At 48.6% G+C, this 71,149-nt stretch overlaps 1 protein-coding gene across 1 annotated transcript; it reads left to right on the forward strand.

Moving 5' to 3' along the window:
- Positions 1-10,487: 10,487 nt before the first annotated feature.
- LGI2 (leucine rich repeat LGI family member 2) lies at positions 10,488-42,075 on the forward strand. Its single transcript, XM_058722946.1, has 8 exons — positions 10,488-10,958; positions 12,886-12,957; positions 14,520-14,591; positions 16,952-17,023; positions 21,898-21,969; positions 22,903-23,072; positions 29,464-29,628; positions 36,754-42,075. Exons 1-8 carry the CDS (start codon positions 10,756-10,758, stop codon positions 37,569-37,571), a joined length of 1,644 nt encoding a protein of 547 aa, XP_058578929.1. The 5' UTR covers positions 10,488-10,755; the 3' UTR covers positions 37,572-42,075.
- Positions 42,076-71,149: the final 29,074 nt, after the last annotated feature.

Raw genomic sequence — 71,149 nt, forward strand, 5'->3', positions numbered from 1 at the left:
TTTGGAGCCTCACGCTCATGCTATTTTTCCAGGCAGACCCATTGTTCTCCTTGGCAAATCCACCGGTGCCCACCTCCTAACTAACACAGCAGCGCTCTATGTCTCCCCCCCCACCTGCTTCCTGACCTCACTGCCTTCTCAGCATTTCACGTGCAAATTTCCACCTGGCTCCTGGACAAGTCCTCCAAGGTGTTCCGGCTCTAGACCCTTTGTTCTTCTCCCTCAGAACCCTCCTCCTTCCCTCCTCACCCTGCAGGGTGTTTTCCATGGCCAACAGTGCCTTTCGCCTCAAATTTGCCCATGCTGGGGTAGGATTGGGAATGGGCTTTCAAGTCAGATGACCCGGTTCTGAATCCTGAGTCTGCCGCTGCCTCTGCAACTTTAGGAAAATTACTTAAGCTTTCCGGGCCGCACACACTCCTTCTGTGTATTGGAGACACGAACACCTCCTTGATGGAGATGTTTCAAGTCTTAAGTGAGGTACACTTATATGAAATGCTTGGTACGAATAAGCATTAGGAAAGTGCTAGCTACTATTCTTGCTGTTTGTGACCAATGGCTTTGCTCATTCTATTTTCACGGGCAGCACATCCCTCTCTTTGTATCTGTCTGTTCAGATCCTACCCTTTCGTCACGGCCCAGCTCCAGGGATAGCGGCCCTGGAAGGCCCGTCCCGGGAGCCTTGCAAGTTAGAAGAAATCACTCCCTCTTCTGTGCATGTATGGCCCTCTGTGTTATTAACTCCTGTTAAGCAGTGGAAGTCTAAGAAGAAATCACTGTGAGTAGCCTCTTGGGTCCAGAAAGATCTGAAGATCTCCTATAGCAATTTATACGGAATTCTTCTGTTTTTGTTAACCGATCAAACCCAAGTGTCATATTTCAATAACAATTGTCATATGATTTCTTTCATTTCTTCAGTTACTTATCTGTTGCTTAAGGGCCAGCTCTCTGAGGGCAGGCCTAAGTGTCAGCACACTTTGCAGCCTTAATCCTTCATCCAGACTTTGCCGTCTTCCCGCAGCTCAACAGAGATAGTTTGAAAAGCGCTCCTTAGAGGTTTCCTGAATCAACCGGCGAAGTATGAAAAAATGGGATCCGCTAAGCAGGGATATCAGCTCCCGCCAGGTAGTACATTTCCAGGGAGAAATCACTGCTAATATTCTCTTGGGCCCAGAAAGGCTTAGAGATCTTTAACTGCTTTGTACCACATTCCCCTTAGTTCACGTCAACCGTCGAAGCCCAAATGTCTCTTTCGCTATTTTTAGCGGACCCGGAGAGTCACGGCTCGGATGTCTCTTCCAGCCGTCAGGTCCTTTGGGATCCTCTTCAGCTTGCAAGGCAGGTCACTCTTCTCTCCGGAGACGCCTGGATTTGACCGAGCAAGACGGTGGTCCAAGGGTTTGCCGCTTCTGCCTACGCGAGACTCCTGTAACAGGCCGGCTCTGTTTCGGAGCACCCGGCAGGGCTGGCTGAAATTTGTGGGGTCTGCATCACTGTGTAATAGCTCTCGTGCCCCAGCCTATTCCTCATCTTTTCTCTTATAGGCCTTCCTCCCCACAAAAAGTCTTCATACTTTCTTTCAACCCCAGCTCAATTTCTGCTTTGCAAAGATTCCGAATAGCACACCAGTGCAGACCAGCGTCCCAAGAGAGCTTGGAAGACTGACCTCATTTTCTAGGAGCCGTGAACATTTGTGGCACGTGAGGAAATACAGAATACCGAGCTGAGCTGATAGCACCAATCTCAGCCTTTGGAAGCCTTGTCCAGTGGCCCTGCCCATATACCGGAAAGGACAGTGACGGTCCTTTGGTTTTTATGGGGAGAACCAGCTGTAATTACATTATCCAAAGCACTCCAGTAAAATCGATCGGAGAGCCTGCCGTTCTCGTGGAAAATTTTCTGACTTCCCAAATGAGTCCAAAAACAAGACATTATTGATGATGAATCCTATTCTTCCTCTCATAAATAGTGCTGTCTTGGAGTGGGAACCCCAGGGAACCCCAGGGAACTGCAGATTGGGGAAGGGCAGCCAGGGGCAGTGTTTCGGCTGGCCATGCTTTGGTCTGAAGGCTCTGCGATGAGCCCTGCTCTCCAAGGGTGACTATGTCTGTTCCTCCCTCTGCCCTTGTCATCCTTCAGCAACTCTCTCAAGGATCCCGGGGATTCTTGCCTCAAGTCAGGCCTCCTTTGTAGCAAGAGGACTTTTGCAGAGGACCTTCATTCTGCCAGTCGCCCTTTTGCACTCAGCTGGTTCTTCTGGGATTATTTGGAGAGATTCATCTTCAAGGTCACGTATGCCTAGGTGGGTAGACCCACTCTTGAAGGCTTGAGGAATGGTCATATTTAACGCTGCTTTTGGACAATAGTCCAACATGAGAGATAAGCCTTCATCGACGGACACTTAGGTGGTTTCCATATGTTGGCTATTGTGAATAATATTGCAGTGAATGTGGGCTTGCAGATATTTCTTTGAGATTCTGATTCCATTTCCTCTGAATATGTACCCACTCGTGGGACTGCTGGATCCTACGGTGGTTCTATTTCTAAGTTTTTGAGGAACCTCCATACTATTTTCCATCATGGCTGTACCACCTTATATTTCTACCAACAGTGGATAAGGGAAAAGAAGGATCCGTTTTCAGATAACTTGGGCAAGATAGAGGGGAGGAATGACAGAGCTTCTGCTTTCTAGAATCTTCTGGAAAACATTGATATGTTGCTTTCCAACTCACCCCAAACCCTGGCCTCAGCTGCCCCCCCTTGGGATGCAGTAGGACAATTCTGTCCACGGCAGTTTTTGACACGTGGACAGTGGTTGCCTTGTTGATGCCTCAGTTTCTCCCTCTGAAAATGTCTTCTGTTCCAGGGCTATCAGGTGGCTGCTATGGAGTTGATGGACGTGAAAAGACCTTGTTAACTGTGAAACCGCCATATAGACCTCAGGCCTCATCATTGCACCCTGCGGAGCCACTTTCCCTCTCTTGCTGGGGAGGGTGAATATCCCACAGGGATGCTTGAGATAGAAACCCTTCCAGGACTTTGTTTTCGGCGAGCCTTTGTCTGACATGAACCAAGATGGCCCACTGAGGACAAACTCAGGGTTTACAACTGCCTTCTTCCTGAAATAAGGGCTCTCGGGTGTGAGCATTCAGACCAGTGGGCACACCCCTTTTCCCTTCCTTAAGTGATGGATCACCCACTCTCCTACTGAATTAGCGGTCTTCAGGAGACACATAAAGTCTAAGCTCTAACGTCTTCCATAGTGCTGGCTCTGGCCTTTTCCTGGTGTAAGGGGAGTACGAGGGGAGGGAAGAAGGCTTGGAGTTACCACCCTCCTGCCCCCTGACTAGGCTCCTGAGATTCTGCCCCATCCCCTGGGGTGGGGGGTGGGGGGGTGGGAGGGGCTGCTAATCTGCGTGCACAGGATGTTGACCTCCATTTGCAGCATGAACAGGGCAGGCCAATGGGAGCAGGTATCCACAGCTGGACCACAGCTGCCTGGTCTACCATTGTATTCCCAGAGTCTAGCATGGTGCCCGGCTCCATGGGAGCCACACAGTAAATATTCACCGACCAACTAAACTAGTCTTCCCAGCTTTCAGACCAATGCATGGATTCTGTTTCTTGGGGCTATGGAAAGAAAGTGTTGGGGAAGAACCAAGACGCTTCTGAGGTACTAGCAGGTTGGTTTTTTTTTTTTTTTTTCTTAACATTTTATTTATTTAAAAAATTTGTTTTAACATTTATTTTTTAGAGACAGAGAGAGACAGAGCATGAGCAGGGGAGGGGCAGAGAGAGAGGCAGACACAGAATCTGAAGCAGGCTCCAGGCTCTGAGGCATCAGCACAAAGCCTGATGCGGGGCTCGAACTCACGAAGGGCGAGATCATGACCTGAGCCGAAGTCAGATGCTCAACCGACTGAGCCACCCAGGCACCCCTCCATTTTCTGATTTCTCCTGTCTCAAATTTCCCCCTTTGATGTTTAGCTTATGCCCAAGAGCTGTGTTCAAACACAAAGGTCCCTGGGATTGGCAGTCCAATGAATAAACGGCCACTGGGATTGACTGTGGATGCATTTCAGATACTTCCTTCAGAACCCATTTTGATGTGGGCCAGGGTTGGTTGAGCAGAGAGGCATAAGCCCACAGAATAACTGAGATGCTATAGAGTGGAAAAATTATAAGCCCCAAATATCTTTAATTTTGCCTTGATTAAAATTAAGTTGAGATCAGAGGCCACAGGCTTCAACAGCAGGAGTCTTGAAACGATGTATCTTCTGAGAATACAAAACATTGAGTTAACTATTGTTTATAGATAACAGTAGAGCTTAGAGGATATTTACAGACCCATTATTATACATTTTGGTTAAGTCTGTACTCATTTGGTAGCTTGTTCTCTTAAAGTAGAATTTCTAAGTCTGTTTGGTAAGAAGAGCAAAGAGATTTCCCATAAAATTATCATATTGACTTATAAATTTGAGATTGCAAAAGTTTGTTATACAGAAAACTGTCCTTGTCTTAGGGGATTGACTTCATTCACGGACCCACTGTCTGTGACTCACAGATGTACTTCTAATCAGCTCAATCCAGCTCAAAGATGGGCACAGGCTCCTGGAACTAGGAACATAGCTTAAGGCAGTTTGTCTTGTAAATATAAATAAAGAGATGTATTAGTCAGCATTCTCCAGAGAAACAGAACCAATAAGATACATGTGAGAAGATTTATTATAGGAATGGGCTGACATAGGGTTGGAAGCTGGAGAGTCCCATGATCTGCTGTCTAGAAGCTGGAGACCTAGGAAAACTGTTAGTTTAATTCAGCATAGTCTGAAGGCCAGAGACTTGGGGGTGGGGAACAGGGGAGTGGGGAGGGGGGCATGGGCACACTGGTATGAATCCCAGTTTGAGTCCACAAGCCTGAGAAACAGAGGAGACAATGTCTGAATTCACCCTTCCTCCCCCTTTTTGTTTCATTCAGGCCCCCAACTGATTAGACAATGCCCACCTGCCTTGGCGAGGGTGATCTTTACTCAGTCAACCAGTCCTCATGCTAATTTCTTCCTGAAACCCCTTCACAGAGACATACCCAGAAATAATAGTTCACCAATTATTTGAGCATCTCATGGCCCATTCACGTTAGCACGTAAAGTTAGCCATCACGAGTGACTCTTGTAGAATAGAATGACTTGTAAAATAAAGTTACTTCAACTGATCACCTTTTTTTTTTTTTTTTTTTAATTTTTTTTTCAACATTTTTTATTTATTTTTGGGACAGAGAGAGACAGAGCATGAACGGGGGAGGGGCAGAGAGAGAGGGAGACACAGAATCGGAAACAGGCTCCAGGCTCCGAGCCATCAGCCCAGAGCCTGACGCGGGGCTCGAACTCACGGACCGCGAGATCGTGACCTGGCTGAAGTCGGACGCTTAACCGACTGCGCCACCCAGGCGCCCCTGATCACCTTTTTTAAAAAAGCACATTTCGCAATGAGAAAAAGAAAACAGATGATGAAGATAAAAGCATATAGTAATGATGAAGAAAACAAAGATGGAGTAGTGAAAATTGACAAAGGCGTAATTTGGTTCCTTGAGAAAACTAATAAAATAGACAAAATTCTGGCAGTATCGATCAAGAAGAAAAAATGACCCCCAAAGTGCAGCAATTAAACATTTTCCTCGAAAAGGGAAAGAAAAGGGACACCGCAAAGTTTGGGAGAAAGGGAAAAGGGCCTTGAGGGCCACACCTGGGGACCCTGAGTTTTACCTGCTTCACAGTTTCATCTAAGAGTGGGTGCGTGTTGCCCTACATCTGAATGGAGTAGTTAAGACTCATTTGATTGCAACAGAGCAAAACCCATACCTTGACTAGTTAGGCAGATAGGGGACTTATGGTCCCACGTCACTGAAGAGCTGAATGGGATGGCTTGATCCAAGGCCCAAATGATGCCCTCGCGGTCTCTCTCCCAGGTGGACGCCTTTCTCAGGATATGCAGGTTCTCAGGCTCACATGACCACAACTCCTAGGCCAGTGGGAAAGCAAGACTACTTCTCAGTATTTCGAGCAAAAGCCCTGACTGCTCCAGCTGGGGGACGTGTGTTTATCGCTAAGCCAGTCACTGAGGTTGGGAGAATGGAATGCTAGGGAAAGCTCTAGTCTTGAGATGTGCAAAGGGAAATGAAAGCATTCATCAAGGAAGCCACATGGGTTGAACGGTGAGGAGTCATTCCCTTCAATGCAAAATTGTGACCTGTTGTCATGAGAAGGGGCAAGCTGATGCTGGGTGAGCAATATCTCAGACGTGTCAGTACCCAGGTGGTGGAGAGGAGGTGGTGAGGGTCACCGGAAACCACGGCCAGGGTCTTGAGGCCCTTTCAGCTGACTTAGGAAACAGCATGAGATACCCACAGGTAGCCCTTCGAGAACCTGACTGAATTCAAGAGGCCAATCTGGGCGCAAACTTGGAATGAATTCCGGACTTGTAACACCCAATGAGTTTATGAAGAAGGGAAATGACGGAAGGCAGAAATGGCATGTGCGTTTTGACCAGCAGCCAACCACAAGATTGGCATATTGGGGTGATGTGGTGAAGGAGGGATTGGCAGACTCTTTGATTAAAAAAAAAAATAGACAAGCCTTTAAAAAAATGTTTTTACTCCAGGGAATCTAATGTGTAACCACTCAAACCAAGTGCTTTTGAGGTTTGGATGAATGATTTTCCTTCAGTTGTCACAGCAAGCCTCAGAGCCAGAAGTGTTTGACATCAGTGAAGCCTTTCTAAAGCTTACAGGTCTGGTAAGAAGACCAGCTGGGGTGGGGGTGAAGTTCGGTTGGAAATAGGGGAGAGGGATTAGAAGCGTGGTGAGGTCTCTGAGATTCCTGCAAGATTTACAGTTTGGTTTAGGATTTGAAGATTATCTGGGGTCTAAAAATAGATCCCCAAACTGCAATATTCTTAGATTCACGCTCTTCTGTAGGCTTTCCGGTGGTCCTTGCTGATCGTACCTGAGGGATATTTTCTCTTTAATGTCTGTATGTCCAAAATGTCACTCATTCACTCATTCATTCATTCAATCAGCTGACATTACACTGAGGGCTTACTGAGGTAGAATCGACGTTCCATCCCATCCACCGCCACCCCTCCCCTGCGCCCCCCATCATTTCCTTGCCATCCCCACTGGTCACTGAGCTGCCAGCTCAGCCACATGTGAGTGCCTCCTGGACATTTCGGGGTCAACATCTCCAATACCAAACTGCTGACATCACTCTCCTGGCCAAACTCTCTTCTCGGCTTTCTCACCTCAAGAAATGGTGCCTCCATCCACTACTGGCTTAGGCTAAAACCTACGAAGCATTCTTGGCCTTTCTCCCACTTCATGCCTCACTCCAACCCAGCACCCAGTGGGCTCTCAATCAATATTGACCAAATGAACTGACAGGTGGTCAAATGAGAAGGGGAATGAATGAACAATGCTCTGAGCGGCCTACACCTGACATTCCAGCCGGCACCATTTCAGCCGCTGTAGGAATGCCTGCTCGCGTCGTGGAGACACGGATGGAGTGAGTGTCCACCTGAACAAAGATTTTTACATTTTGAAAAACTCTTGCTATTTCCTGGAAACAGATTGTGTCTCCCTGATTGTCTATTAAGATTTTTATTTAACTGCTGAAGATCTTGGAACGAAACCAAAGTCATCTGCATTTCCTTTTTTATATCTTAATTTATAAACTGCACCTTATAATATACAGGCTCTCACTTGGTGTCTCTAACAGAGCTGAAACAAATTCCAATCCTGTCAGCTATGCTACCCGAATCTTCTCTCTGCACTCTTCCTACCAGGAACTTTCTAGTTTTCCAGGTGAGGGGAGAGGAAGGACAGTAATAATGATGATATGTCACATTCACTTAGGAAGGAGAGGGGAAGGTCTCATTGCCCCCATTTTATAGATGAAGAAATAGAGGCTGGAGACGGGAGCGACATGACCAAAAGGCTCGCTTACGAGTGGTGAAGCAGGCCTGGAATCTGTATTTCGGGACTTGCTCATGCCCAGAGTCTTTCCAGGACATTAGGGAAGGGTGTCTCCACCTTGGCACCAGCAGCATTTTGGTCTGAATCATTCTTTGTTGTGCACTGCAGGATGTTTAGTAGTATCTCTGACCCCTGCTCATTACATACCCACCCCACTGTGACAACCCAAAATGTCTCCAGACATTGCCAAGTGTCACCGCTGGTTGAGAACCCCTGTGCTAGACTGTGTTCATTAAAACAGAGGCACGAAAGTTAGGAAAATTCACCTCCTTTTACCAGCCCTCTTTGCTCCCATCTCTCCCCTCCAGTCCCAGGGTTTCGCCGAGATTTGCCCTGCCTACAGTATCACATTGACCTCTGAACAAACACCCAGGACCTTCTGTGTGGCATAGGGTGCTTCACATTCTTGATCACAATTAACTCCCCCAAGTGGATACAACCAGCTCCCAATTTACAGGTGAAGAAATCGAGGCTTAGAGAAAGTGTAAGTTGTCCACACAGTTGGAGAGTGGCAGGCTGGGATGCTAACCCAAACCTGTCTAGTTCTGGGAACAGAGGGTTGACCTTCTCTACCCTTCCTCCTCACTCCACTCCACACAGCTGAGAACCAAAGTTTCTTTTCCTGGGGCAGCAGGAAGGCACTGCACTACAAAAGCCTCCCCACTCCTCTCCATAAAGCAGTAGTCCGTGCCTCCCAGGGCTGACATCTTTCAGGTATGCAGGACACACGTCCATGGTTGTGGGTCCATGTGCCTGTTGCCTTCCCTAGAGGTCTGTGTCCTCGGCCCCTAGCACTGGGCCTTGCTGAGCAAAGCATCTTTAATGCCTTCCAATATGGCAATGAGAGCCTGACGCAGCAGCCCTTTCTGGAGGAGGATCCTCCTGGCTGGGTCCTGTGTGACCTTGAACAAGAGAAGAACATCTCTGAACTCGGTTTTCCCATCTGTAAGTGGGAAAGACCCACTTCTCAGAGTAGATGTGGGAATTCAGTGATGATGAATGTAGACTGATTGACATGGATGCTGGTGCTGGACAGTGCCCTTCAATGGAATGTCCAGCTCCTTCCATGGAGTTATCTATAACAAACTTGCTTTCAATTCCTGAACCTCTTTTGGTGAGTCTGTAACCCCCGTGTTCCATGTGGAGTTACTTCTTTAGGGCTATCCACCCAGCGTGACTTCAAGCTCCCTGAGGATCCCTACGGCCTGTCCTCTTGTCCCCTTCCACAGTGGCCAGCCCAGTTTGTGCTTAAAATGTTTGCTGAGGAATCAATAACTGACGATTCCAACAGTAATAACCTTTTGCATTGGGTGCTGCCTTTTCTGGATATATCTGAACATACGAAACTATGTTCCTTGGTTAGTAGTCTGGTGATGGTGCCCTTGATTCCCTACCCTGAGCAGTTTGGGCGATTCACCATTATTTTGGTTCTGCTTCAGCCATTTTATCTCCCTAGGTCACATCACCTTGTGGTAAGATTCAAGCTCAGCGTATCAAACGTGCTGAGTAGAAGAGGGTAGAAGAGGGGCTCAGTAGAGCCTGGGTCCCAGTCCCCATCCTGGCTCCGAATCCCATCCCTGCCCAGCCATTTACTCCACCACCAGCCATTTACTGATGTTTCCCGGGTTCTCAGTTTCCTCATCAGTGAATTGGGGATATGAATGGGACCAGCCTCAAACATCTAGGGGATGAAATGCACAGTGCCTAGGATGTGTCAGGCCCCCAACCTCTATTCATCTCTGTCCTTTAATTGGGGTGGGTGCGGTGCCAGTGAGCACGCTGAGCGAGGGAAAACTTTGGGAGGCATGTATCTGTGTAGCAAGCAGGAGGCAGGCCGCCGAGCAGCAAGGGGCGTGCACTGCTGTAGCAGCTTTTCTGCTCTACGTGCCTTCCCCAGGGAAAGGTGGCGGGCTTCAGTCCCCCCCCCCCCCCCCCCCGATGCTGCGGGAACGCGCGCCCGACCCCAGTGCCCCGCCGCGAAAGACGAGCAAAATCATCCCGCCGAGCAAAATCATCCCGGCCGAACTCCATGGTAGCATTCACTTCATTTCTTCTCTTAAAAATTAATAAAGGCTGCTCAAAATTCTGTGCTCTTCAAAGCACCCAGCAATGAAGCCAGTTCCCCAGGTCCTAGTTTTTTTTTGTTTTTTTTTTTTGGCCTCACACTTTGTCCCAGCTGAAAGAAGCCCAGTGCCTCCCCCAAATCATTTGGAGCCCTAGGAGGGACAGCAGCGGGGGGTTGGGGGGGGGGGATATGAGCCCCCGCCGCTCAGTCGGGCCCCCGGGGGAGGAGGGGGGGGCCGTCTCCGGCCAGGGCGGCCCCTCCCCCAAGGTCACCCAACTTTTCCCCGGGCCCGCGGCTCCCGGGGAGGGTCGGGAGGGTCCGGGCGGGGCGCGGCGGGGGCGGGCACCCGCCCCGCATTATTCATTGGCCAGAGCGGGCTGCGGGCGCGAGTGCTGATGTCAGGCGGGCGCGAGTGCGGCGGGCGCAGCGGCGGCGGCCGCCCAGCGAGCCCGGGCTCGGGTGGGGGGGCGCGAGTGGGGGTGGCGGCCAGCATGCTGCTCGGCTGCGGCTCGGCCTCCCACACCCGCGGCGCCCTCGTCCTCGCCAGCAGCGGCGGCGGCGGAGCAGCGAGCGGCGCCCGCGTCTGCAGCGGCGCAGGGTCCGAGCGCGCGGCGCGGCGGCGGCGGTGGGCGCCGGGGCGGGGAGCGGGCGGCGGGGACCCGGCATGGCGCTGCGGCGGGGCGGCGGCGGCGGCGGCGGGGCGCCGGGGCTGCTGCTGCTGCTGAGCGCCGCGTGCCTGATCCCGCCGGGCGCGCAGGTGAGGCGGCTGGCGCGCTGCCCCGCCACTTGCAGCTGTACCAAGGAGTCCATCATCTGCGTGGGCTCTTCCTGGGTGCCCAGGATCGTGCCGGGCGACATCAGCTCCCTGTGAGTGAGTGGGACCCCTCCAGTCCCCGCCCCACCCTGCGCCCGCCGCCGCCGGGGAGTTGCCTCCGGCGCTGGGACAGCGCGACCCCGACCCCGCTTCCCGGCCTCTTTCTCCGCGCTTGGGTGGGGGCGCGCTGTGGGACGTGGGTGGAGTCTCGGGCCCAGGGGAGGGTGGAGGGAGCCCGAGACCCAGAGCCTGGGAGCCCAGCCCAGCCCAGCCCCCTGTGGCAGTGTTTCTTAAAGTGTGGCCCGCGGGCCAGCTGCATCAGACCCACCTGGGGCAGCTCGTGCCAATGCAGATTTCCGGGCCCGCGTTCAATGAAGCAGGGTCTCAGGAGTGGAGCCTTGGCTCCACTTGGAGTCTGCATGTGGCGTCCCAGGTGATTCTGGGGTGCGTTAAAGTTTGAGAGCATGTGGAGGGGGGAGGGGTGGTTGTGTAGGGGCAGGAATGTGCCCCCGAGCCTGACTGGAGTGAGTGTAAACAGGGGAGCGATGAGGCCTCACTGTCCCACCTCGCGCCTGGGGCGGTGGTTTACACCGTGGCCTCCTCCCGACCAGTCCACACCGCAGGTCCGGAGGAACCAGAGCAAAGGCATGCAGCCTCAGGAAGTGGGGGCCACCTCATGAGGCCTGGTAGAGGGGAGCACTGCGCTGGGCAGAGCCTAGGGCACCCAGGCCAGTGGCCAAGTGCCGGAAGATTTCTTGCCCTGAGTTCACAAGGGCTTCTTGCCCCCTCTCCCTAGCACACATTAAGTTGGCCGCTTTTTTCAGCGCTGGAGGAATTAATGGGAAGGGCCCCACCTTATTTCTTCACCTGCTAAGTGATGCCTCCAACCTGCCCTCACACAGCCCCGCAAGCCCCACAGCCAGGTCCCATTGACAGTGGAAGGGGCTGTTGGGCTATATCTTTACTGCTGAGAAAGGCTTCCTGCGGAAAGAACTTCCTCCTTCCAGGCCAAGGTGCTGGGGTGATGCCCACCCAAACACAGAGGCAGGGAGTCCCAGGGGTGAAGTTCTTCATGTCCTTCTTACTACACTCCCCTGCCTCCCACCCCAGGCAAGGTGCAGGGCTGAAGGGATTCCCATTTGCATTTACAGAAACTCCGGAGGGTCTGGCCAGCAGGAACCGAGAGCCTTTTTGATTCCTGATGTTGCTAAGTCGAGAGCCTTTTTGATTCCTGATGTTGCTAAGTCGAGTGACAGGGAGGATTCCAGAAATTAGAATTCCCCTTGTTAAATCCTTTAGAACGGCAGCTGCTTAATTGCTCTGCATGTTAACTGAAGTAATGTTGAAATAATGTATCGAGGTCCTGCTGTGGCCAGAAAGGATAGGGGACCTCGTGGCACAAACAGTCAAGCCGCTTGCCCCCGCCTTGACCATTATATCTGGCAGATGGCATTGCCTCCTACCGAACATTCCAGTTCAGGTGTCTCTTGGGTTTTTCCCCAAGGCTTTCACAGTGCATTTAACCAGAGGTGCTCTGAGTATCTCTCAGAGATGTGTTCCCAAGGGGAATGCTTAAACCTTCCCCGGAGTTTCCCCGGCCAACGTTAATGCTGTGTCTACACAAACAGAATCCTGGGCAGAGGTGAAGTAATTATCCATTTTCAGCCAGGGCCTCCTGTAGTTAAGAGAAGGAAGGGAGGGGATTGATTTAAACTTGCTGAGATAATGTCTGTGGAAGGAGCTAGACTGATGGTAAAGGCTTCTATTATTCAGACTAGTTTTCATATTGATCCAGTTCGTTGGAAAATGGCTTGACTCTTCTCGTTTCTACCCCTGAGAAGCCCCCCCTGGTTGACGATTTTAAGCCTCATTTTTGAGTGGAGGAGTTTGAAATACAGGTGGAGAATATGGCCGGTTGCCCATCCTGCGATCACTTCTGAAAGAGACCTAGGCCTTGTTTTGCTTCTCTTTTGCCCGCAGGAGCCTGGTAAATGGAACGTTTTCCGAAATCAAGGACCGAATGTTTTCCCACCTGCCTTCCCTGCAGCTGCTGTGAGTATGGGATGTTCTCTCTGAAAATGGGGCCCCCAGAGGTATAGACCTGGGAGGAACCATCCCTGCCCCTTTGGTGTCAGTCCTTCCTTAAATACCCCCAATAAACTCTCAGTGTTAGCTTCCCCTGTGGTGTCCCCACCTGACTGAATCTCAGGCTCTTTGCTCAGTGTCTCCTTCTTTTGGCCCATGTTTTCCTCCAGGACTTATCATAGATCCCAACACCCGTGTTTGGCAACAGGAGACGTGATGACATTGAATGATGACCCAGATTTCACCTAAATGAAGCGTTTTCCAAACATCTCACTTTAAAAGAAAACCTGCCTTTTACACTCTCACTGTTGGCTCTGGACATAGAAGTATTTTTCATTGACTGAGGATATAAACTATCAGGCAGCATACTGTCCATTTATATGGAAAATGTTATCTGATCATCTGATCAGCCCTACAAAGAGAGTATTTTTAGCTCCCCATTTGACAGACGAGAAAATTAAGGCTCAGAGGAGTTAAGTAACTTGTCCAAAATCCCAGCCGCTTTCTAACCCACACTCGTAACTGCTCTGTATCCAGCCACTCTTGGCGAGAGCTCATGTCATGCCTGGCATCCCAGTCCCGTTATTGTTTGCTGATGAAAAGAAATGTCCAAAAAGCAGTTTTCAAAAGCAAGTCAGTGATAGGCAAAGTCATGAGCACATAGCTCATTCTGTTTATTCCGTTTCTTAAATTTGAGAGGATGTTAAAATCAAGCAACGTATTCCAGAAAACATGTGAGGGATGGATCACTTCTCATCCTAAACAAACTTAACGTGGATAGTTCTGTTCTTGAAATATTATGGACCTGCGTCTGACCTCGTACTTAACATTTTAAAAGCTGTCACTTCTTGGAAATTGTGGTTCTATTAAAATATACTTTCCATATGCGGGAGACACAATTTCGGGCATTTCACCAAATAGACTCAAGTGGTGACGATATAGATTCTGTGAACTTTTACCAAAGAAGCTTACATGGTGACTAATAGGAAACTATGTGCTGATAAAGAGACTTCTGAAGATTTCTTAAACTTTTTTTTTTTTTTTTATCATTTCTCATGGGAATGTATAATATAGTAGAAAGGAGTTTTAGTTTTTTCAGTTTTAATTTTTGTGGTCTCAGCTGTGTGACTTTGGTCAAGTCACTTCTCTGGGCACACATTTCTCTGAAAATAGAGTTGGGTTAGGTCCTTTTAGATCTCTGATTCCATGGTGGCTCGGGCATGGCAAAGCATTGGCTGGCCGTTTAGTTGTGCTGAGCGTTGGCATGTTTTGAGAGAATTTACTGAGACCCACAGGGGAGGGGGGGGTGGAGCAGTGGGGTGACCCAAAAATCGAGCCAAAAGGACTCCACCTGCTGCAATTGCCTACCAGCATCTGCGACTCGGGCTGTGCACCTACGGAGCCAGGCTTGGGCTGCAAAGAGCCCGTTTTTGCCGTGGATCAGAATGTAGCGAAAGAAAACAGAAAGGGGCTTCACTGTGTGGTTCCAGGTGTATATCTCTGCATTGAAATCTGTCCTGTGTTTTCAGATTGCTGAATTCTAACTCATTTACAGCCATCCGGGATGATGCTTTTGCTGGACTGTTTCATCTCGAATACCTGTAAGTTTTGGGCTTTGTCTGTTTGCTGAGCGTTGGGTATGTCCATCGAATCGTTCTATTGCTGTCCGAGCAGGAACAGCATCTCTTAGAGAGCTTAGGGGCGGACAAAATGGAGGACACCCCATTCTCTTTTCAGCCCTGACCTTTTATAGTTTACTTGTGTATAAACATGCTGGGACAGGAGGAGGTTGGAGACAAAGCGGGTGAAAGCAAACAAAGGAGGAAAGATATTCACTCATTCTCTGCTGACATTTAATTTGGCATGGAGTAAGCACAATTGGAAATTGCGTTGGATATTTTTACCTCTCATAACTAGGCATGGATTTGCTGATCGGCCAGAAATAAAGCTGAAGGCTTCTGAGGGTTACTTATTTTTAAATAAAGTCTCCCTATGTGGGGATATAACTTCACGTTTTGAATTTGGCTATCCTATTTCCCTTTCGGAGTATCTCCCATGAGCTGCTGATGAGAGTCTAATAGTATTTTTTTCTTCTTTAAAAGAAGAGGTTTTGTTTTCTTTTTGGACGTGCAGGTTGTTCCCCCTAGCAGAGAGCTTTGCCCTTGTTGCGATTTTGTTTCCCGGTTTCTTTTCTGATTTGCCTTTCCCCCCTTTCATGTCTTTTCGCCTTTTAAATGCTTTCATCCTTGCCTTTTGTAACTTTGTAATAATATTAGTCCTGCTATCAGATGGGATTTCCTTATTTAGCATTCAGAGGGATTTTTAAAGGCTGGTCTCCGCTTTCTTATCTGAGGTTAACAGGTAGATGTTTGAATTCTAAGCGCGTCGTGGGTCTAAGAAAACTCTGCTGATTTTATGTCCTTAGGAAAGGTGTCTCTCAAGGAATTCTTTCTCCAGAATACACATGATATGTAAACTTTCATAGCAGCCTGATAGTATACAGAATATGGAAAGCGGGTTATGACTGAAGTGCTAAGCCTAACTACGTTCTGTCAAAGCACTTGAACAGCTGATGGGGGTAGCACATGTAAAGCTATCAGTTTTCTCTTGTGAGCAGTTCATCTTACTGCCAAGGTTACTGAGGGGGAAGTCCGCTTATCAGCCTATACCGAATTCTCGTACTGAAGAGACCCCTATTTAAAACAAATAAGACATCAAATAAAGGTCAGTATAAGAATCAAGAACTATTTTACCAACTAATGGCATCGTGTTGCAAAGCCTCTCCCTTGGACCATCTCATCAAAGACCCTCTTACATTTGATGTAATGGGATGCCATAAACTGAAATTTAGTTCTCTGTGGTCCTAGGGAATAGTCACAGTGCATTCGCTTTATGTATTTCCCATGAAGACTTCAAAGCACAGTCAGGGTTATTATTTATTGCAAGGGCCTGTGTGCAAGCCCTAAGCCATTTTAGCACAGAGCAAGAAGTTTGGCCCATCCTCAACTTCATTATATTTCCTATTTCCTAGTGGCTTAGAGATCTTGAGAGAATTCCTGCCTTGTTACCCATTTGTTCAGAGATTAGGCTGTATGGGACATGCTGAACTCGAGTTTGCCCGAAGCTGAGCTTACTGGAATTCTCCCCCAGCAAAAATTTTAAAGCAGAGACGTGAAACAATGGGCTCCCCTCAAGAGACAGCGATATTAACAAGAGTGTTAATAGCCAGGCGCTGTAAACTCTAAGACGGTTTGAGTGGGGAGAATGTCTGGAAGCTTTCCAGCCTTGCAGAGATTTAAGAATTTCTTGCCTTTGTATTGGGCTTTTTTCTCGTCTTTCCCCCCAAGATGTCTCCCCCCACCCCCCAGCCGTGTTGCCAGCTCTGAATGTGAGGACTTCCATGCTGCTTCTGGAACGAGTGTAGGACACACACTTGTGTGACGCATTCTTGCGCACAAACCTGGCTCCCACTTGGAATCTGGTGTAGCTGACCTAATCCTTCAGAGAAGGATTGTTTTATTTATTTATTTATTTATTTATTTACTTATTTATTTATTTATAAAACATGAATGTTTGATTTATTTTTATTTATTTGTGTTTTTCAGAGATGAATGTTTTAAATTCATGAGTGCTTTTAGAATTTGTTTTGGGGGCAGCCGGGTGGCGCAGTCAGTTACGCATCCGACTTCGGCTCAGGTCACGCTCTCTTGGTTCACGAGTTCGAGCCCCACGTCCAGCTCTGTGCTGCTAGCCTGGAGCCTGCTTCAGATTCTGTGTCTCCCTCTCTCTCTCTGCCCCTCCCCCTTCCCCACTCACACATTCTTTCTCACTCTAGAATAAATAAACATTAAAAAAATAATAAAAGTGAACGTACTCCACTTAAAAAAGAATTCATTTTGAATATTGTTTAGAGAGATTAAGTGGAGAAAATTCGGTGGAATGATACTGCCGTTCTCTTTAGGTTCATTGAAGGGAACAAGATAGAAACCATTTCAAGAAATGCCTTTCGTGGCCTTCGTGACCTGACTCACCTGTAAGTCCTATGAAACGTGTTGCGAGATGCTTGCTCTTTCTTGACTGTTTTGTCCATATTGTAACATTCTCTCAAGGAAACTAAGTTCCAGGTTGCCCAAAGTGTTTTGTATTGTTCATCAGACAGCAGTCCAGTGTGATTACTCATGCACTCAGCTTAATTATCTTTTCCGTTACCCTGAATTGCCGTTATGGGCCACATGACAGCATGTGAAACGAGGAGCCGCGAGGGCCCTCTGTCCAGTGATGAAGAAGGTAGGAAGGACACTATCACGTATAACACACCTGCTGTGTGCCTGCGTGCTAGTGAGCCTTCTCTTCGTTATCTTTGTGAATCTCCATTTTACAGATTTGGGAACTGAGGCTTCAGTTAACTCATTGAAGAATGTTGAATGCAGGATCAAAATTTGGATGAAATGGAATAGAGACGTTTTTGTGGTTCCTCTAATTTGAATGCAAATAGCTTTTTCTTTTATGTTGGATTAATCTGCAGCTTAAGCTAAGCTCTCTGGCTTCTTTAATAGCTTTCTGGAGGAAAAAAAGTTAAACACAAATTGATTTGAATTGCCATATCAGAATGAGGCAAGTACACATACTTGGCATATTTAGAAAACTGGGAAAAAATTGCAGCTGTGTTCATGAAAATGTAAAAATAGTCATTTTCTTGGTAAGAACCATTTATTAGCCAGGAATCAGGTCCTGTGTGCATGATAGATACTTTGTGATTGAGTAAGATAACATGCCTCATCTCTGTGATAAAAAGAAAATTGGGAGAATAGGAAGATTCTGAAGAGGGGTGTTGGGCAGGGGTGATAGTGCCTTCAGCAGGTGCAACCCTGACTGACACACATCGAAAGAGATAATCATTTACATCAAGCCCTGATACAGGCAAAGGTGTCAGTCAGCAGGCTCGACGAGCACTTGATTCTGGAATCCTACCAAGCAGAAGCCCTGTCTGAGTTAAATAAAGCTCCTAAAGTAAGCAGATAAGGGAGGAGTACGGGAGGTCCAAACGTCTGGATCGGCACCACCGATCCTGGAGAGTGTCAGCCTCATGGTGTCATTATTGCCCCAGGTTTTCCTTCTTTCTGTAAAAGCCTCATTTTGTTGTTGTTGCTGTTGTTTTGTTTTGTTTTCAGATGGAACCCAGACACCAAATCCCCACATTCCTGTAGAGGTTAAGGTCATGGATTTGGAGTCACATAGACTTGGGTCCAAATCTCAAGGCCACCATTTATTAACGTTGCCTAGCCTTTGTGGACCACAGTTTCTTCATCCTGGAGGTGGGGGTGATTATATTGACCCCACGGGATTGCTGCATAGAGTGGGTTAATGCTCGCTTGCAAAGCATCCAGCCCATTAGCCGTAGTAAATGCGCAAGATGTGCTTGGAGCTGCCGTCATTATCGTGGTCAACAGCAACAGCACGGCCCCCCTCCACTCATTAAGAAGTCTTCATTTTCTCCATGGACTGCTGAGTACCCTTGGCAGTTTGAGTGGCCAGACAGGGTCTGCTAAGAAGACAGCTGTGGGTGTCTGGAGAGGAACAGCTGTGACCAGATCGATCTGGTTCCCAGAAGTCAGGAATGAGAGGCTTTGCTTTCGAGCAGAAGCTCTGGCCAGACCATGAACGTAAGCAAAAAGCCACGTGACTGAGTTAGCCCAGGTGTCAGCTTTCCTTTGACCCACTGACTACGGGTCCTTGGTCTGAAAACAGGCGTGACCATGCAGCAATTGTGCACGTGTATTTGCAGATCTTGGCACAGGTTTGCTCAGAGATGCACGGACTTCTATGCGGGTAGATGGGTGTACATGCTGCGTGTGCACGTAACTGTGCGCACGCACTGGTTATTTGTGCACGCAACCACATGCGTATATAATGTGTGCATGTGTGTTGAGAGGCACCTTCTATTCGGTGTGACGAAGAGCCCTTTGGTTGGGTCCGGCGTACTTCTGATGCATTCAGGTGCCCGTCCCACTGCATGCTGCCATTCTACAGTCAAGCCTGTGGAGCCTGGCACTCCCCTGCTCTCCAACCTCATGTCCTCAAATGTCCTCAGAACACTGATCTCTCCGTGGACCCCGGTGTGCACCCAACCCATCCCATTCCTGGGCTTTTGCTCACATCCTGTCCATTGCCTAGGAGGTTGTATTTTCTACCTTAGACCTCCTGTAATCTGCTCTTCCATCAAAGTCCAGATTAAGTTCTCTCTCCCCCATGGAGCCGTTCTTGATCTCCCCTCTGTAACCTCCCTCTTGGTTGCACACACCCAACCCTGTAAGTAGCCCTGGCCGTACTGGTTGGTACTGTTTCGTGATGTCAGTTTTATCTCCCCAGCTGCATCGAAAGCTCCCTGAGGACAGGGCCCACGCAGAACTTTCATTAGCCCTGCTCATCCCCCAGCGTCTAGCACAGGGCTGAAAGCTAGCAGCACATCCCGTGTGATTCCCTGGTCGATCAATGGGTTCCTTACTGAGCTGGATTTTCCACATACACTCTGCTTCTGGGCAAGTCAGGTGACTTCTAAAGCTGACTCCGTAGGTGGGAGACAAAGCATTTAATACATTGTTGAAAGAACGGACCAGTCCTCCCACCTGCCCCCAGTTTTTGTCAACTTCTAAGCAAGGAGGTTTGCACACCGCTTCTCCAAAGCTCACTCCTATGCTCAAGGAAGTCACTAGATGGAATTTGCTTAAGTATCTGGTTTGTATCTTTTTATGAGTTTTTCCAGCACCTACAGACTCACATTCTTGTTCTCAAGAAACATAGATCAGGTTTCAAAGCATTGAAGAAGCAGTACCAATCTGTAACTAAGATCTAGGACATTTATTTTCCAGCAGCCCTGCAAAGCCCAGGGGACAGGTTGCTGTTAAGTAGTTTCAGAAATGAAGTAAGTGCCATAAATTTGTAGGCAAAATGAAATGGAAAGGGAGATGGTATGCACTTAGTGTGAGTGGAGTGGATAGTCCATCTAAATAATTTGGCTTTCTGAAATTGAATGCTTGGAAAGGTTGCTAAACATTCTACATTTTTGGGCTTCGAACTTTCCATATATTCTTATCACTTGGGTACAGTACATTTCAATTAGCTAAAAATGTCTAGCTAAATAATTCACCTTTAATTAGCTAAAAGAATTTTTGGGGCTTTCCAGAAAAAGTGACCATCAGCCAGTAAAAAAGCAAAACAAGCACCTTTTTTTCTTCTTTTAATTTCAGAAAGCTACTGCCCGACAATGTTCAGCCTGATTACCTATTCAGCCTATTTTCCAACATCTTTAGAAATGTACCCCTAAATCATGTAGGAAAGAGAGGTAAAATAATACATGAAATTGCATTCTAATCCATTTGTGGTTGCGTAGGCAGGAAGGGACATAATTGTGAAATGTTCAGGTTTCCCCATATTCTCTTGGTATATTGCAGCGAGAATGTTTGGGTTACACATGGGCTCGAAGCTTTCTCTGCGAGCCGCTGGGTCACTGTGATGCACACAAGGCTAATTTCATATATATGTTTTAAAGAGGTCGGTGCTGACTCGCGTACGTGTTTATCATTTATATGTCTTGCTGTTTGCACTCACGTGAATAAAAGAAAACAAAAGTAGGCATCAGTCTCTTGGCTGACTCACGTTAGAGCATGATGCCCTGGGGAGAAGCGCAGGCTCGATGTACATCTTTTCAACACCCAGCATCTTTCTACGTCAACAGCCCAGCACCACGGACATTCATCTTCAGCAGGATGATGACAGGGCACTGCATGATCCTGAATCATCAGAAAAAGCGTTGATGGTAGTCGTTCTTCCTGGAGATGAGGAACAGACTAGGACATTTTAGATCTTCAAAACTAAGACCAATGCAAAATGCTTTCTGGTCAACCTTCGCTAATGAGAAAAGAAACCGATCACAATCGGTTGCTCCCTAAACACTGTAGTCCATTGAAATTTTATATTACCATGGGGTTAGAGCTGAGAGTCTTTGTGCAAAAGAGTATTTACTTAGGCTCCTTTCTTAGGCTCACAAGTAATAGAATTTGCGTAGATGGACTGCAAGGAAACTCCTTGGACAGGACTGTACATCTTTTCTTTGATCATTCTCACCTCAGTGCTTCATTCATTCATTCACTCACTCAGTAAAGGCTTCCTGAGTACCTACTATGTGCCAGGCACTGCTTGGATGCCAGTGATACAGATGTGGACAAACACAATCTCTGCCCTCGTGTTGCTTATGTCTGGGGAGAATACACAGCCAATAAACAGAGAATTAAAATATGTGGTATGCGAAGCGACAGTCGTGCGGTGAAGGTCAACCGAGCAGGGAAGGGAGCTGGTAGAGGTCAGGGAAGTGGTGATCAGTGAGGACAGACCTAAAAGAGATGATGGCGTGATCTGTGTGGGTACCCACAGGAAGATCGTTCAGGCAGATGAATCACAAGTTCAGGGGCCTCGGGGTGAGAGAGTGCCTTAATCCATTTGAATAGCAAAGGGGCCAGCGTGGGTGTTCCGAGTAGTCAGAGATCCAGTCTCATAGTTAAGTGGGAGTGGGAGTAACTAGACAATAGTCTTGCATGACATCAAAGGGACTTTGGCTTTTATTCTGAGAAACATAAGATGCCATCCAGCGTTTAACAAATGTATATAAAGAGCTTCTTTTAAAAACAAAGCAAAAAGTACATTGTACTCCAGCATCTATCATGCTGTCTTTGTGTCACAAAACTTATTTCTTTATCTCAGTATCAATGAGCAAAGCCAGAAATTGAGCCATGTTGTGCTGAAGAGGTTTAGAGAGAGCTCTGTTTTAAAGCATTAGCTTTGTTTAAGGGGCTTTGGAGTGACAGGGCCTGAGGATAATAACCACATTAACATATGATTTTCTTCTTCTAGTTCTCTGGCCAATAACCACATAAAAGCACTCCCAAGGGATGTCTTCAGTGATTTAGACTCTCTGATTGAACTGTAAGTAAGGAAAATGCTTGTGTCCAAGTTAATCATGTGTCATTGTGTCCAAGTTAATCATGTCTTTAATGCCCCCTCTCCCCCTCACTGCATTTCATGTTGCAGTCAGAAATTCGTGCCCGTCAGTTGAGCATTTGACTCTTCATAGAGGCTCACGTCCTGCATGGGGTCATGAGCTCAAGCCCCTGAAAGGAGCGTGGAGTCCGCTTGGGATTCTCTCTTCCTCTGTCTCTCTGTCCCTCCCCCATGCATTTTCCCTCTGTCTCTGTCTCCGTCTCTCTCTCTCTCTCTCTCAAAATAAATAAATAAACATTTAAAAAAAAGAAATCAGTGACAAAGAGTGCATGGTGGGAAACAATATATAGTTGGTATTGTGTTAGGTCTTGCCATGTTGGAATACACTCAGTAGCGTTAGGCCAATGGCAAATTAAGCTCGCCGGGTGTGAGGTTTCCTTTTTCAAGGTAGCGTATCCCTCTGCTGTATCTTCTAGTGTTTGGCACTTCTTACCGGACATTGTTCCACAAGATCTTAATGTTTCGATTGTGTTCGTGAACGCTGTCTTCCTATAATGTCCTGCCTTTGTGAGAGTCTGCATCTGTGGGGGGGAGGGAGGAACGTTCTTCTGTCTACCCTCCCCCATTTCCAGCCTGGCATGGTGACCGTTTCAGGAGAGTTTGGAGAAATAGTGGTATGTCAGCTCCGAGAGCTCGCTGTAAGCTACAGTTAAAATCATGGGCACTGAAGATCATTAAGTAAAGTCAGTGATGCACACAAGAAATAGGATGCATTAAATAAAACATTCTTTTAATTTCTCTTTTTTTGGGGGGGGGGTATGAAATAGATCAGGATGTTACATCATCGTATTCCTGCTGAAACATTTCAGGCATGTCCATTTCTCCAGGTATGTGTTTGTGTTTTGTTTTGGTTTTTAGAGATTTAAGGGGCAATAAATTTGAATGTGACTGCAAAGCCAAGTGGTTGTATCTGTGGTTGAAGATGACGAATTCCACGGTGTCTGACGTCCTGTGCATCGGTCCCCCCGAATATCAGGAAAAAACGCTAAATGATGTGCCGAGCTTCGACTACGAATGCACAACCACAGGTATTCAGAACCGCTCTCGTGAAAGACTCTTACTGAGAGGAATCCCTTTGCGTTTCGTTTCTATCATCCGCAGGAACCAGAGAAAAGTGGGTGTAAACGTTTTCTATCCAAATTATTTTAGGTGACATTTAAGCGTTCTAAAGGAAATGAACTGATGTGGTCAGGAAAACATCTCAACGGTTCAGGAGGATTTTTTGTTAAGTGCCCTGGCTTGAATTGTGATTCTTTACAAAATTCGAATTTCTCTGAAGGTTTGTTTTTTTTTTTTTTTTTAAGGGCCAAAGTATGAACTGGCAAGTTGGGCATAAGAACATTTGCAAATGAGGTTTCACGGAAAGTCCGTGCAGAGAGGGCCACATTCCTGCTGTCTTGATTGACTGTTTTCACTCCTTGATTGAATAATAGGAAGTTTACTGAACATGCAGCTAATAAATATGAGACTTTAAAGTCCATACATTGCTTTCGTAGTTCCCTGTAAAAAAGAGGTAACTGGCTGAGTTATAACCAATGGCAAAATGGAAATAGAAGTGAACAAGTAGTTATCTAAAGAAAAAACTCACACTGAGGAAAAATGTAAAGGAAGTTTGATTTTGCATTTTTCCAGGACCTGCCTCGGGGTTTCCATTTATACATTTTACAGGTTATGAGATAAAATTAAAATACTAAATTGCCTCCAGTGTCACACCTTGTAGAGAGCAGGTGAGTGCCTCCGTATGAAAGGCTTAGGTGGAGTTTTCTCCAGCTTCTGAAGCCAGATTTTAAAGGAAAACAGATCAATCCACAGTATGAAACCTGCTTACCAAACTTATAAAAATAAACATTTAGGCTGAGAGTTGATATCTACAAAGCCTCGAGGCATGTCAGTGGGAACAGCAGGAATGAGAACTCAGAAAATAGTTACAGAAACTCAGAGGCAAAAAAACCCTCCAAGAACAAAATGTGACATTTAGGCCAGCCCTACTGCTGCCCTCCAAACAAATAAACAAACAAGAACTCATAAAGTAAAAACTGTTCCCAGATATCTCTGTAAATAAGGAACTTTACAAGTTCACGTGTTTTTGAAAGAAAACCGCAAGCCTTGTGGGATGCCCTTGTCTTCCGTCGTTGAACAGGAGCCTATTCAGCTGTGTAATTGGCAGGTGCCCTTTGCCAGCTGAGGCCACTAGCAGGTTATTTATTATATTGCAGAGCAGTGCAATAAATCAGAGGTCATAGTCAATGACATTTGCACCAAAAGGTGGCATTCAAGGCCATTTGGTGTGAAATGCCAAACTACAGCTCACCGGGGCTCCTTTTCGCCTCTTCTCCAGTTTTTCTGGCGAGTTCTCTGAACCCCCAGGTGAAGTGAGCAGCTTTCCCATTGTTCTCTTCACACCTGCCTGAAAACTCTGCCAGTCTCTGGGAGGAATGACATGGGTATCGAGGATCTGGGGACAGGGAATAATTTATATGAGAAAACATCATTTCTGACCTTAGAGCCTTGGGGACGGTTATGGAAATGATCTGGGCTCTGAGAATTGTCATAGGAATAGACGGGGCTTGGAACCAACCAACCTTGGTCCTAAACCCAGAACCCATGATGCAGCATGAGCCCCCTAACACATTTTAGGGCATCCTCTCTCATATGTATATTTGCCTTTGCTAAAAAGCTTCCTACTAAGATTTAGATAGTCGACAGTCCTCCCTGGTAACAGGGAAGTGATGATTCTGTCTTTGCTGCTGTCTTATCCCTTTGAGACTCATGAACAAATTAGCTTTTGCTCATAGTTTTCTCCATCAAGAAAAAATGGCGGAACCAAGTTGTGTCCACCCCCAGGTGTAGTCTCCCTGCCTTGTGCCTTGTAAGAACTAAGTCAATACATTCTGAGGTGTTTTGTTTTGTTTTGTTTGGGTTTTTTTGGTTCCTATCTCCTGCTCATATCAAGGCTCATTCTTTGGTGCTTTATTCAAGGCTGGAAGGGAAATGTGCAAGGATGATGGCAGAGGGAAAGCCAAATCTGAGAGTCCTGGTACTATTACGGCGGCCTCACTGCATTTTAGGGAAGAAGCGCATTGTCTGAGGGCGTTGCTTTTTCTCTTAGCTCAGATTTTCAGGAAAGGAGTAAATTCTTCAGGTGGAGGAAGGAGAGGAAGATAGTGTTACCATTGTGTTCTGGCACCTGGGTGTAATGAACATGGCAGAACCACCGCCGGACTGTTTCAGCTTCTAGATTAATCACAGTCTTTCCATAACCCTCTGCTTCAAGTCTATTTTTAACCGCCTCAAAAATCCCTGTTACCTATTCATGATTCCCCATGTTAGGAGGATAATTCACTCAATTCCTTGGAGTGAATTTTGCATCCTAATTGTCCTGTTAGCTTCCCTATTTCTGGGCTGATGAAAAGCAAAGAGAAATAATGCATTAATGTGCAGTTTCTCTCCCAATAGGATCGGCATCATGTATAATTTATTTTGTGCAAGGGCTATAAATAGCTATGTAAAAATCTGTTGATTCCAGTGGGAGCAAGGCCTAAATTGTGAGAATCCCACTGACATCATGAACTCAATCCAATGTGAATGGGAGTGGCAGCACTTTTTGCAGAGAATGCCATTAAGACTTTAACACCAGCAAATTGATGTCATATCAGTATGTGTATTGTTGGAGAGCTTTGCATAAAGAATGTGCTTTTGCCGTTCATGAAAGACGAATTAAAATGGGGATGGGAGAAGATCTTTAAATTCCTCGAGCCCGCCCTCCACCCCTACACATAGTCATCAATCATTTTCTTTCAGACATTTCTTCCTTTTCCTTCCTCCTTCTCTTCTGCCTCCTCCTCCTTTTTTTTTGGGGGGGGGGTGTCGCGTAGGTAAGGGGGAGAAGGACTCTCCTATTAAGAATTAGATTTGTAATTGCAATGATTTAACAGTCTGTGTGGTGCCAGATAGTCAGCATATAGAAAATATTATGAAACCAATGTTTTGGGAAAACAAATGAAAATAGAACCGTTAAAAAGCTAGATTTGTAAAATGCTGTCTAATTTTGGCAGCTCTCTTTCTCTCTGGGATTTTTTTAATGAAAAACGGAAACTTTTGGGTCTGCCCTTTAAACAGCCTGCGTTTTCCAGCGAATGCTGGTGTTTCTGAGACTCGGGGGTGCAGGTGGGGGACGCGGGTTACGGGCAGCAGAAGGCGGCCGAGAAGCTGGATGTGTCTGCCTCGTAATGGAGAGAATGGCGCGGTATTCTTGGAGCCCTTTTCTGGAGCAGATGGTAACTGCTGCCACTTCCCTTTTTCCAGTCATCTACAGGTTGAGTTTTGTGTGCCTTCACTGTTTGCTGCAGCGATGCTGCTGTCTGGGGTGGGGGTGGGGGTGGGGTTGGCAAAGGGGTGGGGCTAGCAGCCATTGTCATTCTTCCTACGGGTTCCAGGGTCACTGTTACACAGACTATGAGGCTCGCACACGGAGCTACTATGTAAAACTCCCCAGGGCTCACTCTGTAGGAGGCTCCGTGCTCACACTTAGGCTCTCTTAGTCTCTACAGCAACTTCATGAAATAGGCGTTACCCTCCTTTTACTGATGCGGACCCTGAGGCTCAGGTTTCTTGCTCCAGGTCACAGAGCTGCAAAGACAGGCAAGAACCTAAAGCCTCAGTTCGTCCGGATGCTCCACTCCGGATGAGGGCATCCACGGCTGACACTTGTCCCCACTCTCCGTCGGCCGCTTCTTGCCGCCAGGGTGCAAAGGCGGCCTCCTTTCTGATTCTCCCCCTTCTCCCTGCACCTGTGTGCATCACATGATGACCCCCGACTTCTTCCCCACGCGGCTTTCAGAGCAGGCCATGGGGCGGGCAAGGCCAGCCCTCCCACACTTCTAAGCCAGGGAAGCATTTATTATGCACCTCCCGTACACTCAGAATGGGGATAGGGACACCTCCAAAAGTTAAGAGGTATTGCGCACTCACTTTGTGGTACGCACAACTCTAAGTGAGTATGAATGATAACATACAATGAGGAGGTTAGATAACTTCCCCAAGGTCACTCAGCAAGGCCGTGGAGTCACAGCTCTGCCGTGTTATCTGAGACACCATTAAAATGGACACTTCCTCAAGCTACAGCCCAGTGGGGGCTAGGACAGAGGAGGTAGACTGCCCTCTCTCAGACCTCGATTCCGTGTTGATGAAGCGCCTACTATGTGCCGAGCCCTGAGATGGGCCTTTCTACCGACACTATCAGTGTGTCCCTGCCATCAAGCTTGGCAGGTAAGAATCCCTGCCCCCATATTGCACATAAGGAAACTGAGGCCTTGTAGGGGCAAGCGCACAGCCCACAGTCTCAAATGCGGGAAGCGGATTCAGGGGGTCTGACTCCAATCACTCATCCCTGTGCCTCCTGCTGCCCTCACTCCCTCAGCCCTGCCCCCGTCTCCCCCGCCCCTGTTACCTGCTCTTCTCAGCCCTGCTCCACTCTTCCCACCTCAACACTCGCTCAGCTCAGCGTCTCTCCCTTCCTCTCCTGCCTCTGCCCCGTCTGCACTTCCTGCCTTTGCTCACTGTTGAGTGGCCTACCCCCTTACAGCCTTTCTCACTTGACCTCTTTCAAGAGGCTTCCGAGTCAGAGTTATTTCTGAAGTGGCTGCCGTAGGCTTGTGCCGTGGGAGGTTCCCGGGAGGGTCAGACCCAGGCCTGACCTCACAAAGCCCTTGGCTCAGGAGGCACAGGACACTGGCTGTGTGGCCATGGCCAGGCGCATGCCCTCTCTGAGCTTCAGCAGCTGGCCTTGTAAAATGGCCCGGGGCTGTAAGATCTTCCCCATTTCTGCAAATCCAACGCCGAAGTCGCTATGCTGGAGATTCAGTCATCGTGAAGAATAAGATTTTACGGCAGTGCCTGATTATGAATCCAGTGAGTTAGGAAAGAGTCCTGGATATTGGCACCGGGAAGGCTTTGCAGCAGAGTTGGGGCTTGAGCAGGCGGGGCTAAGGATGGGTGGGGAGATGGTCAACACCAGGGTTTTCTCACAGGAAAGACTTCCCTTAGCCAGACGCCCACCATCTTTTTACCAGGGTGCATTTAGCCTGCCAAGAAGCAGCTCACATTGAAACATCTCACATCTCTAGCGGAAGAAATCACTTGCCTTAAACTTTATTAGTGTTTTGGTGTTTGTTTGTTTGTTTGTTTTTAAATTTCTTCTTCGTTTCTTCTCTGGCTTCCCCACACACTCACTGTCCTTGTGTCCTGGGGCAAACTCACCCCGTTCCTTGGGAAACGTGTACATCCTTACCAAGATAACACAATGAGTCAGTGGTAGCTCAGGGGAGCAAAAGGGATGAGGAGTGTTAGCGCTAAACGTAAGAATAGAACACGTGGTCAAATAGGACAGTTCCGTGTGGCCTCAAAATCTAACAGATCTGTGATAATTGCTCGTTGAGCTGCAGAACACTGTCCAGATCTCAGGCACGGCTACTTCTTATGGCACCGAGTCCAGTAACTGGTGAACACACTGGTTAACTTCCCTGCACTGTGGGCTTTGTAAATTTCTGACACTGTATCAGAGCCTTTGGTGTGGTTTCCGAAACTGCAGTGTGCCCTTCGGGCAGTTTACTTAAAAAAATTTTTTTTAATGTTTGTTTTATTTTTGAGAGAGGGCAACAGAGCATGAGCAGGGGAGGGGCATAGAGAGAGGGAGACACAGAATCTGAAGCAGGCTCCAGGCTCTGAGCTGTCAGCACAACCCACTGCGGGGCTCGAACTCATGAACCATGAGATCATGACTGAGCAGAAGTCAGACACTTAACCGACTGAGCCACCCAGGAGGCCCTGGGGAGTTTACTTTTGGTTTTGAACCTGGAGTGGGGGTGTTTCCCCCCAGGAGTAAGGCAGAGCGTGGGAATATAACAGGGTTATACACAATCGCCTTGGCAGGTAAGCTTGAAAAACTCCACACAAACAAAATGAAACAGGTTTTTTGCTACCAGGCCGGTCCAAGAAGGCTTAGAAAGACAGCATTTCCCAAACCGGTGTGACCACTGCAGCTCTCTTCCCGGAGGAATTTGCATGGTCATTTCTGGAATGTTACTATGGGGGGGGGGGGTGGTCTTTTGTGGTTTTGAAAGCCAGGTCTCACTGAAATTTGTGTAAAACTTTGAGATCCTGTAGCCAAACGGTGAGCTATTTGTCTCAGAGAAGAGAATGTAGAAACTGTGCATTCATCATCCTGTACAAGGCAGAGAAGCCTTCTGGAATCTCCCAGAATGAAGCACGCTGTGATGTGTGTGTTGCTTCTCTCCGGTCCTCCCTCCTTCCTGGTCCTCTTCACGTCCAATGATGGAAAAGGGTAGAAGGGTGATGGTGGATGATAATTCCCACAAGGGATCTCATAGAGACTTTTTTTTTTTAACTACCCATTCCCAGATTTTGTCGTTCATCAGACTTTGCCCTACCAGTCGGTTTCAGTGGATACATTCAACTCCAAGAACGACGTGTACGTGGCCATCGCTCAGCCCAGCATGGAGAACTGCATGGTGCTGGAGTGGGACCATATCGAAATGAACTTCCGGAGCTATGACAATATCACAGGTATGTTGTGGCTTTGGTCAGTATATCGCCCTCGTTTCGTTGTGGCTGGTGGGTGAAGAAGCATTCTGTCCTCCCCAGGAAGGAAAAGCTGGGCTCTCTGACTTGGTGAGAGTCGGGGAACACATTCCAGCCCCCCCTCGTCTCTCTGATTCTTTTTCGACTTGGTCAGTTATTGGTGAGAAGAGAAACTTAGGGTGGTGGTCTTCTTTATTGTTGCTGATTCTTTCCAAAGGGAGAGGTGATGGGTCTCGTGTTGCGGGAGGCATTTTCCGGTCGTGGTGAGAAGTCACCAGACAATCCCTTAATCCTGATCACTTGTGGCAGCCTAAGACTTCAACGGCTTTTCAGCAGCCCGGTGATACCTTCGACTTTGGTTAAGCTGATTGTTAACGAATATGCTAACACGCACGTTCTCACACGTACACGTGCACATGCGTACATGCACACGCATGCCCACACTTGCCAGATCCTGGTGGCCACTGCTTCCTTCTCACAAATACAAACACAGTAAGAATAAATGGCTGTCTAAATTCATGCCTTTGGGTTGAGACCTAGTTAATGCCTCTTTCAACGCTGTCAGGAACCCATTGTCTTAGCGCTGCTAAAAACGGGCTACTTGCTTTGTAAATAGTGAGTAAAGTCAAAATCATCTTTTCGAGACGTCTTGTTTATCAGGTGCAATCTGATAATAACACTGACTTTATAAACAGCACCACGGTGGCCTGTCACCCTGTGAGAGGCTTGCCCTTAGTGGTTCCCGATTTGGAGTTAGAGCAGTGTTTTGCTGCTGCAGCCAGAGAAGCGTTTCAGGTAGAAATTCCAGATTAGGAGACTCCTAGGAATCTCTCGGGTGCAGCACGGTTTTGCAGCAGGTGCAGGGGGTGTAGGGAGGCGGAGAGAGTGCCGTTTCCCCCCTCCAAGAACAGAGACGCTAATGAGCCTAATTTCTGCAGCACTGAGAGGTCTGTGAGACACGCGAGCACCTCCGTGAGCTCAGAAGATGCCACGTCAGATGAGCCTCTGCTGTTGGGCCACCTGGCTTCCTAGTGCTGAGTTCACAATCCCGAGAACAGCCCCTCTGGCTTCAAGTGCACACTCAGCACAGAGCGCTGCAGGTGAACCGAGGAACCCAGAGTCCCATGTTCGAGGCAAAAAGGCGGTGGAGGGGTGGGGGCTGCTATCCACATGCTTTTTGCTTCCCTCTTTTTGCAGACTTGGAGGATACGTGAGGGATGAGAGCTGGCCCCCGTGCTTTGTGCAGGGGGTTCCACACCAGGGCTTGTTGCCAAGGCTGGTCACGGGCCCGTGAGGTGCCAGGCGCTGGTGTATCTCATTGGAAAGCCCCTTTCAATGAGATACAGCGGACAGATGATAAGGAGCTCAGGTTTTGAAAACAGATGCACGTGGCTTGTACTCCTGACCCTGACAGGTACTAAGAAGTGGCTGTGGCTTCAGAGGCTCAGTTTCCTCATCTGTAAAATGGGCAACACATGTACTTTATATGGATGTTTGTGCGGATTCAAAGAGTGCCAGGACAGAGCAAGCAGCTCTCAGTGCCGGCTTCCTTCTCACACCTTTGCAGACAAAGAGAGCAGGGCTCAGGCATGTTGAATCACTTTGGGGGCAGAGCTCAGGGCCTGTCACTGATGCGTCTGACCCCTTTCCTCTCTCAGGTTGACATGGGTAGGAAGGGACAGCACGGCCCTCCACTTGCCCTTCTGGCAGTCTGCAGCTGCTTGCATCCCGACAATCGTCAAGTTATTCGTTCATTCATTCATTCATTCATTCGTCCACAATGATTTCTTGAGCGCTCACTCTGAGCTAGGCATGATGTAGGTGCTGGGGCCACAGCAGTGAACAGGCCAGATGAATACCTCCACCCCCAACGGGTTTGTGCTGTAATGGGAGCGAGAGACAAAAAGAAAGACAAATAATTATGATGCAGATAACACAGCAGATGGCAACACACTGAGAAGGGAAAGGAAGGTGGGGATGGAAGTTTTGAAGAACCGGCCATGGGAGGGTTGACGTTTTAGACTGGTAAAAGCCTCGTGGAGAAGATGGGTGGGACATGAGGGGTTGGTCCATGTGGACAGTGTGGGGAGGAAGCATTCCAGAGGCCACAGCAAGTGCAAAGGTCCGGAGGCAGGAGGGTACCTTTCCTGGTGGGGTCATCCAGGGGGCCATTCTGGCCTGGACAAAATGATCCAGAGGGAAAGCTGCCGCAGACAAGGAGAGGTTAGAGGAACCTAACAGGTTAGAGGAAGGACTTAGGTTTTTAATCTGAGCGCACAGCTTCGTGCAGAGGTCGGCAGGGCTGCCCAGGATGAGGCAGGTGCCCGGCACAGGGGGCTGGGCTGTGAGTAGCCTGTGGCAGGGACAGGGGACGAAGGTAGTAGCAGAGGGACTGGTTGAGAAGCTGTTGCAGAATCCGAGCAGGTGCTGATGGCCTGGGCCGGGGCGTGGGTTGGGGCAGCGGCGGGTGGGAAGCATTCAGTGAGGTCGGAGTGGGTGTGGCCAGGGTGAGAGCCAAGGTGGGGCCTTTTGAGTTTCTGGGGACTCCTCAACCCCTCGTTCGCAATCTTCTGAGCGGTGGGCAGCCCCACAAAGCCCACCTACACCCTCTTCACAGCCAAGCCTGAGAAACGGGTTACAACAGTGAGGTAGTTAAACTTGTGAGCTCCAACATCGGGCAGGTTTTCGATGAAACTGGCTCCAGATCTTTCCAGCTAGTGACCTTGGCAAAGTTAGTTTCGTTCCAAGAGCCCCTTTCATCTGTAAAATGGGATCATCGTCGGATTGGACCCATGAGAATTGACTGGGGCCCGGGGAGACGGGCACGTAGTAGGTCCTCAGCGAATATTAGTTTTGTCACCTGGGGATAAAAAAAGGGGCAGCCCTCCTCCCCCCTTCCAGAGCCTAATTCTTTCACTTCAGCTAAAACTTCTCCATAACTTTCATCAGCATAGGAAAGGAGGGGCCAGCGTAGAATGACCGAGGGAGCAGGGGAAGAGGGTGATTCCAGAAACAGCCTGGATCCCTCGGTGCAGGAAGGAGTGTGGTTCCCTGAGCGTGGCCTGGCGTGAAGGAGAGCCCTAAGTGCTCATGCGCCGGGCACATCACAAATATGCTTGCTGTGGCCTCTGGAATGCTTCCTCCCCACCACCCTGCAGCCGCTTGCCTTGAACAAGACCAAGGGAAACAAGGACTTGTTTTCCCCTCACGGGCCATGTGTGTCATTTGTCATCTTGTTTGATCATGGAGTGATCCCAGAGTCTGTGAGGGCTGGGCACGGTCTCCTTAATCCATGCCTGGCCAGACGGGGGCCCTGAGGACTGGGAGGGGCACCTTTGGCCCCCTTTGCAGATCGTGATGAGCATGCGCGGGAGGGACGGCTCTAGCCATGGATCTGCTGCTGCTGGGAGGAGAAGGAAGCCCACTGTGACGCTCACCCCAAGATTTCACACTTTACGTCTCCTTTTTCTCTCTACATCTCTTCTCAGCTCTCCTGTCTTTGGTTTATTTTGTTCGCCTTTTGATTTCTAGGCTGTACTCTCTCCCCTACACTAACACACACACACACACACACACACGCGCGCGCGCGCGCGCGCGCGCGCGCCCACGGTGATTTCTGCCTCTACTCACAGTACTATAGGCTAAAAGTGTTCGCCTGGACAGAGGTGTTCCGGAACATCTCCAAGAAAGGAATTCTTTCTGTCTCTCTCACAGCGCCCCTCAGCTGAGACAGACTGGCAGGCCTGTGGGACACTTCTGGGTCGCAGGGACCTCCATAGGAAGGCCACTCAGGAAGGGGAGCAGGAGTACGCACTCTGTTGGTGTTGTCAGGGTGGAGTCAGGCGGCTTCCGAAGAGCAGTTCAGTAGTTTAAATCCAGAAGCCTTAAAAGTGTGCCCAACATTTAGCACGGCAATGCCTGCGTTTAAGAATACCGCCAGATGGGGCGCCTGGGTGGCGCAGTCGGTTAAGCGTCCGACTTCAGCCAGGTCACGATCTCGCGGTCCGTGAGTTCGAGCCCCGCGTCAGGCTCTGGGCTGATGGCTCGGAGCCTGGAGCCTGTTTCCGATTCTGTGTCTCCCTCTCTCTCTGTCCCTCCCCCGTTCATGCTCTGTCTCTCTCTGTCCCAAAAAAATTAAAAAAAAAAAAAAAAAAAAAAAAAAAAAAAAAAAAGAATACCGCCAGATGGTTTTCAAAAAAGACTACAAGGAAGCATGTTATGTACAATAATGAAAAACTAGAAATAACTGCAATGTCCAACAATAGGGGATTTGTTAAAAATAGGATACACCCATGCGATGGAATACCATATAATATTAAAGCTTCAAGTTCTAGAAGGTGCAATAACAGGGGAAAACGTTTACATCATAGCGGTCGAGTGAAAAAAAAGTAGACTATAAAAAGCCCACGTATCCTATAAGCCCAAATTTATTTTTAGTTTTAATTAAAAAAAATGTTTGAACCCACATTTATGTTTTTAAGTTTATTTATGTATTTTGAGTGAGAGAGAGAGGGAGTGTGAGTTGGGGAGGGGCAGAGAGAGAGGGAGAGAGAGAGAATCCAAGCAGGTTCTGCCCTGCAAGTGCAGAGCCTGACTCGGGACTCAAACCCATCAACTGTGAGGTCATGACCTGAGCTGAAATCAAGAGTCAATTGCTCAACCGACTCAGCCACCCGGGTGCCCCGGAGCCGAAATTTATTTTTAAATTTTGAATTTGGGTGTGTGCATAGATTAACGATTAAAGAAATTTATCAAGGTACGAAGTGTTATTTCAGCATTTGCGGTACGAGTGATGGTGGTTTTCCTCTTTGTGCTTTTTGGTATGTTGGTAGTTGAGTGTAGACTCGAGCCAGACCACCTGGATTTAGGTCCCCGGCTCTGTCACATACTCGCTGTGTGGCCTGGTATAAGTTACTTAAGTTCTCTGTGCCTCACTTTTCCCCTTATAAAATGGGGATGATGATGATGATAATACTGATCTCTTAAGGTTGTTGTAAGCATGAGATGAATAAATACATGTAAAATACTTAGTATAGTGCCTGCTCAATAGTACACACTTTTTAATGGTTACCTGTTATTTTCAAGATTTGCTTTGATGAACATTGAAAACTTTTATACTCAGGGGGAAAAAGGAATAATTAGTTTGAAACGAAGGAAAGGGACCAGGAAAAGTAAATATCACTCAAAAACCCACCCACCGTCTGCCCCCAAGGTTGATACTAAGGACAGAAATTGGATAACTATCCTTGTAATTTACAGACCAAATTCACTTTGGCCCAAATTGCCTAGAAAATTAGGGGAAAGAAATGACTTTTAATCAGATGACCTAGATGGGTGTGAGTGGTCCTATTGCTTGCTGGCTGGAGGGAGGAGCTTGGGAGAAGGCTCAGGGGTCTGGGGGAGGGGAGAAGGTGGTAGGAGGTGGTCCGGACAGGAGAGGTCCCCTTTTGCAGCAAAGTTCTGGCTTTGTGCTGCCTGAGCTAGATCATTCTACAGGCCAGTGATCATTCTACAGGTGTTTTTGCAGTGCCTGCTATGGGCGACTTTAAAGGGGTCACATCTTTGGATTATCGAGACCATTGATTCAACAACCCAGTAACGATAGCTACTAATCATTGACCACTTCCTGTTTATGGGTGCTCTGTTCTAACAACACCAACCATGAATTTCTCATTTAGTCTTTACTAACCCCGTCGGGTCAGGGGTAATAGCATCCTCATTTTACAGACGAGGAGCCTGAGCACAGAGAGTCGACGGGCACAAGGTCAGAAAGCTTACACGTGCTGCATTTCACACCCTGGGCCACCTGCTTAGAGCCGCAGGGTTTAACACTGTTCCGCCAGCATTCAGCTTCCTTTGGCTCTAGAAATCAGAAGAGGCCAAGTGTCTTCAAAGAGCCCTCGTGACAGTCCTTTCCTCGTGTCTCTGAGACCTGACTCCTACCTTTTTATCCTCCCTCCCCAACTCCCCATTTGTTTCATCCTGCTTTGTGGAGTTGGGGAATACGTTTTTGAATAGCACGAAGACAGTTCGTTTGGTGTTTGTGGTTTTCCTGAATTGTACTCCTGCCTCGAAAGACACCAGGTGATCAGCACTTACTTATTTCTATGGAGACACATATGTATTTTTTTAAGTTTAAAAAATTTTTTTAACTGGAAGCGCCTGGGTGGCTAGTCGGTTAAGCGTCTGACTTCGGCTCAGGTCATGATTTTGCGGTCGTGAGTTCGAGCCCCGCGTCAGGCTCTGTGCTGCCAGCTCAGAGCCTGGAGCCTGTTTCAGATTCTGTGTCTCCCTCTCTCTCTGCCCCTCCCCTGCTCATGCTCTGTGTGTCTCTGTCTCTCAACAATAAATAAACGTTAAAAAAAATTAAAAAAATTTTTTAACTGTGGGAAAATATGCATTAACATAAAACTTACTATCTTAACCACTTTTACGTGTACCGTTCAGTAGCATTAAGTGCCGTTCACCATGCTGGTTAGACAATCTCTGGAACGCTTTCTCCATCTTGAAAAAACTAAAACTCTGTGTCCATTAAACACTAACTCCCCTCTCTCCCCTCTTTCTCAGCCCCTGGCCACCACCGTCCTATTTTCTGTCTCTATGAGTCTGACTACTTTAGGGATCTCATATAAGTAGAATCATAGGTTATTTATCTTTTTGTGGCTGTCTTTATTTCACCTAGGATAATGCCCTCAGCGTTCATCCATATTGTCATGTGTCAGGTGTCGGAATTTCCTTCCTTTTTAAGGTGGAACAGTGTTCTATTGTGTGTATGTATTACAATTTGGTTATCCATTCATCCATCAGTGGATGCTTGGGTTGCTTCTGGCTTTTGGCTGTTGTGAATAACGCGGCTATGAACACGGTTGTGCAAATCTTAGAGACCTCGCTCTGGACCCAGAAGTGAAATTGCTGGGTCACATGGTAATTCTGTGTTCGGTTTTTTGAGAAACCGCCCCACCGTTCTCCACATCGGCTGTCCGGTTTTCCATTCCTTCCATTTCTTTACATCTCTCCCCATTTTACAGTTCACAAGGGTCCCATCTTCGCTGCGGAGGAGCGTTTTTAACCGCGCTGCCCTAATCCCCTCTCGTTTCTCTCGGGGCACAGGTCAGTCCATTGTGGGCTGCAAGGCCATCCTCATTGACGACCAGGTTTTCGTGGTGGTGGCCCAGCTCTTCGGCGGCTCCCACATTTACAAATACGACGAGAGCTGGACCAAGTTTGTCAAATTCCAGGACATCGAAGTCTCCCGCATTTCCAAGCCCAACGACGTCGAGTTGTTTCAGATCGAGGACGAGACGTTCTTCGTCATCGCAGACAGCTCGAAAGCTGGGCTGTCCACAGTGTATAAATGGGACAGCAAAGGATTCTACTCCTACCAGTCCCTGCACGAGTGGTTCAGGGACACGGATGCGGAGTTTGTGGACATAGACGGGAAATCGCACCTGATTCTGTCCAGCCGCTCCCAGGTCCCCATCATCCTCCAGTGGAATAAAAGCTCTAAGAAGTTTGTCCCCCACAGTGATATCCCCAACATGGAGGACGTGCTGGCCGTGAAAAGCTTTAGAATGCAGAACGCCCTCTACCTTTCCCTCACCCGCTTCATCGGGGACTCCAGGGTCATGAAGTGGAATAGCAAGCGGTTTGTGGAGATCCAGGCTCTTCCGTCCCGGGGGGCCATGACCCTGCAGCCCTTTTCTTTTAAAGATAACCACTACCTGGCCCTGGGGAGTGACTATACGTTCTCCCAGATATACCAGTGGGATAAGGAAAAGCAGCTGTTCGCAAAATTTAAGGAGATTTATGTGCAAGCGCCTCGTTCCTTCACGGCTGTCTCCACCGACAGGAGAGATTTCTTTTTTGCATCCAGTTTCAAAGGGAAAACAAAGATTTTTGAACATATAGTCGTTGACTTAAGTTTGTGAAGGTGTGATTGGTGGATTTAAAAGACATGTAGCCCTGGCTCTCACAGGAGAGCGACCAAGAAGCAAATACAAAAAAGAAGCCAAGTCCAGAGCTCTGCAGTTAAAACCGCACTGGGGGAATAGTTAGAAGTTTTCAAAATTTTAGAACTCACATTTTAATCAGGGATTGCATTTATTGGCTGCTTGCATGACGTGTCCGTTCTCCCATTTAAAAAGACATCTTAAAGCCTGTTGTCACTGAGAAAAGAGTACGGCATTAGCTCTTAACCATCTAGGACAGTAATGTGCTTTTTTTTTTTTTTTTTTTTTTAATGAGGAAGGAGAAAGTTGGATAAGATGGGATAGCTCTTATAATGAAATAAACAAACAAACAAAGACCAAACTATGGGCCCTTCTCATTCCATTTTAGCAAACCTTTTGGTAAGAACTCTTAAAGCCAAAGTCAGCTGAAAAGATTTGCTGATGATTCCTTTAAAAATCTGGTAACACTCAGCAATGCTATTTTGAGCCATTTCAGTTTCCTGAATCCCCCTTAATAGCAGAACGTTGGCTATTTCATTGGCTCACGTAGACGCACATCATGGGTGTGTTAACAAAATAATGTTGGACGTTGCTTCCTTTACCACAAAGAGAATACTCTGCGGATGCATATCTAGGCCCAGCGCGGGCTGTAGGCCCATGAGTGAGACAAAGGCATTTCCCCTCTTCCTTGTGGTTCAAAGCCGGCCCCTGGGGCGGCCAGAGCAATACCGCTTGTTAGATGCTCTCCCTGACCCAGCTGCTTCCCTGAACCCATTCTTTTGAGTTTGTGGGTAACCAGCAGACAGGCCAAAGACTGAATGGTGCTTTTCATCCCATCCTTCAAAGCAATAGAACAGGTATTTCCGCCTGATGAGCATTTGGTGGAATTTCTGAAGCAAGATTTTATGGAATCAAAAGAGGACTTTTCACAAGTCTCGATGGACTTTGAAAACCTAGAGGTGGCCCTTTGATCTGTGCATGGCTTTGCCCTCTGGGCAACTTAATCTTAGAAGTCATTGAGTACCAACCTACCAGCTGCCCACCTGCCTCCCTCCCTACTCATACGATGTCCCGCTTTGTTGATTTGCTAATGTTGCTGCTGCAAGTACAGCCCCCCCCAGAGGGGCTGAGGCACCAGATGGCAGCACCCAGGGTGCTCGTGACGCTAATGCCCCTTCCTGTCCCGGGAGCATAGCACAGGAAAGCCCCCTGGGGCTCAGACGTTGACGTGGGGCCATGTACTGGCAGGGGCTCATCCCCAGTAGGCTGAGGGTCTCAGGCCGATCAGCAGGGACCGGCTTTGCAGCCAGACACACGGAGCCCCACACACCAGGTCTGCACCCAGGGGGCCAGAGCACCTATGTCAAAATGGGCTTCTCTGGTGTGGATTACTGGGACGCCCATGGGCTCTGGTTTTGCGGAAGGTTCCCAGAGCATGCGCTGCCCGATTAGCTTGGTTCTCTTCAGAGGATGTGAAGTGGATTTGGGGAGTGGCTCTGAAAGAGCAACTCGACCACGTCTCTTGTCGCCCTGAAATCAGCACAATCATACTGTACTGCAGTGTTGTTTTTTCACGATCGTTTGCCAAGTCACGAGTAGGTAGATGTTTTGCTACAAATGTGAATGCGTTGTTGTTTCTGGTGCTTAAGCAATGCAGATGAAGGCAATAAATAGCATCGGTGTTGCAACAGCACTCCTGGGTCCATTCTGGGACTGCAGGCTGAGGGCTTTCAGCCTAGGACACCGGGGGTTTTAACGAAGGAGGTCAGCCGCACACGGTGGATTGCTGCTTGAAACTTTCCTACTAAGCACCAACCCCACAGGAGAAAAGTGGTTTGTTTTCATTTTTTTTTAAGTGCGAAGTCACTCTTCCGCATGCGTTCTTTTGCCTTCCTGGTTTACTCGAATTGACTACAGATGCCCCGATCCCCACATCGGAGGCCGAAAGTGGGGCAGCTCTGGCATTTCTCCGGCGGTGAGGAGGGGCAAACAATTCTTTCTGGCACATGGACCCTTCCGACAAGCCCGGGCGGAAACACAGGCACTTGGCAAACAACGTAGGGGACATTCAGACAGTCCCTGCGTTTGTGCCAGGTCGAGATGACGCTCCCGATTGCCGCCGCTTGTGGAGAAGGCAGTCGGGACGCCTCTTCCCAGGGCTGCCTCTCCCGAGCAGGGCACCAGCTTCCCAGCCACGGGGCCGGGGAGAGGGGCTCTTGCTGAGTCCAGGTGAGACGCTGGCGGGTGGAAGGCAGTTGAGGGAAGTGGGGGCTGGGTGAAGGCGAGAGGGTGGGCAATCCCCGCAGCCACAGCCAGCTTCTCTTTTCTTTTCCTTCTGACAAAATGAGACCAGGTCAGAGTCTGCAGCCTACAAGAGTCTCCGTGCTGAGGGAGTAGCTATTTGTTCTGGCCGACTTGCTGAAGGAGCATAGATGTTCTTGGCGCAAGTCGGTGGAAGCTTTGCTTCATTAATCCCACTGCTCCCTCCCAGGCATCCCTTGAGTTTTAAACAATTTCTGCAAGAAGCTTTTTTTTCCCCCCAGTAATAACGTAAGACGAGAAAAACAAACCAACAACACCAGAAACCCAAAGCAGAGAGATACGTGGGACCGTCCCCTGTGAAGATCGTTCTAGGCGGGGCTGTTCTTGTCCATGCCTTCCCATCCCCCACTGGTTCCCATCTTGTCAGCTTGTTTCTTCTTTACAGTCTCTGTGGCTAGGCTGAGTCCCTCCAGGTGGCCAAGTGGCCACGCCACACAGCCTTAAAGCCTGGGATCAGGAACAGATCTCTCATGAAGACTAAAAACAAGCCTTAGGTGCGAATGGCTCTGTGTCCTCGGGCAGCGGATAATAAGACCGCCCTGCATTTCAGCAAAGCTTTATATGTTTTCAGTGTACATCTGTGTCCAGCTCATTTGTTTAATAAATAGTTCTTCAGCTCATTGGCGGGCAGGATGCTCATTTCAGAGGGAAGGAAGTAGGTGCAAAAATCGAAGTCCGTTGCCTGCTCAAGGTTATCCAGTAGTGAGTGGCTGAGGCGGAGATTTCCCCCTCAACAGCAGGCTTTGTGTTTTCTTTGTGATAGTCTGTCATGCCTTCCAAATAAAGACTTTTTATCGTGATTCAGAATATAGCAGCACCTTGAGATAACATTTTAAAAATATAGCAAAATATGCATAGCCAGAAGGAGAATAATGCTGAATAGACACCATTTAATCAACTGGTCCATTTAACAATTCAACGCTACGGAACTGCTATTACATGCAAGGCCCCACTCTTGAAAGTCTTCCAGAAGTTTCCGATAATTGTCCCTTCTAAAGAGGGTTTCTAGCTGGCACGGCTGCTTCTCTACCCTCTCTTCCCCTCCCTCCACAGCTCCGGTGGGGATGTTGAGGTCGAGACGCATTTGGTTCTTGTCACAATGTCCACAAGATACACAAGAAGAATTCTATGAGGGAAAAACTAAAAACTCAAAGGCACGAGTGATGATGAATTGCTCCGGGTCATAATCAGCCTTCGGGGAGCATGCTGGAAATGCCGGTGTTGCATTTTTCTTCCCCGTGGAGTGAGAGGCTGTGTATTTTTAGGAAAGAAATCAGCGTGGGATGCTGGAGGTTTGGTTGCCAGGAACACTCACGATGGAAATTTCTCTGACCGGGGGTAGAATGAAAGAGAGATGAAGGTCTGCAGGAGGGGAGTCTATTTGCATATGCCTTTAGCAGGCTTCCTGATTCTTCTACAGAGGTATCAGCCTCTCACTCGTAGTTTTGGAAGAGAGTTCTTTCATTAGGCACTGGCCAAAGATTCTGTTAAAGAGAGAGCCCTGGAGTGGAGTGCAGAAGTCTAATTGTTGACACAGTGAGTAAGGTGGTCCGGACTTGGGACAATCTAAAGGGAATGGGCAGAAAAGCAGGGCAGATGGCTGTGGAGGAAACTCTTTGGGGAAAGTAGAAATAAGATGGAAGGAAAAAGGTCATCACGATTTTCTTTGCCTCAGCCAGGCAAGTAGAGGGTGGGTGGGACTACCAGGCAAATTAACAGCCAATTTTTAATGAAGAGAGCCAGTTGTAATGCTAATCGAAATAAGAATTGAATTGTAAAGCTACTGAGATCTAAACCCAGCGAGGCACTCTTAACCTTACATTATTCCATTACTTGTTTCAGAATCTACCTTTTTTTTCCGGTAGGAGACTATGCATTCCCAATCAATCCCTTTGACTATCAGGAATGTATAAGAACTGTGATAAAATAAGCCAATATGCCATTTGGTACCATTTTTATGTATCTTAGATGCATAACTTAGGTAAAATAAGAATAGTTTATATGTATATGAAAGCATATTTTGCAGTATGCAAGCTACAATGGATGCATTTTAAGGCTAAATATATATTTAACTCTTTTTGGTAAATACAGTTAACAAACAACATGCCTCCTAAGTCGATATATTCTGTAAGTCTATGAATAAAAAGTAGCTCATGCCTAATATGGCTTTGATCTCTGGTCTGCTTGAATATGGATATGCCCACTTGAGTCACAGATTTGAGGGCATGATGGGCTATTGTGGAAGGGTGGAGTATGCCCATTTATCTTTGTGGCTTACTCCCTGTTTAAATGGAAGATGGGTACTGCAGGGGGACTTTTGCTTCTACTTGCAAACTAAAAAGTCACTAAAAAGTCACTGAAGGACTTCACAGCTACACCTCTACCTGATCTGCACGATCGTAATCTTGACGGATTGACAAAGAACTCTGGGGATCTTTGGGCATCCTCTGATTCTGCATGGTGACAAGATGGGATCCCATTGATTGGGTGGAACCATGAACAAATTGAGGGCAAGACTTTTGTCTTGTTCTCTGCCTGTCTGGGCTCTTACCCGGTACACAGCAAGTGAGCAGTGAAAGTTTGCCCCATGTGTCTATGTCTTCAGTCCCATTCGGTTTCATTGGACAAATGAAGGGTCAAAACCTCAAATCACATATGACTGTGTACTTATTGTGGGTCAATTACTTTGATACACTGTGGGGCTTTTTAAAAAGTACAAGGGCAGAGTTCTTGCCCTTAGGGAACTTAAAGCTAGTTAAGAGGAAAAGTGATCATCATGGGAAGCTATAGTGACAACACCGGGGCTAGTGTTTCTGCATCACAAAGCAGTGTGTGGCTAATTGCGCAATGAAAGAAACAGTTAGTAGTGATTGCCAATTATTTAACTACTGGTATGGCATGTGGGTTGCATTAATTTTCTATTGCTATGCAACAAATGACCACAAATATAGTGGCTTAAAACAGAACATGGTCATTAGCTTACAGTCCCCATGGGTCAGAGTCCTGGCACAGCTGAACTCGATCCCCTGCTCAGGTCTCAGGAGGCTGCCCTCAAGGTGTCAGCCAGACTGTGTTCTCATCTGGAGGCTCAACCGGGGAAGCATCTCCTTTCAGGCTCATTCGGGTCTCTGGACCCCATATTTTTTCAGGCTCTCGACTTGGGGACCTCTTTCAACTCCTAGGGAGTCACACACAGCTCCCTGCCAGTGGTCTTCCCCATAGATCCTCTCATGACATAACTGTGAGCTTCTGTAAGGTCATCAGGAGCAATAGGTGTGAGATCCCATCACCTTTGCCCTATTCTATTAGTTGGAAGCAGTTCATAGGTCCTGCAGTCACTCCTCAAAGGAAGGAGATTGTAAAGGACTCATGGGGTTGGGGGTCACCTTAGAGTGTGTCCATCACAAGCACCAACCAAAGAAAATGGATACCCAGGTGATCAGATATCTACCTGATAGGTATCTAACCATAAAAAGCCATTGACCTAGGCCCAGTGCATTCCAGTGAAATATGTACTGTGAATACAGATAATAAATTCATAGGAGGAAGGGCTGCTTCAGGCCGGAGCAAGTACCCCTGACCAGGATAGAGAGGAGAATGGCCTTTTCACTATTGCTTGACCACTGAATCATTGTTTTGTGTTTGTGGAGAAGTACAGAAAAGAACTGAATTTTTCCAAACCTGCAAGTCAGAAGCTCATTAATCCCAGTATTTCAGTGCATTTAATCTTGGAACTAAAATGCTGTGTAAATTGCTCAGTCCTGACCATGTGGTCATTAGCAAGGCAAGTACACTCACTTTCTCTATTTCTCAGAGAGCTAATTGAGGACTAACTGTCTAAGAAGAATTGGAGGCGTGAGCAATGTGTCACTTTCATTGATCACCTGTTCTTACAGTTGGCTTCTCTACCTGCCTCCCAGACAGGACAACCCCTTACTAACCAGGGCCTAATTGGCACAAATGACTTTTTCCAGCAAATTGGGTAGCAGAGCTGAGACTAAGGGCCTTAGGTGAGCCCCACCTCTTGGCCTCTGCTCCAGGTGGCCTCTTGCTAAATCTCAGCTTCTGCCTCCAGCCAGACGACAAGCCAAGGCAGCACAGGAAGAGGCGTACAGTAATTTAAGTGCTACCCCGAAATTCCCAGCACTTTCGGAAATCTGTAGGTGAGCCCTGGAGAGCATTCTCCTGCGTATGTCCCCAGATGTCTACTAGAAACCAAGAGAAAAAATACAGCCAAGTTCTTTCATCTTGCAAGAAGCCTGCCCAGTTCTCCATGCCCCACCCCAGCCCATGCGTCATCCCCAGAAGTGACCCAGAGCCCCGATTGGCACCGCCAATGGTAGGGCTGACAGATCCCAGTTTGTGTCGCCAACCCAGTTAGTTCTGTCATCTCCCTGTTTGCTTTCAAGGGTGCTGTGTGCTGAAGGGCATGTGAAAGGAAGGTTGGGGCCTCAGGAGAAAATTGGAGTCGTGACACTATGTGAACAGTGCTGTGCTAGGTCCCGAGAATACAAACGTCTTAAGAAAGATGCAGAAGCACTTAAGCAGCTTTAAACATCGTGCTTCCTCACCCTTTCACAGTAGCGGTGGAAATGCTCGGGGAATGTGAATGTAGCTTGAGAAAGTAAGAAGACCCAGGTGGTCCAGTCTCACCGCAATGTAGAATTTAATGAAGCAACCCCCAAACCAGGGAGTAATTACAAGTAGTTCTGGTCTCTCCTCGTTTCCCTGAACGAAGAGGAAAGCCTGGTCATCACCCTCCCCATGCTGCTGCTTCAGGCCGGTCTCCCCCAGTGGAGATGTTTTCTAGCAGCTCACATTCCATGGCAGCCCCCCCTGATTCTCCAGTCTTCCAAAACCCCTCCCATATGCCACCACTCCATCCGCTGCCTGGCCTCCATCCCATCTCTCCACATGGGTTTTCCTGGGAAGAGGGTGGAGGGAAAAAAGGTCTAAATGCTCAAACATTAATATATTTTATTCCGGCCATAGTGCATCCAATAGATTTTAAGATTCTTCTGCCTTTGCTTCTCTTTTTCTGCACCGTGTTACCCAGGTTCACAAATTCTTTGGTGCACCCCCCTTTGGGAGGTGGAGACTGACTTCCCTCCCATGAGTGCACGCTGTACTTACGGACTTATTTCCAAGGAATAGAATGTGGCAGAAGTGTCGGTGTGTAACTTCCAAGAATAGGTCTTAGAAGGCAGTGAAGCTTCCTTCTTGCTCTCTCTTAGCTCCCCGTGGGAGGCCAGCATCATGTTGTGAGGACTTTCAAGAAGCCTGTTAAGAGGCCCACACGGAAGGACCTGAGGCCCCTTGCCAACAGCCAGCACCACGTGAGCGAACCACCGTGGAGGTAGATATGTCAACCCCAGTCAGGCCTTCAGATGACTACAGACCCGGCCACCGTCCTGACTACATCTTCATGAGAAACCCTGTGCCGCGAAGGCCCTCATGGATTCCCGATCCGTAGAGGCTGAGATCACAACTGTTTGTTGCTTTAAGCCGCTTAGTTTGGGAATAATTTGTTGGGTGGTTGATGACCCATACCCCATTTTTAATGGCTTGTAGCAACACGATTGCTGATGAACCCTTGATCTGAGAAAGTTTAGGAACCAACATACATATATACCACCGCCCCCCATGACTCACATCATAAGCACAAGCTACACATACACGTATACACACACCACACACTCCCCCCGTACCCCCCCCACAACACACCCCCCAGTGCACCCCTTGCTATAAACACATACCCCACACTACACCATACCCCAGTGCACTCTCTTCCCCCCCACACCTCCCCACACACATCCCCACCGTACCCCCCTACCACACACACACAACACCATTTCTCCCCCTTCACACACTGTTTAAGGGGCAGGTGCCATTTCTACAGCCTTCTAGGTGGAAGGCATCTGAGCAGAGTCTTGACTAGGAATGGAATACAGAAGAAGAATGTAATTGCCTTCACCTCCTTAACCACTCCCAGGAAGTTTTCTTAGTGACAGTGAGGCTTTGGCCTGTGTTTTGTGGGTCGTGGGCGACCTAGAGAAGGATGTTGATGACTGAAGACCATTCACGATACCTCAGAGATAGCTTTGTGAACTCCCAGGACCGGACATGACTCTGTCCCTAGCTGCTGTGGGCTGAATGTTTGTTTCTCCCAGAATTCCTATGTTGCAGCCTAATCCCCAGCGTGAGGGTGTCTGGAGGTGGAGCCTTTGGGAGGTGATTCGGTTATGAGGCCGAAGCCCTCATGAATGAGATTAGGAGCCCCTGTAAAAGAGGGGGAGACATAGGGCCTCCTTCTTGGTTCTCAGCCATGTGAGGATGTAGGAGAAGGTTGGCCACCTGCGAGCTAGGACGAGGGTCCCACCAGACACCGAACCTGCCAGCACCTTGATCTTGGACTCCCAGCCTCCAGAACCATGAGCAATAAATGTTGTTAAGCCACCCAGTCTCTGGTATTCTGTTACATCAGCTCGAATAGACCTCTTCTCTGCCTGGAAACTGTCCCCATTGAAAAATCATAAAATGGGGGCACCTGGGTGGCGCAGTCGGTTAAGCGTCCGACTTCAGCCAGGTCACGATCTCGCGGTCCGTGAGTTCGAGCCCCGCGTCAGGCTCCGGGCTGATGGCTCGGAGCCTGGAGCCTGCTTCCGATTCTGTGTCTCCCTCTCTCTCTGCCCCTCCCCCGTTCATGCTCTGTCTCTCTCTGTCCCAAAAATAAATTAAAAACGTTGAAAAAAAAAAAAAAAGAAAAATCATAAAATGCCAGAATAGCGCCTTTACTGTCGATGAGGTTTACATCGGAGACTGGGACTCATTCTGTGCAGGCAGGTGGATTTGCTAACACTGAACCCTGAAACAGACACACATACCTGGCCACAGGTGCATGGAATGGAGGAGCAAGGGACACGTTTGCTCTTTGCAGGCTGAGCAGGAGGGAGAGGATGAGGGTCACTTCAGCACGCTGGTGTCTCCTGGCTCACCAGTCCCATTAGGACATCCCGCCTGGTCTCAGGCGGAGAGAAGGAAACGTGCAAGTTGGTGCCAGAATGACTGTGTTCCTGGGGCTCCCTCTCCGTGGCAGGAAACATCCGGAGTAGGAAAGAAGTCTTCTCCCTGCTAACATCGACAACTCGGGACGTGGCGATGTGTCTGTATTCATGAGCAGAGCTGGGTGACAAGGGCTCCCTGTTTTCTTACTCTCTTTGTAAGTCGTCCATAGAGACCAGGAGACCACTTGGAAAAGATCTTTCTGGTAGGAGATAGACCAGTAGAGAAGGGAAACTTGTCAGCCCCAAGAGAGGATCCTGTCTGCGGGTGCTGGAAGTTGATGGAGTTCAGCAAAGCTCTATTCTCCCCTACGATCCCCTTCTAGGGTGTGATTTGCCACTCCATCGGCCTTTTTGCCATCAGCCTGTTTTGCACCAAATACAGCGAAACGTAATGTCATTCTGGGGTCCCGAAAGAAGAAGCAGGTCAACTTGAAGTGTCTTTCAGTAACGTAGGCAGTCAGGAGAATTTTCTGGTGTTTCATATCTTCAGCAAAGTGGAGTATCTGCTCTACTTACTAAAAATGCCACTGTCTCCCCACCGTTTCCATCTGCATTTACGTTCTGCCTGTACTGCTGAGGTGGCATTTTTCCCCTTATGTTTACTGCCAACCCATTTGCATTTTCTGTCACAATAAATAACCCAGTAAAACCCTCCAATGAGCAGGTTCTAACCCTGGCTCTTTCTAAGCATGAATCACAAGACAATGATTTATAGTCATGATGGCCCAGGGGAATGGAAAAGTGGACATTTGCAAGGGAATCATAAGTGAATTCAAACCAACGCTTGGTGGCTATTAGGAAATTAAAGATAGGAAATTATTTTTTAGATTTTTTTGAATGTTTGTTTATTTTTGAGAGAGACAGAGAGAGAGCATGAGAGGCAGAGAGAGAAGGAGACACAGAGCTGTCAGCACAGAGCCCGATGTAGGGCCCGAACTCACGGAGTGCGAGATCACGACATGAGCCGAAGTCAGCGGCTTAACCGACTGAGCCACCCAGGCACCCCAAGATAGGAAATTTCTATAACCATTAAAGTTGTGGAGGCCATGGCAGGAGAAAGGCTTCAATTTAGAGACTGGGTCTGTGTGGGTCACCACTATTTCCCCAACACCCAGTGTGTCGCCTACCTTAAAAGAGTTCTCAATTCGTTTTCACTGAAATAATACTGATGGCGTGATGGCCAGCATCTGTTGCATGCTGGGCAGTGTCATATGGCTTAACTCCCTCCTCTTGTTATTCTTCTATGAGGCAGGCACATTCATCTCCCCATTTTACAGATGAAAAAATGGAGGCACAGAGAGGCTGAGGGCTTCTCTGGGATGCACAGCTAAAGTCCGGCAAAGTCAGGAAACTATGGTCGAGAGCGGGTAGGGCACTTGCTCAACTTTACACAGCAAATAAGACTTGGGATAGGAACACAATGAAGTTTGCCTTCAGAATGGGGTTCCAAATGCAGGCTGCCCAGTTAAATTAGAATTTCAGATAAACAACAAGCATTTTTTTTAAGTATAAGAATGTTTCAAATATTGGGGCGCCTGGGTGGCTCGGTCGGTTAAGCGTCCGACTTCGGCTCTGGTCATGATCTCGCGGTCCGTGAGTTCGAGCCCCGCGTCAGGCTCTGTGCTGACAGCTCAGAGCCTGGAGTCTGTTTCAGATTCTGTGTCTCCCTCTCTCTCTGCTCCTCCCCTGTTCATGCTCTGTCTCTCTCTATCTCAAAAATAAATAAAAGTTAAAAAAAATTAAAAAAGAAGAATGTTTCAAATATTGCGTGGAACATATGCTAAAAAAACTTACCCTTTGTTTTCCTGAAATTCAAATTTAACAGAGCATCCTGTATTTTTATTGGCCAAATCTGGCCACCCCAACCCAGAACCCACACTTTTAACCACTGAACTGTACTGTCCGCACAAAGTGCGGTTGGGGAGAATGACCCCCATTGTCACTTTAGTTTCTATGCCTGCATAGGTTACATCACTTATGCATTGCTACATCTAACCCTCATGACCAATGGGCAGGGCCAATGTTATCATCCTCTTACAGATGAAGAAGCTGGGACTCAGCTCATGTGACTTGGCCAAAGTTACACTGAAAATACTAATCATATCTAAGCTTCAGGCGGCACTATGTTGAGTGCCAGGTACTTTCTGAAGGCTTTATGCCTGTTTGGTTTGTTTTCATCTTATCCTCTCCGATTCTGCAGGGTAGGTCTGATCATTATCCCTCTTTCACAGATGAAGCAACAGAGGCACAGAGAGGTTAAGGAACTCGTCGGGAGTCACACAGCCAGTAGGTGGAAGAGCCTGGCTTCAAACCTGGGACAATCTGGCACTGGAGAGTGTATGCTCACCCGCTGCGCTGCCCTCCCTCTCTAATTCACAAACGCAAAAACAAAACAACACAACACAACACAACACAACACAGCTTTGTGGGTGCCAGGTGCTGATCCAGACGCGTTTGACTCCCAAGCCCATGTTTTTTCCGTAAGACCATTCAAGGTGAAGCATATGTATGTAGTAGAGGGGTGCAAACACAAGAGGGGCGAGGCCGTCTGTTTTGCTGGGCGGGTACTATGAGAAGCTGGACAGGTCCTCCGTGATTCACTGCAGTGAGGGCTCCCCAGACCTGGTGGGTTTTTTGGCCTCCATGTTCTCTATGTTGCTTATCCATCAGTAGCCACCGATCGGGACCCCTTGTCCCCCACCACCAGCCAGCTACTCACTTTCTGTCCAGGACACATGAGACCAGGCCCGGGTCCAGACACATGGTGCCTGTGGGCCCGAAGTCCTTTAGAGGCCTCTTCTAACATCACTGTGTTTTAGGTGGGAAGCCACGTTCCAGAAATGGCATATGTATTAGCCTTGGTTCTCCAGAGAAACGGAAGCAATTGGCAAAAGAGAGAGAGAGAGAGATGATAGATTTATTATAGGAAATTGGTTCATGCAATTATGGAGGCTGAGGACTCCCCAGGTCCGTAATCCAAAGATCTGGGGAGAATCAGGAAAGCCAGTGGTCCAAATTCTAGTCTGAGTCTGAAGGCTACGGAAGATGAGAGTCCCAGCTCCAAGACCATCAGGCAGAGAAAGTGACTTCTCCCTTGCTCTCTCTTTTGTTCTATTTAGGCCCTTAATGAATGCGATGAGCGCCCCTCAACATGGGGGAGGGCAAGTGCCTTGCTCAGTCTACTGATTCACATGCAAATGTCATTCAGAAGCACCCTCGCAGACCCACCCAGAAATAATGTCTAACCACACATCTGGGTTCCCTGTGACACATAAAATTAACCGTCGCAGCATGTCTTGCCCAAGAGTTGTAGACCTGGCAATGTCCTGCTTCCGCTGGGTCTTTGAAGTAGAAGATTTTGAACCTGGTAGCCCCTTGGAATTTGCAGCGTTGACCATCTTGGTCCCAAGTACCGAAGGACTGTAAAAGCCTATGGCTTTGTGATTTATTAAAGCACAACCGGAAGGCCTGTGAAGCTGTGGCCCCTTGAACTCGGCCTGAGCCAGCTGTGCGAACACTGCCATCTTGGCCCTGTTGCTCCCTCTGTCCCCCACGGAGGTGGCTCCCGAAGCAAAGCCGCGCATCAGCACGGAAGGTAACACAAATACTTGCTTCGTTGGCGCACAATGTGCTTTCTTGCATTTGTGTGCATTTTGTTAGGGGAAATTCATTCATTCACTCATTCATTCATTCATTCGACAAATATTTGTTAAGAGCCCACTATGTGTCAGGCATTGTGCTAAGTAAGCACTAGGGACTCGGAGTCTAACAAAACAGATGCGGTGCTTGGTCACGTGGACCCGTGTGCTACAGGAGGCGAGGAAACTAAATGGTCCCCTGAGGCCTGTGGCCAGATCCCAAACGTGTCAGGTCTACCCAGTGATTTGTAAGTTTTGGGAGGGTCACTTTTGGATAAGCTGAATAAACTCATGGATCTTCCCAGAGGGAAAAAAGAAGCACATTTCCATTTAAAAAATATGTTCAGAGGGCGCCTAGGTGGCTCAGTCGGTTAAGCGTCCGACTTCGGCTCAGGTCATGATCTCACCCTTCGTGAGTTCGAGCCCCACGTTGGACTCTGTGCTGACAGCTCAGAGGCTGGAGCCTGCTTCAATTCTGTGTCTCCCCCTCTCTCTGCCCCTCCCCTGCTTGCACACTCTCTCTCTCTCTCTCTCTCTCTTAAAAATAAAATAAACATGAAAAAAAAAATATGTTCAGAATGTAACCATTCGTTGTCACCATGGTCTCTTGCCTCAATAATTCAACGACCTCACTGGTCTCCTACTGCCTCCTTGACTACCCCCAGTCTGTTCTCCACAAAGTGCTGAAGGGATCCTGTTAAAATGTAGTTCAGATCAGTTGGCTCCAAGAAAAGTCCGGGATGCCATCATCACGCCCCAATAGCAGCCTACAAGACCCTAAGCTACTCTCACTGCCCCTGTCTGTCTGTGTCTCTCTCTCACACACCTACACACACAACCTCTCCGACTTCCTCACCTACCCTATTCCCCTTGCTTGCTCAGCTCCAGCCCCTCCAGCCTTGTCCTTGCCACTCCTGAAATATTCCTTAGGTATGGGAGGAGCAAAGGATGGAAAGCACCCGGATCCCGAAGGTGGCTCACCTCCAGACGGCTAACAGAGGTGAGAAAAAAGCTTTTGTCTCAACGAAGACACTGTATTTGGGGATCTGCTTGCTATCGTGCAGCCTATACTCTAACCCAGGGGTCAGTACACTAAGCCTCTTGGGTCAAATCTGGCACTCTGTTTTTGTAAATACAGTTTTATTAGAACACAGCCATGTTATGTATTGTCTGTGGCTGCTTTTGTGCGTTAGGAGCAGAAGTGAATAGTTGCCATAGACATTCTATGACCTGCAAAGTCATTCTCTGGCCTCTTAATAGAAAATGTTTCCTGGTCTTTGCTTTAAACCATATATGTTTGTGGTCATCATTTTACCTGTGAAGATGAAGCCCTAGAGGGTTAGGTTGTTCAGAGTCGAACAGCAAGTGAGTAGCTCAGCTGGAATTTAAACCCAGGACTTTCTGACCCTTAAGTTCGGACTAAATAGGTCCTTAGATATAATCCAGGCTAAGAAATGAATTCAAGTCATACATTCACTTGCATTCCACTCAAACATGCAAAACATTAAGCTTCTGCAGTTTGTCTCTAATTGACCTAATATTTTTTTATGGACCGCACCCCACTGGGTGGGTAATGAGTAAACTAAATGTAGGCCAATACTGTAACTTCAGTGTAATCCAACAATTCAAATAGTCTCGTTAGATCATTCAGGCTGTGGCACGTAAAATGCAGTGTTCCAGATTTCTTCCCTCTTGGCTTCCCCTTCAGGAAAACTTTTAGGGTCTTTGTGACAGTGGGAGTTGGGTTCAGGAAGGGTCCTCACATGCATGCAGAATTTTCTAGATACTCCCCAGCCTCTGCCCTGCCCTGGTTTGCTCCCTGGCCTTGGGACTACTAAATTCTGACCGAGTCTATCTAATCTTGCTGAGTGGTTTCCTCATCGGCAAAATTCAGATCACAACAGTACCTACCTCACAAGACGAATTCAAAGATTAAATGAGATAACAAACAGAAAGGGCTCAGAGTAAAGCCTCACATTCACTGAGCGGTCGGTATATATCAGATGGTGTTGGCCAGGCCCGTCACTGGGTCTTGGCCATTTGCCCCAGTCTCGGGTGCCTACCTGCAGTGGCCTCTTCCCCCCACCCCACCCCCCGCAGGCCACTCTGCCAGCCCTCTCAGCGTTCCCTGGTCTCCTCACTAGGGCACATAAACACTGAGATCTCCTGGGGCTGGAAGTACTGCTCCGTCAGACTCACTGTCTGGCACCTGGCGCCATTTTGGAAGAGGCCACTGGGTGGGCTTCTCCTAGATCCTGTCAGCCTCTGTTTGGATGCATGGGGGCAATGTATCATGGCTCTGCGGAGTCCCTGGCCCTCCCTTTGACCTCCGCAGCACACCCCAGCCCCCAGGACCTTGGCCAGCTCCTCCACTTCCCCTGCCTCTCTCCTCTTCCTCCCATAATCTCCCAAAGTACAAGGAATGGATTTCTCATTGCCCGGGACTCAGACCATGGCTTCTTTCTCCTCTGTCTCTTGATGACACTCTAGGATCTAGTCAGCCAAACTCTAACATCATAATGACACCGGAGGAATTTAGAAAATCCTTTTCTTCTGACCGTGTCTGGCCGTCCGGGCTATTGTCTTGCTAAAGAGGTCAAGGAAAGCAGCTTAGAGACTCAAGCTGATGAATGGCCTCTTCCTTGGGGCTAGAACCTGCCCTTTCCTTCCCTGGGGCAACTGGAAGTTATTATTATCCCCACTGGAGAAGCACCCTGGCAGGTCCACTAGGTGGGGATGTTGTAGAAGGGAACTGAGCCCCAGATGTCTGGTTGGCCTGAATGTCCTCCAAGGCCCTTTCTCACCGGGAGCACCTGAGACGGGGGGGGGGGGGGGGGGGGGGGGGGGGGGGGGCTAGCTCATGGAAAGCCTACTCCGGAGACCACCGCACTCGGTGCCAGGGCGCCCCCTTCCAGTCATCTCGCTCTGCTCGAGCTTTCCCGGGCTGTGCCAATGGATCCAGCCGCTAGGAGCAGCCAAGGTGGAATGAAGGAAAATCTACACCGATGAGAAACTGTTTCTACCTATCAAGCATCACGAGAAAATGTCATCAAGTCATCAAGCGCGGGCAGCGTGTTTGGAAAAGCCTGTTGTACGATATACACAGGTATTCCGATACCAGTTGGTGTCGTGTCTCCTTGAAGGGACAGACAGACATCATTCAGCGGGGTTCAAGCAGCCTCAGTAGAAGCCCCCGTGAGGACCCTCTGGAGAAGATGTGTAGTGTAAAGTAAGATCGCAGAGGTGCGGAAAGCAAGCCACGGTTTCAACGCATGAGCCACGAACTAAAATTCAATTACGCAGGTGCCACAGGGTGTATTTTCCAAACTTGGCCACAGCAAGCCATACCTCCAGTCCCAGTATTTGAACCCGGGTGGGCTTATGGCTCCCTGGCACCCAAATAAAAGACAACAGAGAGTGTGCTGTGACTTTCAAGGCTGGATCATAAAAGGTGGGTTTGGATTCCATGTTGCGTAATGGACGACCACAAACTTAGTGGCTTCCCACAACACTTATTACTACCTCACAGGTTTTGTGGATCAGAAGTCCGGGCGCATGGCCCGGCAGAATTCTCGGCTCAGGGTCTCTCCGGAATGGAATCAGGGTGCCGGCTGGGTGGCAGTCTCATCCGGAGGCTCAGCTAGGGAAGGAGGCACTTCCACGCCTCCTCAGGTTCTTGGCAGAATTCATTTCCTTGTGCCGGTAGCGTTTACGGCAGCCGGCTTCTCCAAGGCAAGTATTTGCATCTGCTAAGGCTACTGTAACAAAACACCACACACCAGGTAGCGTATCCGACAGAAATGCATTTTCTCACAGTTTTAAAAACTGGGAAGCTGAGATCGAGGTGTTGATAGCTTTGGTTTCTTCTGAGGTTTGGCCATTCTCTTTCCCTTGCCTTGTGTCCCCCGACGGTCCTCTCGCTGCACAGGTGCTCCTGGCGTCTCGCTGGGTGTCCTTATTTCCTCTTTTTATAAGACCAACGGTTAAATCGATTTAGGGACCACTCTGATGGTCTCCTTTTATCATAAATCGCCTCTTTAAAGGCCCTGTCTCCAAACAGTGACATTCTGAGGTATTAGGGGTTAGGACTCCAACACATGAATTTGTATGAGTAATGGACACAGCTCAGCCCGTAACAGCAAGCAATGGACAGAGCGTCTCTGTGTCTCAGGGCCTCTCACATCAGGGAAGGTCTAGGCCTTCTCTTAAGTGATTCACATGGTTTGGTCAGGGCCGTTCAGGATCACCTCCCTTTGGATTAACTCAAAGGCAACTGGTTAAGGACCTTCACTGCATCTGAAAATGTCCTACACTCTACCATACAGTGTTAACATAATCATGGGAATGACAGCCCCTTGCCTTGTCATATTCTGTTGGTTGGAATCTGATCACAGCTCTTGCCAACCTCGAGTGGGGGGTTGGGGGGGGATTCCTCAGGGTGTAAACGTTAGGAGACAAGAATTGTGGGGCCTCCCTAGGGAATGAGCATCACAAAAGGTGTCTCCATGGGGAGACTGGGCGGCTCAGTCGGTTAAACTTCCGACTTTGGCTCAGGTCGTGATCTCACGGTTCCTGAGTTCGGGCCCCACGTCCTGCTCTGTGCTGACAGCTCGGAGCCTGGAGCCTGCTTCGGATTCTGGGTCTCCCTCTCTCTCTGTTCCTCCCCCACTCGCTCTCTGTCTCTATCTCTGTCTCAAAAATAAATAAAGATTAAAAACAAAACAAAAGGTGTCTCCACTTCGGTCTGGTTTGCTTGGGGACACTCACCTGCAGCTCGGTGTCATTGTGTTAGCGGTCTGACCGCACTGAGGCCTCTGTGCCGTGAGGGATCTCAGAGTCTCCCATGGACAGAAACCCCCCGGAGAAGCCCAGAGCCTACAGTCGAGAGAGATGCCCCGCGGCCCCCAGCCGCCCCAGCCTCCAACTCCTGCGGTTCAAAACCACCTGGCGGAGCCCTTCCCCAAACTCCTGGCTGGCAGAAACAATGCAGGATGATAAAATAACTAATTGTTTCCGGCCACGAGCCGTTGAGTAACGGAAGCAGCAGGCATTCCAAGCTGGAGCCAATTCAGAAACCGCTGCCCTTTATAGATGGCACTACCCAATGCAGGTCAGAAGGGATGTGTTTATTTTGCAACCCTCCCCAGCTTCCTACCACCCATATTTCTCAACCCCGTGCCTGTCCCACACCTCTCCGTTGCTCTTACTGGTCTGGCACACGCTACGTTCAGTTGTCTCCTTGCTGTCTCTTCCCCTCCCCCACCTCCTCCCCGGATACGCGCTCCATGATGACAAGACCTTGTCCTTTCCGTCAGTGCCTGGCAGGAACGGATGCTCAATGCCAAGTTTACTATTTCAGCTGCCGATGGCCGGTCTAACAGCTGGGAAGGGGGGGGGGGCGGCCAGAACAAGAAGACAAGTGTCCAGAAAAGGTCAGATCAGAAAACCGTAGAGAAATAGAGCAGGACGGGTCCTTAGTGAGCCTACAGTTCAATGACACATTTTATCCTTGAGACAACAGCCGCCCAGAGAAAAGGACCTGAGTGACACGGGAGGTTAATGGCAGGGCTGACTCAGAGAGCTGTGTCCCCTGACCCTGCTTCTACGGGTTTTCAGTGCCAGGTACCAGTCATGGTGAATCTACACTGCCCCCTGGGTCTTCTGGTAAGACTTTGCCTGAACGTATACAAAGTGAAAGATACTTAATTTTTTATATAGATCACTTCCTTTAATTTCACCGTTAAAATACAATTAGGGCAGGGGCGCCTGGGTGGCACGGCTGGTTAAGCGTCCGACTTTGTCTCAGGTCGTGATCTCATGGTTGGTGGGTTCGAGCCCCACATCGGGCTCTGTGCTGACAGCTCAGAGCCTGGAGCCTGCTTTGGATTCCGTGTCTCCCTCTCTCTCTCTGCTCCTCCCCTGCTCATGCTCTCTCTCTGTCTCTCTCTCTGTCTCTCTCTCTCTCTCTCAAAATGAATAAACATTAAAAAAAATTTTTTTTAATACAGTTAGAGCATTAGATTGCTCTAACTACATGTAGAGGTAGGTTGTTATGAATAAATGAATTTCAGGAGGGTCAGGGGGATACTGTCTCAGTCTGGGCTCCCCTGGCTTCCCAGGGCCTCAGACAAAACCTTCCTTGCATGGGGTTGCTATGGGGGGGGGGGCAGGAGTGAGGAACAGGGGGAGGAAACAAGTTTGCTGATGCTCAGGGGGCTGTGCCCCGTCCCACTAGGTCCTTCCAAGTGGCCCCATGAAGTGTATTTCAGAGCCGCCCGTCAAGGGGATGAAAGGCAAGCATTTATGCTTTGACTCTCATGCCTCATTAGCCAAGGGTGGCCTTGCAGGCATTCACTGCTGCCCACGTCTGGGTTGCATAGCCTCTGGCGGGGATCCTGTAGGATGGCATCAGGATGTCTGCCCCCCCCCCCTCCCCCGCAACACAGGAGGACGGAGGTGCGTGGCGGATCCCATACAACATGCCCGGTCGCACACGTGTAAAGCTGTTCAGGGTCTGCAAGGAAGCAGCTGGGCTAAGAGGTGAGGCCCTGGGGCCTTTAAGGGGCGTTCAGGAGAGCTCTGTCTGATCTCCAAACCTCAGTGCTGTCCGGTGCAGACAGGTGTCAGTCACTCAGCAGGGGCAGGCAGCCCAGGGCTTCTGTGAGCCTGTGGTATTTCTGGCTGATCACATGGCCTGGATTCGTCACCATCAAGTCCTCTAGGAAATTCCGTCTGCAGCGTCAAAGTCATAGAGAAGTTCAATGTGCCTTTATATTTGGAAAGAGTGGAAACAAAATCCCACTTCTGGGAGTTCTTGGTGCCTAAGATTTCCTACCACCTCGATGCCGCAGTGGGTGTCAGATTTGCCCCCACACGGGCTCCGAATATGTGGAGGTGAGTGAGGCAGAGGGAGCTTAGCCTGCCGGGGAAGACGCGCCAGAAAATGCACCTGCGCTGACAGATAACAGCTGTCATTTGCTGGGAACATACTATTTCCAGACACTGGGCTAAGCTCGTAAGAGCCGTTTTCTCAGTTAATTCTCGCCACAAACCCCTGGGGTAAATATTATTCCCACTTTATAGAGGAGCGGGACTGGCTACATAAAGTGCGAGGCCCGGGGCAGAATGAGTTTTCAAGGGGCACGGGCAGGGCCCCTTGGTCAGAAGTTGAGAATTTCAAAATGGCAAGAGCAAAGCATGAAACTAAGTCCCAGGACCCTCTAAGTCAGGGGGGATCCTATGTGACCACACCGGTCTCATGAGCACGAAGCCAGCCCTGAGGAGGAAACCAAAAGGTCTCAGAGGTTAGGTGACCTGCCTAAGCGAGGAAGTGTTGGTACAGTGATTTGAATCCGGGCTCTCTGACTCTATATACATGGCCTCAGGCTGAGGCTGACGCCTGAGCTGGAAAGCATACTTCGTCTGAGTCGGGAAACTCCTATTTGAGCAACCCCTCGCTCGTTATGTTTCCCTGCAGAGGTCTGGTCTCTGTCTACTTTCCTCATCGGTAATTTCAACCCCCAAAGCCCAGCCCCGGGGTGGCCTCTGAAAATGAGAGGGGTGGAGAGCACAGGGGCTCTCTTGCATTTTGCCCGGGTCACAGGGGCTTAATGTAAGGATGTGCCTAATCTCAGATGGGCCCCTCCTGCTGAGGAGCTACGGGCCCAGGGTCTTTCCTTGGGGACTGGAATTCCCCAGGGAATTCCTTGGGGAACAGGAGACGGTGGAGTCACGGGACGGTCACCAAGTCGCAGGCTCACGCTTCAGTCCTCTGGGTCACAGGCCATGGACACCGCCGACGTGGGCTGGCCAACGAGATGAGGTGTGCATTAAAAGGCTGTTGGGTGCCCCACATGATCCCCTTCTCGGGTTTCTCCGAAGTGAACTCTCCTGTCCGTCAGTCAGATCGGCAGAGCCTCGTGCTGGGAGGGCCCCGGCATTGGTGTTTTCTGAGTTCTGCGCTGGGGAGGCCCAACTCTCACTGTTGGCATTTCCCCCAACACAGCAAGGATGCTCCCCATGTCTGGGACAGACTGAAAGGGCACTAAATATCCACTGCACTGACTCCAAAATGTAATGATGATGACCAGTCGGGCCCATATTCAACTCGTGTAACAGAAACCCAACTGCGGGGACCTGAGCCCAAAGGGGTGTTCCTTCTGCTCACTCATGGGGAGTCGGCAGGTGGGCAGGGTGGGCTGGTGACACTGCTCAAGCAACAGTCTCTTTCCTCCACCCAGCCATCCGGAGAGCGTGGCTGTAAACCCTTCCGGTCCCAAGGAGGTTGCTCTATCTCCAGACATTGCGTCTGCATTCCAGGTAGGAAAAGTGGGGGAAGAGCCAAGGCCAATAGGCACATGCCAGCCAAGTCCCCATTTTTTCTCACATTAACGATGGCTTTCCCAGAGGGCCCATCGAGTAGACTCCCACGTGTACCCTTTTGGCAAGAACTGGCTTCCGTGGGAAGCCAAGGAAAAGGCGTTCTGACACAAGGCCGTCCAAAACACAAGTCAGGGTTTTGTTAGTACAGAAGGAACAGACGTAGGTATCAGCGGGGCGGGTCTAGATGTGTTGGCCACAGCAGCTCCAACACCAGTAGGCTTCAAACTCTCCAACAATACCCCACTGTCCACCAGCACCGTCCAGAGAGGAATATAACAGAAACCACAGATGCGCGCTTCAGGTGGACTTTGACATTTTCCCATAGCCACGTTACAGAAAGTAAAAAGCGGGGCGCCTGGTGTGGCTCAGTCAGTTAAGCGTCCGACTCTTGATTTCCGCTCAGGTCGTGATCTCGCGGTGGCGAGATGGACCCCTGCATCGAGCTCTGCGCTGGAGGTGGAGCCTGCTTGGGATTCTCTCTCCCTCTCTCTCTCCCCTCCCCCACTCGTGCATGCTCTCTCTCAAAAAAAAAAAAAGGGGGAAAAAGAAACAGGTGAAATGAATTTAAAGATCTTCGTTAACACAATGCATTCAAGGTATCATCACTTCATCGTGTAATCAATATTTAAAAACTTTCATGAGATGCTTCAGGGTTTTCTTTCATGCCGAGGCTTCAGGGTCCGGTGGGTGTTATTATGAAACCTATGGCACGTCTCAGTTTGGACGAGCTTCGTTCCAAGCACTCCATGGCCACAATGTGGCCAGCTTCTGTCCGCACCACCCACCTGGTTCCCAGCTGGGCGTTTTTAAAAGTGCAGGAGAGTCCAAAGTCCTAAGTGAGGGTGCACTGGCTGTGCTCCGTGAGTAGAGATGCTGGGGGCCCTGCAAGTCCCTTGACGATCATTCGAGGTCGGGACAGTCCCAAAGAGGGTGAAGAGCTGTTCTGCCGAATGCTGGTAGGGCCACTATGGACCATCACTGCTTTAACACCCACAACGTGCTCAGAACAGTGCCTGGCCCATAGTGAGCACTGGATGCAAGTTTATTGTTATTTAGTAACGGTCAAGTCCAGATGTTATCTCCTGGCTTATAAGAAACTATACACACACATAAGCTACTGTATTACACATGTGTATGTATATATAGATGTGTGTATACATATGTGTGTCAATATACATGTATGTGTATATGTGTAACTATCTCCAGGCTCTTCGTATTTCATTTCATTGGTCCTCAACTCTGCCTTGGGAAATAGGTAAGCGTTATTAGTCCCATTGTACAGATGAGAAAACTGAGGTCAGAGAAGTTAAGCTGGTTCCTTAAGTTTGCACAGCCAGTGAGTGTGACTTCAGTCTTCTTCATTCAAGGTTATCCGTTAGCCTGGGAGTCATACCGATGCCAAGACTCCAGGCATGTGGCCAGGGCCAGTGCGTTTCCCATTTCCAAAGATCTGCCCAGCCCTACCCGGGGCAAGGCACTGACACCCCGGGAAGAACAATTCTCCCCATTTTCCCCACCTTGGGCCTCGGGCTCACTCCTGTCCTAGAAATGAACGTGGAGCAGGCGACAAAGAGAAATATCCCAATGCAACTGCAGCCTCCACAATGACAACTGATGAGGCACAATAGCAGGATGTGGCCTGTAATCAGCCTGGAGCTATACTCAGCTATTTAGGCGTCCATTCTGCCGGCTCCAGAGAGAGTGCCGGGAGAGGCACCCACCCCTCAACTTGGGCTCCTCGCTCATCATCACAGCGCACCACGCGGAGAAAGGACCCCTTTGTGACAGCAACGCAAATTACAGCCGAGGCAATCTGGAGTCTCAGCTCGAGCGGATTCTTCTCTCCTCCTAAAAGAAAAATCTGTTTTAAGCTTAATTATACTCTGTCATTACCCGCAATCTTGTAATGATCCAAAGTCCCTGGCAAAATGGTAATAATAAAAAAGAGAGAGAGAACGAGAGAAAGAGAGAGAATCAATTCAGATAGGAGTTGAAAAGACGCAGACGAGTGTGGGGAAGGGAGGTGATAGTGTCATTCTTCAGAAACAATTGTGAAGTGAAGATCAGAGTTTTAGAATGGTAAATAGTTATTCTGGCTCGATTGTCAATTTGCCGGGCCCAAGGGCTCCGTGTTAACCTTACCCACTTTCTGAATCTTTAATATTGTTGCTCCAAAATTCACCTTGTAAAATGTAGGAGCAGCTCCCAAGATAAAAGGATGCCCGAAATCAAATGACCTAGATTTAATAGGACAGTGCCGCTCAGATCCCAGGAGGATGCATAGAACAGACTGAAAGTGTTCAGTGATTGTTCTTGGCATGTTAGCAAGAAAATGCTGAGGTTTATCACAAGACACCTTTTAAATCAAGTTTTCTTTGTCAGTTTCCATGGCCTGGACTACAGTTCCTTTTCGGGTACAGCCAACCATTGGGAGCTCCCTCTCGTGGCCATGTCAGGTACGGAAGTGTACGTATCTCTGCCCGCCTCCCCTCTCACCCCCAAATGCAAAACAGAGCCGTCCCAAATGACGCAAGCTGGTGGTCTGGAAGTGGATACTAGAGAGGCAGGCTTTGGGGGAGTGTCAGATATTACACTGAATCTACCTGGAGCCTGGGTGTCCTCCCGAATCCATGAAGCTTTGTGAAATGATGTGAATGTCAGGAGAAATTTCTTCCTTTCTTTTCCCGCTTGCGTTCCTCCTTGGTTGTTTTTCATAAATTATTTGTGGAAATAATTATCTTATATTGCATAGAAAAATAACTTCCTTATTTTTTATTTATTGCTCTGTAAGTATCTGTGGCGTGTCAAAGAAAAATGTAAACCTTTGTGTTTCCACGGGAAGATTTTCGGTACGAATTTAGTTTTCTGGAATAAACATCAGTGCATTGGACATAGAACTTGGTTTGGAACAGGGGCTGTGTTTAGAGAGAGCTGAACGTGTTCCCTTGTAAGATCCCCTTCACTGGAATGGCCACTGGATCACAAAAAGAACTTGGCCACCAACTCATGTAGCTCTCATTCTCTTACCATTGCATTCTTGTGTCAGGAAGGACGAGATAGCGTGACTTACCCATCAGCACTGTTTCCTGGTTTTGAAGCCACAGGCAGCATTCCCAGTTATAGGAACAAAGCTAGGAAAGAAATGAGTTAGGAGTAATTATGTTATAAATAACAGAAAACTCAAACCAGATTAAAAGGTATGTGAAATTTCTAGGTACAGGTAAATAAGAAGTCTAGAGATAGGCTTCAGGTAAGTCTTGATCCAGCAGATCAGAAATATCACCTAAGACCTCCCTTCCCTCCATCTCTCATCTCTGTCTTCTTTGTAGCACCCATCTTCTGTGCTCTGCCCATTTTGCTCGTTTCAGCCTTTCCTGAAGGTCACTGGCAGACGTTTCCTGTATACTCTCCTTAAGCTGCCTTGTAGCTTTCTGCCTGAGGGTATTCTCCGTCCTCAGTAGTGTAATCAACAAGCTGGACATACCAGAGAGTTTGTTTCTCAAGACTGATCCTCATCTTCAAGAAAGAAAAGTTAATGACCAAATATCCCAGCTCACTCACCCCCAGTGGGACTATTGAGATGTGCTCCACACCCTTTCTCTAAGTGTCCCCCAAGGGACTGAGCCCTGTTGCCTACAGTGGTCTTATCAATCTATCCTTTAGGGGCACCCATCTTTTCCTTGTCTCCTCCCCTACTCCCACACGGTGCTTTTTGGCATCCCTTTTCCCCCAAATCACCTGCACCCAAATCCTTGTCTCAGGATCTTTTTTGGGGGGGTAACCCAGGCTAAGGACAAAACTCACGATTTTCGGAAGGAGGAGCATGGATGTTGGGCCAGGAGACCACAAAAGTCACCTTATCGAGAAATCCTGAAGACATGCCTACATCGGAGAAGCCAGGGGACCTCCCTTCAGGATGTGGGGCATTTCAGGGAAGGAAACCAGTGAGAACAGAACCTTACAGAAAGATTGCCAGTATTTCCATGGTGAACAGTGCATAGAAGGCTGAACCCATTTAAGCCAGTGGAGGGCAGTGGGTGGAGAGTGGGGGGCATGTGTGATGGGAAACGGGGAGACAGTCCATTTTATTCACAGGGCAAATTCGAGGCAACCGAAAGAGGTCATTTCGAAATGGCATCCCACCCCCAACCCAATTGTCTGATGTGAGGTTTGTCTGATTTTCCTGACTGCTCTCGACCTCACTGACCTCCCACACCAACACGCCATCCCTCACCATGTAGACTAGTGGTGTCCAATGAATGTATGGCATGAGCCCAAATTCGAGTCGTATGTGCAATTCAAATTTTTCTAGTATCGACTTGAAATAAGGGGAAAATAATAGGTAAAATTAATTTTGGTAATGTATTATATTTAACCCAATATATCACAAATATCATCCTTTCAGCAGGAAATCATTACAGAAATTGCTGATGTGAGAGCCACGTTATTTAAAAAAATACTGAGCCTTTGAAAGCTGGTGTGCATTTTACACTTCTGCCACATTTCAATCTAAACTCGCCCTCTTTTGAGCGCGTGATAGCTTCATGTGGCTAGTGGCTACTGTGTTGGACAGAACCGATTTAGAACATAATTTGTTGCTGTGTTTGCATTGGGCTTTAGCATTCCAAAAGGCTTTCATATGCATATTACCACTTGGTCAATAGTGCTGAGAGGCAGACCCTCCCTAAGAGTCATCCCCAGGTCGATGATACCTTAGGGACAGGTATTATCAGGAGTGGTTCGGCTATTTTCTACCCCTTGGGGATGATGAGACTGGCACATGAGCCACAGTCCAGTGTTGTGTGCCCTTTCAACACACACAAGTATTTCATCTGGGTTCATATCATCTTTTTTTATCTTCTTCAATATCAAGTAGTTGCTACAGATGGTTTTTTTTTTTATTTTTAAAACAATAATTTTTTTTAATGTTTATTTATTTTTGAGACAGAGAGAGACAGAGCATGAATGGGGGAGGGGCAGAGAGAGAGGGAGACACAGAATCGGGAGCAGGCTCCAGGCTCTGAGTCTGACGTGGGGCTCGAACTCACGAACCGTGTGATCGTGACCTGAGCTGAAGTCGGACGCTCAACCGACTGAGCCACCCAGGCGCCCCTAGATGTTTTTTGATTAATAGATGATATCGTTCAGAATTCATTTGGCCACAAATGGCAGAAACTCAACGCAAATGGGCTTAAATGCAGAGAGAGAGAGAGAGAGAGAGAGAGAGAGAGAGAGTGAGTGGGGGAGGGGAGAGAGTTTTGGTTTATGAAATGAACGCGTGTGGTTTCAGGAATGGTTGGATCAGAGTGTAAAAACTGATGTTTTCCGTCTCATCACTCTGCTTTTGTCTACGCTCGGTATTATTCGCAGGCAGGATCTCCCCACAAGATGGCAAAGAAGATCACTGTCCTGCCAGCTGGACCTTCTCGGTGGAAGAAGAAGGTCTACCTCTTTCCTGGTAGTTATGGCAAAAGTCTTGTGCAGAGGGATCGCCTCAGTCTGGTGTGGGCCGATGCACATCGTTGACCCGGTATCTACGTACAGGTACTAAGTCACGTGTCTACCCCTGGCGTCATGAGAGCAAGACAGGAGCACAAGAGTTCCCCCAAAGACCAAGGAAATAATGAATGCTCTGCAGGCAGAAGGCACAGATATCTGTCCTGTGGATCTTGCGTGCCTGTCTTGAGGTTTCTATGATCAAGAATGAGATTTTTCTGGTCAAGGTCCTCAGTCAACTGAAGCCTGCAGAGGAGTCACCGGAAGCACAGGGCCTCTGCTCGGGGGTGATCCGAGGATATTTCTTTGGAGGCCGGATGTCCCCACAATGAGGCATCACTTCCCAGTCCCCCCACGGCCCAGCGCCCATGGGAATCGCGTAGCACGGTTGGCGATGCTTCTGGTGACATCCTTTTGGGCGGGACACAGGACCAGCGTGGGCCAGATGATGGCACAGTTTGGGTAACTGTGTCCTGATGAGACCCCTCCCCCAGCCTTCCCCTCCCCCTTCTTAGACTCACACCTTCCACACGCAGGTCTCTCCACACAGGCCCAGCAGACCGCCCCAGCCAGGCGGCTCCACCCCACTCCCCGTGTTGCTTTGATGGCTCAGTGAGCCCTGGCATGACCCCGAGGGGCCCAGACATGTCCGTCAGGATCCCTTCGCGTACCAGGTACTGTTGCAAAACCCTAAAATGACTTTAGGGAAAAGGTAATTTATTGCGTGTATAACCCAAGCGTTATACGAAAAGCCCAAGGGAAGCCCAGGCTGAACAGAGAGGGCTTGGGGGATTGTCACTGGATCTCTTCCCTCCCCTCGTAAAATGGACAAGCATTTGTGTTTGGGAGAGAGGGACAGGCAAGAAGGGCACAAAAGGAGGGGCACCCGGGTGGCCCACAGTTAAGGGTGCGACTTTGGCTCAGGTCATGATCTCACGGTTCCTGTGTTGGAGCCCCGCATCGGGCTCTGTGCTGATGGCTCAGAGCCTGGAGCCTGCCTCGGATTCTGTGTCTCCCTCTCTCTCTGCCCCTCCCCACTCACGCTCTGTCTCTCTTTGTCTCTCTCAAAAATAAATAAACATTAAAAAAAGAAGAAGTGCACAAAAGGGAACCAGATAATTTCAGAGGGTGGCATATTTAATGAGGTCAGAGATGGAGGGAGGGTCCCCCTTGGGCAGTGGGCACCAGGGAGGCCTCTCTGAGGAGGCGGTAGCTGAGCTGAGCCCTGAGTGAGAGCAGGAGCCAGCTTCACACAAAGCCAGCGGCAGAACATTCTAGACTGAGGAAAGAGCAGGAGACAGAACTGCATCTGAGAAACGCTGAGGCAGGCAGCGCTGAAGGCGATGGCATTTGCGAGATGAGGTCCGATCACAAGGGCTCTGAAGATCCTGCTGAGGAGTCTGAAGTTGCTTCTAAGTGCCAGGGAAAAGCTACTGGAAGATTCCAAGCAGGGGAGTGCTGTGATCAGAGTACACCTACCTCCCGAGGTACTCCCCGATGTCTCTGTTTTGAGGTATCAGCTCTGACCCCAAGGAGACCTCGGTGCGGGGAACACAAATGGAGGTCCCCACAGACTCAGAGAAGCTTCGCGGCAGCTTTGGGTGGAACCGCTGACGTAGACACCCTCAGGATCAGGGAGGCCCTGAGCCCCACAGAACTGCACCGCTAGAGGCCATGCGGCCGATACGAGATGTGATTGAGTCATACACTCATTCAGCACGCATTTATTGAGCACTTGCTGTGTGCAGGCATCGGTGTGGTGGCCTACAACGAGCTGGACACGATCCCCCCTCACACACACACAAGAGACGCTCAGAATCTAGTGAGGAGGAAAGGGAAAGTCACAGTGCTCGAGCGCGTCCTAAGTCCTGGGGAATTACGGCACTGAGTCCTTAGGAAGAGTCAGCCAGGAAGAGGTAGAGACGCCACTCATCTCCCGGTGTAGCCGAGGAGCGGGGAGGTCTTCTCGGGTCTGCCTGGCTCCAAAGTGGTCGCTCGGCCCTCTGGACCCCACACATCTGCCACTTAAAAACACATGACACCTGCTGGAATTGCTGACAGAGCAAAGCAGCGTGGGGACCCTTGGTGGAATTCAAGGGATTTTCATCCCCCTGGGTTCTGGGGTGGCTGGGAGTACACCCCCCCCCCCCCCCCCCACCGTGGACGGCGTCCCAGGCGTCTCCCAGGTCCGAGTCGCAAACCACAGATGGCTGACTGGCGGGCCAAAGAGCCGGCACCTGGGGGTCACCTTCGGGAACAGACCGTCAGAAGTAGTTGTGCCTGAGGCTGACCTAGTTTGGCAGTGGGCTGCACACAGTCGCTGTCCTCTTCAGGATTTGTTCCAGGCGTTTATTTGCAAACCACTCTATTTGTCGCTAAAAATACTCCTCCGGAGCAGAGGCACAACTGACCGTGACTCTCCGTGAAACAGCCCAGCGAACAGGCCCGGAAGCCTCTCCGGGGGCCTCTGGGTTCAGGGACCGCAGGAGGACGGGTGAGGCCTTCCAGCCTTAAGACAGGCAGCACCGGTCACTCCCAAACCCCAGACAAATCCCTCCTAAGATGTGCGTCCATTAGGAAGGGCCTCTCTGGCTGACTGTGGACGGTTTTGTGTGGACTCGTCAGTTGCAGCAGAGTAAATTCAGCTCAGACTGAGTTAGTCTCACACACACACACACACACACACACACACACATGCACACACACACACGTACTGTCTCAATGAACAAAGATTCCAGGGGTAGCTTCAGGTGCAGCTGGGTCCAGGTGCTCAACAGATCGCCGGAATCCATCTTTCTCTGGCCTTCTTTCGGTTCTACTCTCTTTGGGGTTGGCTTCACTCTCAAGCAAGATTTCTCCTCTGGCTGCCAGGAGCCTCAGGCTTACATATTCACAGCTCCAAGCTCAACCGAAAGAGGGCTTTTTTTTCTCTGATAATTTTTTCAACAGTTTTGTTGAGGCATAGTTCATATGCATAAACTGCGTGTATTTACAGTGCACAATTTGATAAATTTTCACAGGTATGCACACCCATGAAACCCAGCACCACAATCAAGGTAGCAAGCAGATCTACGGCCCCCAAAAGTTTCCTTGTGCCCCTTCACGATTTCCCCTTAGTCTTCCTTTTTCCCCACCCCCAAGTCACTACGGATCTGCTTTTTGTCACTTCAGATGAGCTGGCCTATTCTAGAGTTTTCTGTAAATGGAATCACACAGTATGTATCCCTTGGGGGAAGGAGGAGTCCTGGGTCACTCTGAGTTTAATCGGCTCTTGTGTCTCAAGTTCCCTCAGGTAGAAGCGGATACCGTTGATCTGAGACCTGTCTTCCGTCTGACGTCCGTGCTTAGTGCTAGAAGTCTCTTCCCGAGAGCTGCTTTAGTCACGTGTCACAAATCCTATGTTGTGTTTTCAGTTCCCTTCCCTTCAGAATCTTCTCTGACGTAATTGTTAATTTCTTCTCTGACCCATGCTATTTAGAAGTGTGTAATTTAGTTTCAAACGTTTGGGAATTTTCCAGAGATATTTCTGCTATTGATTTCAAATTGTCCCCACTGTGGTCAGAGCACGTACTTGATTCGACTTGAATCTTCTTATAGGATTTTTTTAAGGGGCTGTTGAAGGTATTACAATATCCCTAGATGTCTGACCAAGGACAGAGTTTGGCAATCTGATGGCTGAGCCATTGGTCCCCAGGGTTGTTTAATGTCCACCGTACTTTTAAGGAACTGTTCAAAGATACTGCACTTTACGTCCGCTCTCCGGGCTCCATTCACATGCTTCTTCCCCAGACCCTCCTGTTCCCTGCCTTCCAATCCTGCTCCTTCCAATCCTCTTCTCAACGGCCTAAGTCGGGAGTCAGCCGACCTTTTCTCTAAAGGGCCAGATAGTATGTATTTTAGACTTTGCAGACCATACATATGGTCTCTGTTGCACTCAACTCTACCCTTGTAGTACAGAGGTGCTAACAAACAACATGAAAATGAATGGGTGTGGCCGTGTTCCAATAAAATTTTGTTATAAAACAGGCATGGGGCGGTCCCCCCACCGCCCAACCCGTGCCAGAGTTGGCCAGCTGTGATCTAAGGCACTCACCATTGCCCATGAAAGGATGCATTCCCTTGACTCCCTCTTTGGGGCGCCTGGGTGGCTCAGTCGGTTGAGCGACCGACTTCGGCTCAGGTCATGATCTTGTGGTTCGTGAGTTCGAGCCCCGCGTCGGTCTCTGTGCTGACAGCTCGGAGCCTGGAGCCCCTCCAGATTCTGTGTCTCCCTCTCTCTCTGCCCCTCCCCCGTTCATGCTCTGTCTCTTTCTGTCTCAGAAATACACATTAAAAAAAATTAAAAAAAAAAAAAAAGGAAAGAAAAGATGCATTCCCTGGACTCCCTCTCTTAAGTGTTCCGTGCAAAAATGGATGAGTGGCTACGTTGCCCAAAGGAAGATTTCCTCTCGCCATTTTCAGGGCCACTGCCAAGTGGAGCTGTCTTGCAGCAGGGGTCCGTTTTAGGCCCACGTGTACCTATCAAGTCAGAGAAGCAGTGGCCTGGGCTTGGGCTAATTCTTCCTCTTTCAGAGAGTTGTAGGTAACTTCCCACGAGGTTCGAGCTGGGCACTGCGGGAGAAGAATCGGTGAAGCACTGGTAGGTGAGATGAGATCTGGGCTACTCGTTTGTGAAGCGTGTACCCTCTGACCTCACTTGTGTCTGACCCCCAAGGTCCGTTGCTGTCTTGCCGTGGATGGTCACTAGGTCTGCTCATTTTATTGCTTGGTTGACACCTCCCAGTTAGGACAGGCAGTTCCAGTCATATAGTCCCTTGATGTCCCGTGGTCACAACTCAGTTTCCACCAAAGCCCAGTTATATGCCAGAGGCTGTGTTTTGAATGGCCTATAGTTCTCTGTGGTTGCCTTCATGGCCTCCTTCCTAAACTCTAGGGGTTTGTGTCGTGTCCCTACCATCAGGACGAGCGATTCCACAAAGATCTTTCTCTTGCACAAATACCTCTAGTGACATGGGACTTCTTGGTCACATAGCATGAACAACAAGGATGCTCAGGCTACGGCGTAGTCCTTCTTCAGAACCCTTCTGTGCTCTGGGCCCCGCTCAAAGCTAGAAGCTTTCCAGCGCACCTGATGAATTGGATCGCATCACTTTTCTCAAGTGTGAAACGCGCTGCCTCCGGGACCCAAACGCCTAACAAGTTTGCGTTTCCTTCTTAGCGGTGGGAGGTCCCATCCTGCCTGGAACCACTGAACATCTGTAAAGTTCGCCAATGTGACAGACCCCAGATCCTTTATGGGTCTTATCTCCCATTTCCGGTAGCATTCTTCTTGTTCATTGGGCCCAATTTGTATGATATCACTGAGGCAACAAACCAATGGGTTGTTCTTGAGGTCGTCCACATAGCCCAGGTCCCTTCGGACTATATGAGGACAGAAAGCAGGATAGTCTGGGGGCAAACCGTGAGTATAATTCCAGAGCAAAATTGTGATTATGCCATCGTCCATCTTGTGCAAAAGCACACTGCTTCTGACCGTCCGTCTTGATGGGTGTGGAAAAAACCACATCCACCGTAATAACAGCCACCTACCATATTCCCAAGGTCATGTAAGTTTGCTCTAGTAAAAATATCATATATGGTATATTAGCTGAAATTGAGGCTATTACCTTGTCGAGTTTGTGATGGTCCCTTTTCATCCACCTAGATCCGTCTGATTGTTGCAGGGGCTAGACTGGGGAAGTGAACCGAGGGATGATAGGGACCATCACCTACATCACCTACACTTAGGCCTTTGAAGATGGCACTAATCTTAGCCATTCCCCTCTCACAGGATTAGACAGACAGACAGGCAAATAGGTGGATATTTACGTTTATAAAAATTTATGTCAAATATGTATATATTCTTTACCATCATGTCGTGGCAGGGGTGAGGGGTTGCTGAAATTTCAGGAGCTTCCACTTGGTGTTTATAGATCAAGAAGCCAATGTGAAGTCTCTGACAATTACTAAATACGTCCATTCACATTATATACATTTGACCAGAGAAATTGCCCAGTGGACCCACTGTGGAACAGACCTGCCCCAAAATTCCGTTTATTACCGACGTCATATGTCTTCTCTAATAGTGTTGATTTATGACTCTGGGTATCAGGGCCGATTTAGACCTTGTGCCCAAAAGCCCTTGAAATCTCTGGGTTCTCCTTTCCCCAAGTTACCTGCATTAACGGACGTAGATGTTTTCAGGAAGGACTGGCATCTATTCTGTGATTGTAAGCTCTGTCTTCACGAGGACTTGGCTGCTCGCTCAGTCAGTGAGGTTCTGGGTCTGAGATGCGGCTCTGGTCCGGAAACTGGGCAGAGGATCATGACTTTCCACCAAGGCAGCTGACCTTGGTCTTTTCTGTATCCATCCTGGATCTCTTGATCACACATACTAAACAACACCCTTGTTGGCTGTCCATCCATCTCGCCCCTAGAAACACGATGTTCTGTGGGCCAAACAGTGGAGGTGAAGGCCTGGCGTAACTGAGGTAACGGGTCGCTCAAATAATTCACACTAATAGCCTGCGATTGCCTAGATCTGACTCAGTCCTCACAGGCTGGCAGTGCTTGTGAATCCGCAAGTTTGGGCTGGAGAACGGAGTCAGGAGGCTGT

This window comes from Neofelis nebulosa, chromosome 3 (assembly GCF_028018385.1).
Source record: "Neofelis nebulosa isolate mNeoNeb1 chromosome 3, mNeoNeb1.pri, whole genome shotgun sequence".
In the NCBI taxonomy this organism is placed as follows: domain Eukaryota; kingdom Metazoa; phylum Chordata; class Mammalia; order Carnivora; family Felidae; genus Neofelis; species Neofelis nebulosa.

Coding starts and splice junctions, on each gene's coding strand:
- LGI2 (XM_058722946.1), top strand. CDS start 10,756: ATGGCGCTGCGGCGGGGCGGCGGCGGCGGCGGCGGGGCGCCGGGGCTG. Junction 10,959..12,885: donor CCGGGCGACATCAGCTCCCT/GTGAGTGAGTGG, acceptor TTTTGCCCGCAG/GAGCCTGGTAAATGGAACGT. Junction 29,629..36,753: donor GAGCTATGACAATATCACAG/GTATGTTGTGGC, acceptor CTCGGGGCACAG/GTCAGTCCATTGTGGGCTGC.